Genomic DNA, 71183 nt, shown 5'->3' on the forward strand with positions numbered 1-71183 from the left:
TGGCTCCTAAGGCGAAGGAGGCTAGGCACATGGACCTCCTAGGCCGTAAGATCTACTCGGCTGGAGGCCTCCAACTTAGGGTGGCAAACCAGCAGGCCCTCCTAAGTCGTTATAATTTTAATACGTGGGTGTCTGTGGGGAAGTTTGCACAACTCCTTCCCCAGGAGTCCCACGCAGAGTTTACGGCCCTACTAGAGGAGGGTAAAAAAGTGGCGAGAACTTCCTCCAGGCCTCTCTGGATGCAGCGGACTCAGCAGCCAGAACGCTTGCGTCCGGGGTAACGATGAGACGCATCTCCTGGCTACAAGCTTCAGGCCTTCCCCCAGAATTGCAGCAGACAATTCAGGATTTACCTTTTGAGGGCCAGGGCCTTTTCTCGGATCTGCGCAGAGCCTCAAGGACAGTCAAGTCATAATGCGCTCGTTGGGTATGCACACGCCGGTGACCCAACATAGGTCCTTCTGGCCCCAACCATACCACCCTTATAACCAGCCTAGACCGCGCCAGAATACGACCAGATGGCGCGGCAGGGCAATCGGTGGAGACAGTCTGGCCTTCAGGGAAACCAAAGTCAAGCGCCCCTAAACCACCTACGGGCCAAAACAAAACTTTTGATGGGATGTTTGAGGATGGCCCACCAGTTTCCCTGCCGGATCCTTCTCCCTCCTTCTTCAACCGCCTCTCCCATTTCCTCCTGCATGGTCCCAGCTCACCTCCGACTGTTGGGTCCTTTGCACGGTGGAAACAGGATACCACCTCCAATTTGTTTCTCCACCCCCATCCCACCCTCCCCACCCGTCCGTCTTCAGGGACCCCTCTCACGAGCAATTCCTCTTACAAGAGGTTCAGGCGCTCCTAACGCTGGGAGCCATAGAAGAGGTGCCAGAGGACATGAGGGGCAAGGGGTTCTGTTCCCGCTACTTTTTAATCCCCAAGGCAAAGGGTGGTCTACGACCGATCCTCAACCTGCGAGAACTCAACAAATTCATGATAAAGCTCAAGTTCCGCATGGTATCCTTGGGGACCATCATCCCATCCCTGGATCCGGGAGACTGGTATGCCGCCCTCGATATGAAGGACGTGTATTTCCATATTGCCATTTACCCGCCGCACAGACGGTTTCTCCGTTTTGTGGTCAACCAACAGCACTTCCAGTTCACGGTGCTTCCCTTCGGTCTTTCTATGGCCCCGAGAGTCTTCACCAAATGTATGGCCGTTGTAGCTGCCTCCCTCCGCCGTCATCGAATACACGTCTACCCGTACCTCGACGATTGGCTCATTCGAGGGACTTCCCAGGTGCAAATATCACAGCACCTGTGTGTCGTCAAAGACCTCTTTGGGAGGCTCGGCCTCATGATCAATGTAGAAAAGTCTACCCTGACTCCAACGCAGAGAATAGACTTTACTGGAGCAGTTCTGGACTCCAATCTGGCCAGGGCCTGCCTTCCTCTGCCACGTTTTCAGTCAATGTCTTCGATCATTCGAAGTTTTCAATCCTTCCGACAACGTCGATGCGCACCTGCCTCGGTCTATTAGGTCACATGGCGTCCTGCACCTTTGTGACCAAGTACGTGAGACTGCGACTTCGGTGCTTCCAAACCTGGCTTGCTTCTCTATACCGTCCACACAGAGACAATATAGATTCGGTGATCACTATCCCCAGGACGGTTCTCGACTCCCTCACTTGGTGGCTGGACCTCACTGTAGTTTGCGCAGGGATGCCGTTCCACCCTCCTCAACCCTCGGTGGCACTAACCACAGACCCATCATCTCTGGGTTGGGGTGCCCACCTCGGGAACCTTCACACTCAAGGCCTCTGGTTGCCCCAGGAGCTGACCCTGCATATCAATGTGCAGGAGCTGAGGGCAGTCCGTCTAGCATGCCAGGTGTTTCGGGTCCATCTCCAAGGCCACTGTGTATCTGTGTTCACAGACAACACGACGACCATGTATTACATAAACAAGCAGGGCGGGGCGTGCTACTCCCTACTTCGCCAAGAAGCCACTCACCTGTGGAACTTTTGCATAGCCCACTCAATCGATTTGGTAGCGTCTTTTCTCCCAGGAGTCCAGAACACTCTGGCAGATCGCCTCAGCAGATCCTTCCTGTCTCACGAATGGTCAATCCATCCTGACATCATCCATTCTGTCTTCCGGAGGTGGGGCTTTACCTGCATAGACCTCTTTGCCTCCCGAGATAACAGGAAATGCTAGGTGTTCTGCTCCTACCAAGGACGCTCCCCAGGCTCCCTCTCAGACGCATTCCTCCTCCCATGGACAAGGCACCTATTTTATGCCTTTCCGCCGTTTCCCCTTGTTCACAGAGTCCTTCTCAAGCTCCGCAGGGACAGAGCCAACCTGATCCTCATTGCTCCAGCATGGCCGAGGCAGCACTGGTACACCCTGTTGTTCGACCTCTCAGTGGCGGATCCGATTCCCCTGCCACTGTGGCCGGACCGCATAACACAGGACTTCGGCAGGCTTCACCACCCAGACCTGCAGTCCCTTCATCTCACTGCATGGCTCCTGCGTGGTGGAACCAATCCGAGCTCTGCTGCTCTGCTTCGGTACAACAGGTCCTCTTGGGAAGTAGGAAGTCTTCCACCAGGCCGACTTATCTCGCCAAGTCGCAAAGACTTTTCTCGCACTGGTGCGATCAGAGTAACTTGGTCCCAGGACAGGTTTCCATCCCTACTATCCTGGATTGTCTCTGGTCTCTCAAAGAGCAGGGCCTGGCGGTCTCTTCTATAAAGGTTAATCTGGCAGCTATTTCCGCCTTCCACCCAGGTGAAAGTGACTGTTCAATTTTCTCTCACCCCATGGTTTCCAGGTTCCTTAAGGGACTGGAACGGTTGTACCCCCAAGTCCATCACCCAGCCCCCACCTGTGATCTAAACCTGGTGTTGACCAAGCTTATGGGGGTCCCCTTCAAGCCTATGGCCACATGTTCCCTGCTGTACCTTTCCTGGAAGAAAGGTCGCTATCACCTCGGCGCTATCACCTCGGCGAGGCGAGTCTCGGAGCTTCGTGCCTTGACGGCTGATCCCCCTTATACGTCTTCCATAAGGACAAGGTACACCTGCGGCCACACCCCTCTTTCCTCCCTAAGGTGGTGTCTGCTTTTCATGTCAATCAAGACATTTTCCTCCCAGTTTTTTTCCCGAAGCCGCACTCATCGCGCCGGGAATAACAACTACATACTTTGGATGTCCATAGGGCTCTCGCCTTTTATATAGAGAGAACAAAACCCTTCCGGCGTTCACCTCAGCTCTTTGTAGCAGTGGCAGACCGCATGAAGGGCATGCTGGTCTCTTCCCAACGGATCTCATCTTGGGTAACATCCTGCATCAGAACGTGCTACGAACTGGCTCACGTTCCCACTAGCCATCTCACTGCCCATTCTACGTGGGCGCAGGCCTCTTCTGCCACCTTCCTGGCTCATGTCCCCATCCAGGAAATATGTCGGGCGGCTACCTGGTCATCGATTCACACCTTTGCCTCACACTACGCATTGGTCCAACAATCCAGAGACGATGCAGCCTTTGGCTCAGCAGTTTTGCATTCTGCGACGTCTCACTCCGACCCCACCGCCTAGGTAAGGCTTGGGAATCACCTAACTGGAATGGATATGAGCAATCACTCGAAGAAGAAAAGACGGTTACTCACCATTGTAACTGTTGTTCTTCGAGATGTGTTGCTCATATCCATTCCGCACCCGCCCTCCTTCCCCATTGTCAGAGTAGCTGGCAAGAAGGAACTGAGGAGTGGACGGGTCGGCAGGGGTATATATCTGGCGCTATAGCGGCACCACTCCAGGGGGCGCCCAGCCGACCCACCGAGTGTTGCTAGGGTAAAAAACTTCCGATGAGCGTGCACGCGGCGCGCGCACACCTAACTGGAATGGATATGAGCAACACATCTCAAAGAACAACAGTTACAACGGTGAGTAACCGTCTTTTTCAGTGTGACTGGTTTGGGATGTGAGGATGTGACCCTGCGCTTCCCAGCTTATGGCTGCCCCTGCTGCTTAGCCAAAGGCCTTAGCTTAAGAACAAGGCCTCAGACGGTCACAGTAAGAGAAGGCCCTTACAAATACAGACAGTGATTTTGTTTCTTTGTTTTCATACTCCTGTAAGTAGCTAAGTGATAAAAAATACACCTAAGTTCTTAAACTATAGACTTTACAGGCAGGCCTGAATATTTCTATGTTAACAGTGGGGTCTATCCCTTCCCCCATTCTGTGTCTGTCTTGTCTATTCAGATTGTAAATTCTTCAGGGCATGGGCCATCTACTGTTCTCTGTTTTTACTTTGCCGAGCACAATGGGGACCCACTGTTAGTTGGTCCTTAGGCACTAAGGTAATGAATATGATTTATAATCATAATAACTCTCCTGCCACTTTGAGCCAAGGAAGCTGGCCTTGGGATGTTACTGCTTAAAAATGAGCTGGGGGTTAAAACCATGGAATATTCTTTGTGACAAGTATCCCACAAATTTCACTGACCTCCCTCGTTTTCTTTACCTGCAGTAGGGTTTCCAAATTCCAAACCTGATGTGATCTCACAGATGGAACGAGGGGAACAGCCGTGGGTCCCAGACCTCCAGGGCTCTGAGAAAGAACTGCTTCCAACAGCTGCCTTCACAGGTGAGGAATTGGTTAAACCAACTCAAAAACTGTGTGGGAATGCAGGAAACATTCGGGATGCCCTACAAAGATCCTGTGAGCTCTCCAAGTTCAGGATTGTTCCCTGCAGATGTGGAATCATTATGGCAGATGTCAGTCAGAATAGGAGGGCAGCCATGAGTGACAACTGGCAGCAGGTCCCTCCCCAGTCTCACTTTCCCCCGAGTGTTCTCGTGAGATGCAGACCAAAACTGATCCCTTCCTCTCTCTTCTGTGGAAGGGTTTGGGGAAAATCAGCACCTGATAGGTTTGATCTCTCCCACACATATTTTGGATTGTTCATCCCTTTTACCATTCCTCTCTCTAAGATTTTCTTTCTTTCCGGCAAAGGGAGTGACCTGTGTCTGGATTCTCTCTGTCTCCCATCAGGTGATGGGATGGTGAGTCAGAATGAGGAGGAGAAACCCCAGCAGGAAGATGCTGAGCAAGGAGAACCACATGGAACTTTATCAGGAAGATCCAAAGGGAATGTTTCTGGGAGTTGTCGACTCGCAGAAAAAACAAAAGCCTGTGAGACTCAGCAGAGGCCAGAGGAAAACTTTAGTAGCCACTCAGACCTTATAACAAGTGACAGAATTAACTTGGAAGAGACACGCCACATGTGCCATGAGTGTGGGAAAAGCTTCAATCGGCGCTCTGTCCTGAGTACACACAGGAAAATCCACACAGGGGAGAAGCCCTACACGTGCGCTGCGTGCAGGAAAAACTTCAATCAGAACTCAGACCTTATTAGACATCAGAGAATCCACACAGGGGAGATGCCCTACACATGCTCTGAGTGCGGGAAAAGCTTCAATCAGAGCTCTGTCCTGAGCACACACAGGAGAATCCACACAGGGGAGACGCCCTACACGTGCTCTGAGTGTGGGAAAAGGTTCAATCAGAACTCAGACCTTATTAGACATCAGAAAATCCACATGAGAGAGAACTGTAATAAATCCCTTGACTAGGGCTGGGCAAAATTTAAAAAAATCACATTTCCTAATTCCCACATAGTGATTTTTGCACCATCTTCACCGTGGTCTCTCAGCTCCCCCAGATGAGTTACCTGCTTCTGCCTTTTGCAGCTCACCCTTCTTTGGGGTCAGTGTGATCTTTTCTATCAACTCCTTTCCTTTTGAGCCAGGAATGTTCATCAGCTCCTGGAGGTTTGATCCCAACAAGGTACAGTGAGGCAAAAAGTATCTGTGCCTTACATCCACTAGGGCTGTACATGGCGTTGTCTGCTCAAGTTAGTGATCTTGATGTAAAAAGACAATTATAGTTCTAGAACAGATGCCCAGGTGCAGTGGTTGGCATTAGCTTTCCCCTTCAACTGACCTAAATTCCATCACTTTTCCTAGTCTAAACAAACCCTGAGCATCACGGTTATACTGTTCCCCCATTTCAAAGCCATTGTTAGTCATCGAGTTCCCCTTTTGGAAATAAATTGTTTCATTCCCAGTTGCTCTGATGTTGCTTCAAGTTGTGCTGGAGAGCAGATATTTTTTTCTACCATTTTTCTCACTTAAAATATATTGAACTAATACAAAGAGCAGGAACAGGGCAGGGATAGGAAAAATTGTCATTTCACCCTCTGTAAAAACAGTAAATCAGAGGGATTCCCAACGAGAGGCGTACAGCTTTCTGGGCCAGAGCTACATCCCCGTGGTGCCAGTGTAGACACCCTGGTCGATTACAGTGCTGTGATTGGCCTCCGGGAGGTATCCCACAATCCCTGTTCTCGCCTCTCTGGTCTTTGGTTTGAATTCTACTGCACTCCCTCAGGTGACCAACCGTGAACCCCACCCCTTAAATTCCTTGGGAATTTTGAAAGTCCCACTTCTACAGAGACTAATTATGGTTACAGACCCATCCTGAAATTAGAGCAGGATATTGTAAAGCTTTATCTCATAGTACAGTAACACAATTCAAACCTGTCAGCACAGAGGAGAAAGCACTCCTTCAGTTCACATTTATTGCTACTGATCTCCCTGACAAATTTCCTTTTCTCAGTACTGCTCCAGGTGTTTTCCCTCTGTTCCCTCCCAACTGTGGTTACGGGACTGCAGCAGCTCCCCAGGGCCAGCTTTGCTCTTTCACTTACATCCTTCACTTGTTTGGTTAGAGCTGGGTCTGCCCCCAGTTTAATTCACATCTGAGAGCTCAGGTACCAGCAGATCGTTACAAAGGCTAAATTCCCATCACCACCAGTGGGAGGTTATCCTGGGCTGCCAGGGCTGCAGGATTTAGCCCATGGTCAGTCAAGGTGCTACAGCAGCTGCACTCTTACATTGTGAGTCCTGCAACTTAATACCAAACTGCTCTGCCATAGTCTGCAGGGGGCCTGACTTGCTGAGAATCTGGCAGAAGAGAGACCCTGGAGTAGAGAAGGAAAATGTCCTCAGCAGTCACAGCTGGCAGGAGCAGGGAAGGTTCGGTTTGTTTTTAAACTTCTCTCCCTGCTCAAGCCTTTAATCATTCCTGTGGCTCTTCTCTGAACGCTCTGCAATTTACCAGGGACAACCAACCAACCAAACCAGGCTGTTCTGCCCAATGTAACAGTCTATTGCCTTTCAAGGCTGACTATAAATCAGCTCGTTCTATTCACCCAAGAGTTCCACTTTAAGGGCTTTTGTTTTCTAATTCCAATCAAATCCTGTGCAACAGCATCATTGTTAACTCATCATCTGGTCACTTCACATTCACAGGTCACAAAGGGGGCAGGTCTAAGTCTTTCCTCCCACACCAACATGAAAAAAATCAGTGACAGAAAATGCCGTAAAGCGCCTCTGCTGCCTTGCACAACAGCCTGGGGAAATACACGAGGGGAAGTGCTTTCCTCTCTCCTCCTGACACCGGGTAACATTTCTGTCTGTCCTCGAGATCCTGCCTCAGGGACAGGCTTGAGGATGCAAATGACATGTTAAGGCTTCATTGGATTGCACGTTCCTTTACTCCTTCAATAGTGATAAGTGCGTGAGCGTGAAACAATCCAGCTCTGACTTTCACACCGGAGGCAATTTTCAGGCTCGCGATAAAAAAAAAATCTTTCTTTCTAACCTGAACAAGTTGAATCGAGTCGTTGCGAGATGATAAATCCAGAGCCCCAGGCTGACTTTCCTTCATCACGTTTTTAGAGTGGATCACATTCACTGGGTGGGTCTTCTGCTGGGAAGTGTCTGTCCAGTGGCAGCACCCAGTGCACATTCCCCACTTACCAACTCATCTTCAGTATATCGGCCACTGAACCTAGCGAGGGGGGAGGGTCCCAGTGGTCAGGCTCCAGCCCCTGGATCCCGAGGCTGGCAAGCCCGAGTCAGCCGGCCTGGGCCAGCTGTGGGGTTTAATTGCGCTGCAGACATACACGGGTGTCACAATCCCAGCTTTCTCCTCAGGGAATCAAGCCCTCGTCCCCCCCGTGACAGGCAGGGAGCGTCGCCACTGTACTCGTGAGGTCGGAACTGACACTGCCCCTGCACAGGGACCCAGGGGAACGGCTCCTTGGCCAGCTGTGGCTGGCAGGAGACCCAGCGAGGCAGGAGCTGCTCTGGGTTCTCGGCAGGGGAGAGTAACTGGGAGAAGGGGGGAGTTTGTCTCTGATTTACAGGGAGCTTTGCCAGAGTGGAGCCTGAAGGTCACATGCTGGGGGGCTGTGACGGGCACACAGGCTCCGTGCTCTGGAACAGCTCTGAGTCAAACCCAGGCAGGAGCCTCGTCAGTGTGACCCCCCCAGGGGACGCTCTTACTGGGGGAAGCCTCCTTGGCTTCAGCCCCTCCTGGGACTGACCTTGGACCTTTCAGCCCCCCTGTTCCACACCAGGAGCTTCCTGCAGTGAGTCCACCTGAATCAGACACCTCGGAAAGCCTCACCCCCCCCCCCCGAAGGGGAGTCCTGCACCCCAACTTCCACAGTCCCCAGTGACTCTCAGCCAGCGCTGTACAACAGAAGGTTCGTTAGGGGTCTGGGATCCAGCCTGGGAAAGTTCTGTGTTCGCACAGGAAGCAGGAAGATTCAGCAACATCCATCTTGGGGAGACCCCGAACTCAGAGCCTGGGCTCTCCCCTCGAGTCCCCAACCCAGCAGACTCCTTGCTCCCAACAGCCCGACTCAGCCAGGCCCTTTGCCCCTCGTCTGTCCTTTGTCCTGTTTCCCTGGCAACCTGCTCACCTGGCCTCCAGCTCGTTCTTTGTTCTCCGACTCCTCCCGGCCCGCTGGCCTCTTGCAGCAGGTGCGCCCCGGCCATCGGTTGCTAGGAGACAGAATTTGTGGCCATTGTTTGGGCCCAGGCAGCCAGACAGCAGCCACACCTGCCCTTTGGGGGTCTCTGCCAAGATTTAACCCCCTTGTCCCACCACCGAGATCCGTGGTCCCAAAGCACTTCAGGGTCATGCCTCCACCCCGTCCATGCTCCCCCCGAGTCGTGGCTGGGAGTGGGGCCACAGCTAAGGGGGAAGGGACACAGACAGGGGTAAGGGGGCTGAGGCAGGGGCCAGAGCTGGGGCTGGAGCCAAGAGTGGAGCTGGGTGGCTCCCCCTCCCCACCCCCATGGGGGCTGGCCCGGGCCCAGTTGCATCCCCCTGAATGTTACTCCATTCCCCCTGGCAGGGTGCACCCCACATTTTGGACCTTTAACCTAGATAGTCGTGCAACAAATAGGGGAAACTGAGGTACACACAAGATGCAAACAAAACATCCAGAAAATTCCCACTTCGTCACAGGGGTGTCAGTGGGGTCTGAGCTGGGCAGCAGCACAGGGAAGTGGGGAGGTTAAACTGCAAAACATCCCCCTGTGTTCCCGCAAAAGCCTCTCGTTTATCCCCTAACCCCCTCCCCATGAAAATCTCCACCCCTGCCCTGGCCCACACAGACCCCCTCACTGCAACGCACATTTTTAACTTTTCTCGCTTGTCCTTGGCCTTCCACAAACATTGTTCCCATCAAAATGATCCGGGGCTTTTACAATGAGAATGAGAAAACAAACTAAATCAAACCCAAAGAAACCGCTATCGACCTCCCCACCACACACACTTTGGGTCTGAATTTTTCCACTGAAATGTTGAGGCAATAAAACTCTCACTGCTCTTGTCCAGAAACAAACCTAAGCCCCCCATGCAGTACCTGGGGCATCTATGTCTGACCCACCAAGGCTTCAGCTCCTTTGGGGAGATTTCCAGCTGCCCAATTCTGCTGCTATTCCAGGGGAGCAATTCCTGGCTCCTGTCAGCATTTATCTCAGCCCTGTTCTGGGCATCACAGGTTTCTCTGGGAAAGGGCAGCGAGTGGTTCTAGGGTCCAGTGATCCTCCTCCAAATCGAGCTAGAACCTGGGGCTCCTTCCCCTTCCCCAGGCTATGGGCGGGGAGGCATTTCACAGAGCTCTCGGAGCTATAGCCCATGGCTAAGGAGAGAGAAAAAGCCTCCTATCCCCCTCTGCTCTGGGGGCTGGGTTTCCTCCTGAAGCCTCTGCCCCCCACTTTGTGCCCATGGCTCATCCCTGACCCTTGCTGCTGCTCCTTGCTGTAGACTGTGAAAGGAGCGGAGGCAGCACAGGAGCCTTCTGGGGATGCAGATCTGAGGCTTTTGGAGAGACACATTGTCTGAGACATCAGAGCGCTGCAAACCCTGCAGCCACCCCCTCAATCCGGGGCCTGTTCCAGCCCTGAGTCTGGGCTGCCGCGATCCCTCCCCCAGAGCAGGGCGCCCACAGATTACAGCCTGGAAATAGGCGTGTGAGACTGATTCCTGCTTTCCCTGACAGGGCCTCCCCTAGACCAAGTAGCGTCCCAGGCAAGACGTGTCTTCGGAACCCCCCAGCCCCGCTCCATATGTTAAACCATTGAATACCTTATTTTTATTGCATTTGTAGCTCATTTCATTATTTCGATGCACAATCTGGATGCATGATTTTCTCTATCATATAAGACAATAAATGTTCATGCTAGGATGTGTAAATCTGTATTTATTCATGCCGTATATAAGCAAATGAAAAAATCATTTCTTCTAAGCATATAGAAACTTTTAATTTTGACAGTAACTGAAATGTACTAACATCTAGTAATGGAGCACTCACCAGCACAGGGTGGGCCGGTATTAAATAGTGTTACAGTCGGAGACAGACAGTGTTAGGATGTTAACCCCAGGCCCTTTGTTCAAAGGTCGCTTCGCCTTTCCCCAATGAACTGAAGCGCAGCATTCAAGAGATCCAGAGACTAGTTGATGATGTTTCCAAGGGCTAAAATAGCAAGCGATGTCTGTCTTGCATTGGCCATTGTTGACTGGAGAGATGGTTTATGGAGAATAAACTTCAAGGTGAGAAGCAGCCCAAAAAGGCCTCTGCAGGTGCTGAAGTAGCTCAGTTGGGAGAGCATTAGACTGAAGATCTAAAGGTCCCTGGTTTAATCCCAGGTTTCAGCAGGCTGTTTCATCCCTCTTCCTGCAGCAGTGGGCTCTTTCCTGGAAGCACAGCACTGCCTTTACTCAATGCAAGACCCTCATTTTGGGCTTCACTGCAGGAAAAGGCAGCATTGGCTTCTGCACCCAGTTGGGCCACTGAACCTTTCTTTCTTCTCTTGCTGCTTCTCAGCAAGGGGAAGAAAAAGAAACTCCCCTTCAAGCTAGAGTCACAAGGGTGATGTAAGGACGACTTCCTGATCCCTGGCTCCAGTCCTCTGCTCTTCCAGCTGACCCATCAAAGAGCTGCTGCCAGTTTCTCCAGGTTCGCCCATCAGTGTGTGCCAGGGTGAGCACCACCAAAGTGCAGGGAATTTGAGGGCAGGGCAGGGCAGTGCACTGTAATGGAGTTTCTGTAGTGTAGTGGTTCTCACATTTCCCTAACCTGCATTAAGCCGGCTAGGCAGAACTGACACCATCATCTCTCAGGTGTTCCCTTTAAGCAGAGCACAACTTTGAAATACGGGCAGCATAGAACCAATATTCATAATGTCAACTATAAAAATGATACAGATCTAGAGATAGCATCATTATAATCAGCCAATCAGAAACTCTCCATAGACCCCTAACACAACAACCTTTATACAATATTGGCTGCAAATACAGAACAGCAGTCGCAACGGTGATCTATACAGTTACAGATTATGTCAATAACGTCACAGGAGGTGACACGGCATCAGTGAGACTGATACTGGAATAGCCTCCAGTTTTGGTGTCCTCGTTTGAAAAAGATGTTGTGAAATTAGAGTTTGGGGCAGCAAAGAGCCACCAAATGTTCTGAGGGCTGGAGAAAAATGCCTTCTAGTGAGCTATTGAAAGAGCTCAACCTGTTTAGCTGATCAAAAGAAGATTGAAAGGTGACTTCATTGAAGTGTTGAAGTGTCTTAATGGAGAGAAAAGATTGAGTATTAAAGGGCTCTTGAATCGAGCAGAGAAAGGCATAACAAGACCCAGTGGCTGGAAGGTGAAAAGAGACAAATTCATATTACAATTAAGGCACAAATATTCAACAGCGAGGATGATTCACCACAGGAACAAGCTACCAAGGAAAGTGGTGGATTCTCCATCTCTTGATGTCATTTAATGAAGACTAGATGCCTTTCTGGAATGTGTTTGCCCCAAGAGTAGCTCTTGTGTCATACAGGAGGCCTGTGATATGCAGGGGGTCAGATTAGATGCTCTAATGGTCTCTTCTGGCTGTAAAGTCGACTCATTTCTGAACATCTGAGTGTAGCATTGGGAGCAGCGTCTGATGTTTCCCTGTCTAGCCGGCTTGCTGCCTAGAACGAACGCTGCTTGAGTGGGGTGATCCACAGGGAGTAGCTCAAACCTGCAAAGTGCCTAGGCAGGGGCAGGACATTAGCCCAGCAATGGAGGGGTGTGGCAGTGACATCACAAAGGCCTTTTGCAGGACCTCAGACTATTGGTCCAAGGTGGTGGGGAGGTGGTGACCTCACAGAGAGATGCTGACATCAGCCAGGCAGGACAGGGGCGAGGGGCCAGGGGAACCTCAGAGACCCCTGTGGCTTTGCTGCAGCAAGTCTCCTTCTCCAGGTCTCTCTCTGAGGACTGAGAGAGTATTCGGGTTCACGGACGTGAGCACCAGGAGGAACCTCTTTTGAGTTTTCTCCTTCCCTCTTAGTGATTTTACTAGAAAACAGCCGTCCCTGTTTAGAAGGTAAGAGCCTCCTGGAGGTGTGAAACCTGTTCAGTCTGATCCATCTGGTGAGAGTTGAATTCTAGGCATGGAAAACATGAGCTTAAGGAGGCAGAAGTTTATTCCGCACCTGGGATTTTGTCCCTTAGAATCACTGGGGACATTAGGGTTTGTGCTTTTTTCCTTTTCCTCCATCCCTCTCTCCCTCCTTTCTCTTCTTCTCTTGCTTATTTTGTCCTTTCTTCTGTTCCCCTCCCACTACCGTGTGTGTGTGTGTGTGTGTGTGTGTGTGTGTGTGTGTGTGTGTGTGTGTGTTGCGGGGCAGTGCTCTGCAGCTCCCACTTTGGGAGGTCCACACAAAAATGTGGGGCTGAAATAGTGCTTGGGCAGTGATCCCCACTAGGGACCTGGGCCATCCTTTGGGTTCTCTGGTGAGAACCCTCAGCCTCCCGTCCCCTGATTGGCTGAGCAGGGGGTTATTGACAGGGAGGAGACTCAGATCCTTGTTGGTCTCTTTTAAGACCCAGGAAATAAGTCAGAACCAGTTCTATGTTTGATGAATTTTGCTGCTTCTCTGCATTAATGGTCTCTGAGCAGTTCATGATTCTGTCTAACATTGCAGTTCTCCTCAAATACTTGCTGAATAATTCCTGTGCACTGTTGTTGGTCTGGAGCTCATCTGAGAGCACTTTATTCAGGTCATTCAGTGTCTGAAATTCAAGATCCGATGGTTAGTTTGAAAATCAGGGTTCTTGGGTCCTATTCCCAACTCTGCCACTGACTGGCTGTGTGACCTAAGACAAGTCAATTCTCCTTTCTCAGCCTTAGCTTCTCCCTCTTTCAAGTAGAGATAATAATGATCCGCTCCTACCTACCTCACGGTGCGTGGAGGCAGGGTCGGCTCTAGGTTTTTTGACGTCCCAAGCAAAAAATTTTTTTGGTTGCCCCCACCCCAGCCCTGGGCTCCCCCCTGCACCTCCCTGCCACCCCAGACCTGGGCTCTGCCCCCTCCACCCACATCCCCTACCAACCCAGCCTTGGGCTCTCCACTCCCAACCTGCACCCCTCTGCCATCCCAGCCCTGGGCTCTGCCCCCCACATACCCCATGCTGCCCCAGCTCTTGGCATTGCCTTTTCCCCCCACTGCTCCCCCACCGACACACCAGCCCTGGGCTCTGCCTCCTCCACCTGCCCCCCCTGCCACCCCAGCCCTGGGCTCTCCCCACACACACACACACACCACACCACACCCCTGCACTCTCCTTCCACCCCAGCCCTGGGTCACTTGTAACTTGCTCCCAGGGTGGGTCATTTAGCAGGGCAGGGGGGAGGAATAGCTCAGTGGTTTGAACATTGGCCAGCTAAACCCAGCGTTGTGAGTTCAATCCTTGGGGGGGCTACCTAGGAATCTGGAGCAAAAATTGGTCCTGCTAGTGAAGGTAGGGAGCTAGACTCAATAACCTTTCAAGGTCCTTTCCAGTTCTAGGAAATTGGTATATCTCCAATTATTACCTCTGGGGAATTTGCCAATGCAATATCACTGTCTTCCTTTTAAACAAAAAGGCAATGGCTGTTGAAAATTGCAATTCCAGTCCTAATAACTCCTGGGACACATTTCTTGCTCAATTTTATCCTACTTTTTCTACAGCAAATGACAGTGGATCAGCATATTTGATTTGGGAGAAATGAAGTAACAGCTGCCCAAACTGAGCTGGAGCCCTCCTGAATGTTGAGGTGTTCAAATCTGGAAGGCAGGTGCTAGATTCCCTTTCTGAACATTAACTAAATCTGGAAAGGAAAAGTCAATTTCTGCTTCCACGGCTCAGGAGTGGAAATCCTCCTACGTGCCCGGTGCTGTATCTAGAGCTGCCCAGGTCCAGCAGAGCCTCCCCCCCCTCACTTTTCATTTTAAATTCTAGTGGGATCCACGTACCTCCCTTGCCAGGCTTCAGCTAGAGAGGGGCCCTGTCCATTTAGTCCCCCCAATTCCTTCTTTGGGGGCTGCCAGGTGAGGCCAGTCTGCGGATGTCTTCTGAAGGGGATGTCTGGGGCAAAGCTTTCTAGTCCAAAACGTTGGTGGCTGGAGGGGGGCGCCATTTTCAGTAGTTTAATGTTTGGTACTGCAGTGAGTGACTGCTGGGTGCAGTGATATAGTGACCCCTGGGTCTCTGAATGAGGCTTTACACTTGGTGGGGGGTGAGGAGGCAAGCGGCGAGTCGGTGGGTGGAGAGGGGCAAATCTCCCAGATTCAAAATCTGGAACAGTGTCTGTTGGTCCTTTTTGCTGCTTTTCTCTGGGCTGGGGGTTGTCCCAGTGCTGCACAGAGGGGTTCCCACAGGAAGGTGCTTGCTCCTAACCCCGAGGCTGTCAGTGTGTCGGTTCTTCTCTAGCCAGCCCACTTGCCAGGTCTGATTGGCCTTGGTCGGGCTCCCAGCCCCTCTCCATGGGGTGCAGCTGTCTGGAGGTGCTGCCTTCCTCAGTCCCACCTCATTCACTCCACAGGGCGACGGGTTACCAAGTGGGGGGGGGGGGGAGAGATCTTATTCTACTTCTAGCAAAAAGACATTTTTCTGTTACCTTAATTACACTACCTTAGGGGCCACCTATAACATATTACCAAGGTTCAATACAAAGTCATGTAAAGTTATACAAAAATGCGACATGCAGAGATTTATCTACAACCGCATTGAGTGCCCGCGGGGTGCAGTGATATGGTGACCCCTGGGTCTCTGAATGAGGCTTTACACTTGGGGGATGTGTGGGGGCAAGTGGGGAGCAGGTGGGCAAGTGGCAGGTGGGCACAGAGGTGAGCAGTGAGCCAGCAGGGGCTCTAGGGGCAGGCAGGGGGGTTTCTGGCAGGGGAGGAGGAGGTGAAAGGAGGTGAGTGGTGGGTGGGGACTGACTAGCAGGAGATGCAGCAGGCCAGTGGGGATAGGGGTGAAGAGGGGTGTGATGGTGAGATCTGGTCACCCTATGGGGGCCGTTTCTTCTCCCTCCTCCCTCCCCCAAACCTTCCTTTTCAGCCCACAGCTGTTTCGTGGGGGCGCTGGGGAAGGAGGGTTTGTTTCTGCGGGGCGGCGGTGCTGCGGGGTTGTTTCCACAGGGATGGGTGGCGCTGGGGTGTTTCAAGGGGGCTGGGTGGCAGAGCAGGGGCGCAATTTTATATTCTTGCCTTGGGTGTAAAAATAGCTAGTTATAGCTCTGGGACCCCATATTGCGCTAGGTGCTGTACAAACCCTGGCCAACACTGGACACCCAGGGGTTCCCTCAATCTCCCTGAGCCTCTGCTGCCCAACTGCTTCTGACTCCATCTGGATCACCCCCAAAAACCCACCATTCCCAACAGTCCTTCTTTGCCTGCCCCCAGGTTCTGCTTTCACACCCTGGGACCATCTCAACGCTTCAACCCACCCCGCCCCCGCAGGGGGGCAGAGATGGAGGCAACTTCAGCCACTGGAGACAGCCCCAGCGAGGGCTGCAGCCCGGGGGGTGTTTGCAGACACAGGAAGGGAGCAGGGGCGGGGAGTGCTGGGAAGAAGGAGGCAGGAGAACAAATCCGGGTGGGGGGCAGCTCCTGGGGGGCGGGGCTCTGGCTCAGGCTGGGGGCGGGGCAGCTCCTGATGGGGGGGGGTTCTGGCACAGCCCGGGGGCGGGTCAGCTCCTGGGGGCGGGGCTCTGGCACAGCCTGGGGCAGGTCAGCTCCTGGGGCGGGGCTCTGGCACAGCCCGGGGCAGGGCAGCTCCTGGGGCGGGGCTCTGGCACAGCCCGGGGCGGGGCAGCTCCTGGGGCGGGGCTCTGGCACAGCCAGGGGCGGGGCAGCTCCTGGGGCGGGGCTCTGGCACAGCCCGGGGCGGGTCAGCTCCTGGGGCGGGGCTCTGGCACAGCCTGGGGCGGGTCAGCTCCTGGGGCGGGGCTCTGGCACAGCCCGGGGCAGGGTCAGCTCCTGGGGGCGGGGCTCTGGCACATTGTGACGCAGGAGCCCGGGCTCAGCAGCTGCTCCCTGGTGGCCACGTGCTGCCAGCAGCGCTGGAGCCGCCCGGGCCGGAGCGGAGCCGCTGTTCTCAGCTGCCGCAGGAGCTGCCCCCGGCCCCGCTGGGCTCCAGGTGGGGACAGAGCCTGGGGCCGGGGCTCCCTGGGTGCGGCTGGCGGGGCGGGAGGAGAGGCCGGAGCTGCAGGCGGGAAGGGCGGGGGCAGGCGGGGTTGATCGGTCTCTGGGCACCAGGGAGCCCCGGGGCAGAGTGTGTGTGTGAGTGTCCCGGGCCCAGGCGTGCGCATGGGGAGCCCGGCACCCCAATGCCCTGAGCCCCGGCTGGGAGGCTGCTCCCCCTCCCGTGGGGGCTCCGGGAGGCTGCGGCGGCTGCAGGCGGGTGCTCGGCCCCCCCGGGAATGACCCGCTGCCGGCAGCTTGTGGCGCCTCCTCCGCGGAGCTTTTCCCCGGGGGCGGCCTGGGTGCAGCTGCGATCAGCTGTTTGCTGGGCAGGCTCCGCTCCGCTGCTCCCCCCCGCTCCTGGGGGGCTGAGTGAGCCCCCCCCAAACAGCTCCAGGGGTCGGTGGAGGGGCGGGGCCAGCAGCAGCAGAGGCCCCCCCCCCGCTCCCCTGGGGCTGCCCCGCCCGCTCGGGCTGGGGGCTCTGCCAGGGCCCCCGCGTGAATCGCGGCTCCCTGCCCGCCAGGCTCGGCTCCGGCCACGGCAGCGGCGGGTGCCCCGGGGAGCCCAGCTGGGCTGGGGCTGGAGAAACTCCAGGTACCGGCGGGGAGGGGGAGAGGAGCCGAGCTGGGGGCGGGGTGGAGGAGAAGCCCCGGGCCCCTGCAGGAGCTGCAGTGGGGAGGGGGAGAGGAGCCACCCTGGGGCAGGCAGGAGAACCCCGGGCCCTGGCAGAAGATATGGGGCTGAAGTCCCCGGCTCGGGAGCCCCAGCCACCTTAGTGGCAGAAGTTGCAGGGCTGAAGCCCTGACCCCCGTCTGTGTGGAGCTGGCCTGAGCCCCTCTCGCTCCCATCCCCCCTGTGGAGCTGGCTCCCACTCTCTGGCTGTGGAGAAATTCAGCCCAAATCTCCCCATGTTGGTATCTCCATTCCCCCCCCCTCACCCATCACCCAGCCATGGATGGATTTAGCCCAGGAGGCAGGGTCAGTGTTGGCCCCATTGGGTAGGTGGGATCTAGGGCACAACGAGGTGAAGTGACTTTCCCAAGGCTAAGCAGGGAGTCTGTGGCAGAGCAGAGACTCAAACCCAGAACACCTGAGCCTGAGTCCTGTGCCTTAACCACTAGGCAACCTTCCCCCCGAAGGAGAGGGAACCTCCTCCGCCACTTTGAGTGTGTGGGTGGGAGCAGCCACTAGACAGAGCTGCCAGGAGGTGGGGAGGGGGGTTGGATAGTTGGGGGGGCCTCTGGAGGGGGCAGTTAGGACAAGGAGCGGGGGGGTTGGATGGGTTGAGGGTTCGGGGGTGCCTGTTTGGGGGTGGAGCGGGGTCAGGGCAGGCAGGGAGCAGAGGGAGCTGGATGGGTCGGGAGTTCTGGGGGTCCTGTCAGGGGGCGGTGTTACCAGATTTGCCCATTACTTTGGGGTACGCTCATTTATTCGGGTTACTTTTCTGGGGAGGGGATTCTGTAATTCTATCAATGTGCTGCTTGTGTCACGTGTGTGTTCATATGGAGCTGTACTCCTCCCTTCTGCATGTCCCCTCTCAATGGCGCTGTCCTGCAGGATCTGGGTTCCCTAGGGCTGGGTTTCTCCCGCCCCAAAACCGGATGAGCACCCGAGCACCCACCCACCCACCCCTACAGTAACAGAGCAAGTCTGAGCGGACCGGGTCAATCAGCACTGCCACGCTGACCCCGTATCTGCCCCTGGACTCACTGGGCTGGATGAAGCAGCCCTTTCAAGCTGTTACCCTTATGTGTCCCAGATTCAGCACGGCCCTGTCCCCGCTCTCACATCACAATTGTACTGGCAGGAACCTCCTTGATGAGCAAACCCCACAGGATTCTGGGCGCTGCAGGGATCTTTAGCTTAGGTAAGACGCGTTGCTGCAGAGTGACAGGGGGAAGCTAAAAACACAAAAGAGTGAGGTTCAGCAAGAGAGAGAAGCAGCCAGCTGAACCATGCAGGTTATGTATTGAATACTGGTGATCACTGCACAAGGAGCCTAAACCAACCTAACATCCACTATTAAAGGTTAATAGCTACGGTAGAAAGGAAAACAGAGCAAGAGAGAGAAAGTGTGTGTGGGGTCTCAGCCACTCCATGAGGCTTGAAATGGTCAGGGTTCCCAGGTGACGCTGGTAGCTGAGGGTCCTGAGGGCTGGAGACAGGCAGAGCCCCCAGCACAATCAGTCAGGAGAAGATGGAGGGATGGAGGGATTTTTGTAGAGAGAATACAGTGGTTCAAGGGAGAACAATGCATTTGTTTATAGGTAAGGCTGATAACTCAAGGGTTTTCTGTAGACTAGACAATAGGAGCGGATCGCTCTTGGCTATGGGTGGTGTTTTCTTCCAGGGAGCTCACAATGCAACTAGGCGGCTTCACTATTTGGGCATCAGTTAAGGATCCATTGCTACAATTGGTCTGATAATTGCTGAGCTGGGTGTGGGCAGGTGTAGGTTCATTAGCATCTGGAGCAGAGATTCCCATGATGCAGTGCTTCCCTGCTTTTTCTGGTCCCAGAATTCAGTGTGGTTCTCTGCTCTCCATTCTGTATGTAAATTGAGATGGCTTCCTGTCCCATCTCTCCTGCAGATGAGGCATGGAGAGTTGTCTCCGCTCTCCATTCTGTATGCTAATGGAGATGTCTTAATCTTGTCACCCTTGTCAGGAGGGGTCTAGGTGTGTCTCCCAAGGCCCTTCACTGCTCTCTGCAAGTGTTTTTCTCTGATGGGTTTTGGTTTAAGCAGAGGCTGGGGGGTGTCTTTCATGAGTCAGGCTGGATACTGCACCCTGGTTCCCCTAGAACACAGAGGTGTCTGGGATCAGCGGGGAGTGGTTGGATGGGGCGTGGGAGTCCCGGGGGTCTGTCTGGGGGCAGGGGTGTGGATAAGGGTCAGGAGGACAGGTAGGGGGTAGGGTCCTAGGGAGGCAGTTATAGTGGGGGGGGGTCTCAGGAGGGGGAAGTCAGGGGACAAGGAGCGGGGGGGTTGGGGGTTCTGAGGGGGGCAGGAAGTGGGAGACAGTGGATGGGGTGGGGCTAGGGGGGGCTCCCTGGGTGCACACCCTAATGAAATGTGCTGCACACGCCTATGGTCACAGGGGTGAGCTACTCGCATCCTTTACCTGTTTGTGCCATTTCTTTCCGTCTCAAAACCTGAGAACAATTCTCTCTAGTTCTTCCCCTTCTCTCTCCCCTCCCCACACGTGGCTAGAAAATCCAAGGAGATTCCCTCGTTTTCCCTAAAATTATTGACTCTCTAGTCTCTCATTTTCCCTATTTTCTCCATAATTCTTAAATTCTCCTCAGCTTTGGGATGTGAACCCAGCCCGTTTGATCTGCAGCAATTTGTCCTTGGGTAGGTGGAATTTGCTGTCCTGTGTCACTCCCCCAACGTGGGTGGTGGTTAGTGGGTGCTGGCTGGGGGAGCCCGCAGACACGGCTGCCTCTGGGGGGGAGATGGGGGGGCCGATCTCTGTCAGCGACAGGACATGGCCGCACAGGAGGGGAAGGGAGGAGCCAGTGTCCCTATGGAGCCTGCCCAGCCCCTTTGGTTCTGCTCCTTTCCAGCATTTTGTTCAGAGACTTTATTACTGGGGAGGCTGAAAAATCTCCCTGTGGGCTTAGCCTGGCAGAAGGGGCCAGGTCTCCCCTGCAATAAAGAGATGGAGCATGTTCCCAGCATGGCAGAACCTAGGCTGTGTCTCTGCAGGGAAAGATCCTGGGGGAATCGTGATGTGACATGAACTAAAGCCTGTTCTGAAACCTCCACAACTGCCCTTCTCGCCCTGCCAGGCTGCAGGATGTCGTCCATGTTTCGCTCCAGCTCATCCCATCCTCCCATGGGACAGGGAAGGGAAACGGCTGCAGTGGAGCCAGCTCAGGTAGGGATTATTGGGGGGTTGCTGGTGGGTTCCTGCTGGAGGGGAGGGACAGCAAACGCACCGGAGGAGGGAGGCTTGGGCAAGTCTGGTTTGGAGGTTGGAGTAGCCAAAACATTCCCAGGGTGGAGAATGGGAGGAGGCCAGGGTGTAGCAAACCTGTTGGGACTTGTTCAATATGCGGCTTCCATTCTAGGAACAGACCCACGGGGTTGGAAGGTGCAAATGCTCTAATTTGTGGGACAGGAAACAGCCCCCCTTGGTTGGGCTAGGAAAACGGACCAGACTCCCAGGGCTGGAGCCCGACCTGATTAACCAGCGGCTGCTGTGAGATGTGAGGGGCACCCGCCAGGGAGGCTTAGGGGGGGTTCTTAACCTTTTTCTTTCTAAGGCCCCCAACGTGCTATAAAAACTCCACGGCCCTGCATGTGCCTGGTTCTCTGCATATAAAAGCCAGGGCTGGCGTTAGGGGGAGGCAGCCAGGGCAGTTGCCTGGGGCCCCATGTGACAGGCCCCCCCCACAAAGCTAATTGCTCAAGCTTTGGCTTCAGCCCCTGGTAGCAGGGCTCATGGCCCCAGGTTTCAGCCCCAGGCAGGGAGGTTTGGGCTTTCTGCCCTGGGCCCAAGCGAGTCTGACACGGGCCCTGCTTGGAGGCCCCCCTGAAACCTGCTCGCAGCCCCCCAGAGGTCCAGGGACCCCTAGCTGAGAACCACGGCCTTAGGGGATGTGCCCCTCCCCCATACCCAGCTCCAGGGCTGCCCTTAGAGAAAATGGCGCCCTGGGTGAACTCCGTCTCCCTGGCCCTCACGGGCTCCCCACCATCATGTACAGACCCTGGTGCCTCCCTCTAGGGCTTAATTTGTATTGAAAGAGGCACCAGAGCTCAGCCCTGGCACAAATTCAGCACTGGCTGGGCGGCCTCACAGCAGCGGCTGCTGGCCGAGCGCCCAGCTCTGAAGGCCATGCCACCGCCAGCAGCAGCGCAGAAGTGAGGGTGGCCTGGTGTGTGGTGTATTGTGCAGCCTTTTATTTTATGTAAAGTGCAGTTTGTAATGTGTCATTACACCCCCGCGGGGTCGCCTCTGGTGGCGACAGTTTCAAGCTTAACAGAGTGAAAGTAGCCTCTGCTACTTGCTTCAGATGTACAGTCTCAAGGAACACACACGGACCAAGGGTAGTGACCACACAGACATTCACAAGCACAAGGTCTAGTCGGTTTTACAAGTTTTATTAAAGTTACAGTTAAGGTTATGACGACCCAAGCGCACAGAAATTCTATAAAGACCTGTGCAAAAGTTACAACTCTAGTTCTACTCACATCCTGAACAATAGTATTAGGGTCTGATGTGTCTCTCATGGATTGATCATCAGTAGAGGGATGGTCCCTGCAGGAATTTCCCACAGGGAGCTCAATTTTCCCGCTCTGGGCACCCCCTTTTTATAACGTGATTCTGATTATACCTCATTAGCATTGACGCACAACCTGTGTCCTGTGGTTAAGGCACATTTGGAAACAGAGGTGCCTTTCCAGAATTTTTTTTATTTAAAATTAATCTTCTGGCTAATTGTTCACCCTGTTACCACTTGGTACCTCTCTTCCCATCATCTTAGGGCATCGGGTTATTCCTCGGCCATTTACTTCTGTCAGCATTTCTTAGCTCCAAGGCCTAAACTAGCGAAGCTAAAATCTTGCAGGTCTCAGCCTACAGGCCTTGTGTTTCAACCCTATTTACTTAGATACCTAATACATGATTATTCTCGCTACATACTGATCAATCGATTCTCTATTTAGCACACAGTGATTCTATATGACATAACGTGTTAGTTATTTATAACACCACACAATAAATGAACAGTAAACTAAAATCACTGGCTGCCGTTCCCACCCTTACTCCTACACTGGTGCTGTGGCCTGTGGTGCCCGGCGCTCTGCCTGCAGCTCAAGACGGGCTTTGCGCTCTCACACGGGGGCTGCATCTTGCTGGAGCCCCAGATACCTGGCAGCCCTGTGGCCGCTCCTGGCTCACCAGGGGCCATTTCAGATTTTGGGGCGGGGGCAACTTTAACTGTGATTCCAGGGGCTACTGAGGCACCTGAAAACTGTAGGGTTTTTTGCAGAAAATAACTTAGAAATTCACTGACGAGCACTGTATCTAATTGTTATATAAAGAAAGATAAATATTTACTGACTCCAATTACAGCCACATATTAAATGTAAAATTAAATTTAGAACAATCAGGAGATAATACAGCAAGATATTCCCTATCCCAAGCCTTGAGGTATCCGTTCTGGAGCTTTGACGCAGGTATCAGAAACACAAGTTTGATACTTTGCACCCTCTCTTTCGTAGAGATAAATAAATATAGAGAAAGGAAGCAGATTTTACTACACACTCTGTGTTACTGCCATTATCTCCTCTATTTTAGTCAATTGTTTTTCACTCCACTGACAACGTATTTACTTACTTTTATATACGGTTCTGGCCTCCCGGTTCTGGCCTCCCTCCCTTTCCCCAGCCAGCTCCAAACTGAAACCCCTCCTCCAGCCGTCTCCTCCAGCCACACCTCCCGGCTCCTCCTCCAGCCTTTGTCCACTTTCCTTGGGCAGAAGGTGTCACCTGGCCCCATCCCCCTCCTGGGCTCAGGTTACATGCTCAGCTATTGCCCCTCAAGTGAAGTCACACCCTGATATCCCATCCCCAATGCAGACAGTCCCAGTAAAACTCTCCCGCAACATCCCCAGCTCAATCCTCCCCACTCCCTGCTTCGTCACAGACTAAAAATACAATCTGAAGATAAATGATCTTCATCTGCACAGTGTCTGAAGTTTTGAGTTTAGCTATTTTTTTCAAACGAGCCCTGCTAAGGTGAGTACAAGCAAAATGTACAGTCTGTTATTTGCTAGTACCATTTAAATAATGAATGACAAGCACAATACGGCCACAACAGTAATAATGATAATTACTTCAGCCAGGCCAGGTGAGGCATTTTAGAACTCGTTACTCAAAGAACTGAATTTAAGCATAAGACACAAATAAAATGATGAAATGCACAGACCAGTTAAAAAGCTAAAATACCAGCACTGTCATCCTGACCGAATGTGAAGAATAAAATTACAGAGACTACATGTACTTTGCGCGTTTTGACAGGAAGTAAAAGGAAGTAACAACAGTAACTGACGTGTCTGTTGTGGGGTGTGTGGGGGGGGGGTGGGAGTGTGAGACACACCCGCTGTCACTCCCAGCCCAGCGGCACTCACTAGTCCGAAGGCTCGTTCACACGGCAGCAGGGGCCGGCAGCTCCCACTCCTGACCCAGAGGCAGCAGCACAGAATCTTGTCCCCACACCTCAGCTCAGCAGAGACTGGGCACAGAGGCAGGAGGGTGGGGCCACCCCACCCCCGCACAGCACAGGAGGCTCCTGGGAGCAGCTTGGCCGGGGGCAGCTCCAAGTGGGGGGGGGGAGGGCTCCAGGACGAGCTGCAGGGGAGGCAGCTGAAGAGAAGTGGGGGGAGGAGAGACAGGACACCCCTGCTGGAGGAACCCCCTCAGCAAGGCCCCCCTGGACCGCCATGTCGTCTGCCCCCCACTGAGTCTGGCCCCGTCCAGCTCTTCACAATGAGAACAGCGCTGGGCTCCCTGCCAGCGAGCTCTCCCTGCACCTGCCAGGGCCTCCATCTCCTGTGTCCGGCTGTGGCTAGTGGGGGGGGGTGGATCTGCTGGGAGAGACAAGGGGCTCTCGCTTCGTCCCCTCCCCCTGGCGTTTCCTGGATGCTCTGAGCAGGGGCGGCACTAGGATTTCCGCCGCCCCACGCAGGGCGGCGCGCCGCGGGGGGTGCTCTGGCGGTCGCCGGTCCCGCAGCGCTGGTGGACCTCTCGCAGACGTGCCTGCGGAGGGGCTGCTGGTCCCGCGCACGCCTGCGGAGGTCCACCAGAGCCGCGGGACCAGCGGACCTTCCGCAGGCATGCCTGCGGAGGTCTGCTGGAGCCGCCTGCCGCGGACGCCGCCCCAAGCGCGCTTGGCGCGCTGGGGTCTGGAGCCGGCCCTGGCTTTGAGCGGGTGTGGGGACTCTGACTGTGAGCCACCCAGAGCTTCCATTTGATCGGCTCCTCTCCCCCATGAGTGTGGGGCTGTGAGTGGGGCAGCAGGTACCGAGTGTTGGGCTCTTGCTCTTTCAGGGGCCGGTGACCTTCGAGGAGGTGGCTGTGCATTTCACCAGGGAGAGGGGCTCTGCTGGACCCCACTCGAGAGCCCTCTACAGGGATGTCATGCAGGAGAACTATGAGACGGTGACCTCGCTGGGTAAGGAGTCCTGTCCCCTGGGTTATTAGAAGCTGTGGGGTCTCTAAAGAACCTGAGAAGTAATAACTTTATACCTTTATTTGCCATCAAGTTTTGACAAGTTTCCTTGCCCCCCCTTTTTTTGCCTTATCTCCCACCCACTGATATCATTTTTGGACATGTGCCTTTTTGGTGCCGTCAGTCATTTTAAAATTGCATTTAATGTATCCTTATTGGATACATTAATAACTGTAGGTTTCATGCCTTTTCCTCATTTTAAGAGGAAAATACGCCTCCTGTAGAATTCTAAATTGAGTAAATAGGTGTGTGACTAATGTGTGGCTTGTGTGACAGTCAGATGAGCTCCTCTTTTGATAGAAGAGAGTATAATGTTGTCATTCAGGAGCCCAAAGGTGAAAGGAGAACAGAGCCATGTGAGAGGAGGAGAAGGGGGGGAGTAGATAATTCTGGGGTGCCAGGACATGGGGCGGGTGTGTGCAGGGTTAGAGCTAAGAAGCAGCGGGGAGGGATGAGGTTGTGAGAGATGAGGAGGGAACAGAAGATGCTCCCAAGGTGCCGGGAGGTGATGCCAGCTGAGAGTAAAGGGAAGAAGGGGAGGGGAGTGTGGAGGAAGGGCACTCAGAAAGTGGGTTGGGTGGGTCAGTGGGAGAGAGGAGAGGTTTGGGGATCCAGAGCTGTGGGGGATCGCAGACCTTTAACCCCAAATCCCTACCCAAGCCTTGTTCTAGAGCCTAAACTCCAGTTTTCTTTCTGATCTGTTTCACTTATATACATGTTTTCCCCAAATATTATTTTAACTCTTGACCTCCCTCTCCCGCTCATTACCCCCCTCCCTGTATAACCTCCCAATCTCTGCACAGAGACCCCGGCCACCGATCCTGAGTCCTTGCTGCATCCTCCCTCCTATAGCAGGGCCCCTACCCAGGCACAGATGGGCACTTTGTTGATGATGTTACAGGGTGGTGGTGTAGCCTGTGCAGTTTTTACACCTATAAGATGACGTATTGGGGTACAGCTCGCCCTTGTACAGGGCTACTCAACGTTAATTGAGAAGATGAAATTTGGTGAAACACACAGAAACTTGATTTAATGGAGACAGTTATAACTGAAATCATAGGCAAGGATCAATCTACATAATGTACCCATCGCCGAATTGCCGCCGAATTGCCGCCGAATCCACGGGACCGGCGGACCTCCCGCAGGCAAGCCGCCGAAGGCAGCCTGACTGCCGCCCTCACAGGGACTACCAGGGCGGCCCACGCAGCTTGCCATCCCGGGCACGTGCTTGGATAGGGACTCACATGCCTCTCCTTTTCACCAGGGTTTGAGGATTGCAGCTTGTCCTCCACTGTGTTCACTGGACTAATGTCCAGTTCCTGTGCGTTGCTTTCTCTCCAGGGGCTGTGAGCAGTGTGTGTGTGTGTGTGTGTGTGAGAGAGGTGGGAATTTTGGTGATACTTGTATGATGCCAATACACACCTCAGTTTCCGTCTGTGGTTGGTATTGCTGTGATTAGAACGAGCAGGAGACATGAGGTGTTTTATCACGTAGCTGTCATGGGGTGATATGAATGGGTCATTAAGGACAGGCTGGGACCAACCTACATCAATGGAATACCCGACAGAGACAAGGGAATGATTGTCACCTGTCCATGGGAGGATCTCCGCTTGGTTGAGTGAAGCACACATGGACTCGTTACATTTTTGGGAGCAGGAATAGCTGGGCTCATAGACGCAGGGAGCTCTACTGGAGCAAAGACAAATGGACAGGTGCAGATAAAGGAAACCAAAGCGTTTTCTACAGCAACCTGGCTCAAGGGCATTGGCCAATATGGACTATATTGTCTTCTTCGCTTCCCTGTGCTAATCTAAGGACTCTCCGGTGCTGAGTTTCGGTTCACTAATGAACCCTGCTATGTTTTAACAGTCTGCCCAGTGCCACAGCAAAAACTTGCTCTGTGCATTGACTGAGGAACAGTCTCTGAACAGGAGTGTCGTTCAGCTGGGCCTGCTGGCAGAGCTCACAGGTTGAAGTAGGAGTGTTGAAGCCAGAGGCTTTCCAAGCACTGTTTAAAAGCCCAGGCATTGCACAGATCCCATGGATCCATGACAGTGCCAGTGTGCCTAATGGGGAAAGGATATAAAACAAGACAAGGATCTAAATGCAAATTTTGCATGGTCCCCTCATCAGTGCTCATGGGAATCCCTGATAATTTCCAACGTGTATTAAAACCTTCCTTAAAAGCTCACCTCTTAGTTATCAGGTCATGTCAGTTATGTTAGAGGCCTTCCGCTTCCCTAGTTCTTGTCACGCAGACAGCAAGCAGCAAAAGACCAGAAGTCTGAAGCACAGACAATGCCATGTTTATTGGGGTTAGTTTCTAAGCAAGCATATTCCAAAGCCCTTCACACCAGTCGGGCTTATCTCTATACTCCCATAGAGTCTGTTCCCCAGTGTTTCCTTCCCAGCTCTGATGCCGCAGAGCCTGGCCTGTGTTCCTGTTCCACGTTCCCCCCTGTTAACAAGCATGATTCCAATTTCCCTTCCCCCTCCTGTTTATAGAGTAATATTCTCAGCTATACGTTAACCAATCATTGTACTGGGATATAATTCTTAGTCTAAGAACAAGGCCTCAGGCTGTCACAGTAGGAGAAGGCCCTTACAAATACAAACAGTGATTTTGATTCTCTCTTTTCATACTCCTGTAAGTAGCTAAGTGATAAAAATACACCTAAGTTCTTAAACTATAGGCTTTACAGGCAGCCCTGAATATCTCTGTTCTAACAGTGGGGTCTATCCCTTCCCCCATTCTGTGTCTGTCTTGTCTATTCAGATTGTAAATTCTTCAGGGCATGGCCCAGCTACTATTCTCTATTGTACTTTGCCTAGCACACTGGGGACCCACTGTTAGTTCGTTCTTAGGCACGAAGGTAATGCATATGATTAATAACTCTCCTGCCACTTTGAGCCAAGGAAGCTGGCCTTGGGATGGTACTGCTTAAAAATGAGCCGGGGGTAAAACCATGGACTATTCCTTGTGACAAGTATCCCACAAATTCCACTCACCTCCCTTGTTTTCTTTGCCTGGAGTAGGGCTTCCAGATTCCAAACCTGATGTGACCTTGCAGCTGGAACGAGAGGAAGAGCCGTGGGTCCCAGATCTTCAGGGCTCTGAGAAAGAAGTGCTCCCGAGAGCTGCCTTCACAGGTAGGGACTTGGTTAAACCAACTCAAACACTGTGTGAGAATTCAGGAAACATTTGGGATGCCCTACAAAGACCCTGTGAGCTCTCCAAGTTCAGGATTGTTCCCTGCAGATGTGGAATCATTAGGCAGATGTGACTCATGGCTTCCCACCTACATTCTAACAAATGGCAGCAGGTCCCTGCCCAATGTAGCTTTCCCAGAGTGTTCTGGTGAGATGCGGACTAAAGCTGATCCTTTCCTCTCTCCTCTGGGGAAGGGTTTGGGGAAAACCAGCTCCTGATAGGTTTGATCTCTCCCACGTATATTTTGGTTTCTTCATCGCTTTTTCCATTCCTCTCTCTGACATTTCCTTTCTCTCCGGTGCAGGGAGTGACCTGTGTCTGGATTCGCTCAGTCTCCCATCGGGTGTTGGGATGGTGAGTGAGAATGAGGAGCAGAAACCCCATAAGGAAGATGCTGAGCAAGTAGAACCACATGGAACGTTGTCAGGAAGATCCAAAGGGAATGTTTCCGGGAGTTGTGCACTCCCAGAAAAAGAAACATCCTGTGAGACTCAGCAGAGGTCAGAAGAAAACTTAAGTAGCCTCTCAGACTTTATTCCACACGAGAGAATCAACTTTGAAGAGACACGCTACACATGCCATGAGTGTGGGAAAAGCTTCAATGGGAGCTCAGACTTTCTCACTCATCACAGAATGCACATTCCTACATGTGCTCCGAATGCAGGAAAAGCTTCAGTCAGAGCTCTACCCTTATCACACACTGGAGAGAAACCCTACATGTGCTCTGAGTATGGGAAATGTTTCAATCAAAGCTCTGCCCTTATCACACATCGGAGAATCCACACAGGTGAGAAACCTTATGGATGCTCTGAGTGTGAAACAATTCATTGATAGTTCAACCTCATCTCACATCAGCGAATTCACACAGGAGAGAGACCCTACACATGCTCTGAGTGCGGGAAAAGCTTCAGTTGGAGCTCACACCTTATCAGGCATCAGAAAATACACGTAAGAGAGAACTGTAATAAATGCCTTGACTAGGGCTGAGCAAGGATTTTTTTTTTAATCACATTTGCTAATTCCCACATAGTGATCTTTGCACCATCTTCACCGTGGTCTCTCAGCTCCCCCAGATCAGTTGCCTGCTTCTGCCTTTTCCAGCTCACCCTTCTTTGGGGTCAGTCCTATGATCTTTTCTATTGAGCTGTAGGAGTGTATGTCATAGAACCATAGAATATCAGGGTTGGAAGGGACCTCAGGAGGTATCTAGTCCCTATTGAAAGCAGGTCCAACCCCAACTAAATCAACCCAGCCAGGCTTTGTCAAGCCAGCCCTTAAAAATCTCTCAGGATGGAGATTCCACCACGTCCCTAGGCAACCCATTCCAGTGCTTCACCACCACCTTAGCAAAATTAGTTTCCTAATATCCAACCTAGATGGCTCCCACTGCAACTTGAGACCATTGTTCCTTGTTCTGTCATCTGCTACCACTGAGAACAGTCAAGCTCCATCAGCTCCAGGTTGGGGGGAGAGGTTTGATTCCCAACAAGCTACACTGAGGCAAAAACTACCTGTGTCTTCCATCCACAAGGGCGGTACATGGCGTTGGCTGCTCAGGTTAGTGATCTTGGGGTAAAAGACAATTATAGTTGTAGTGCAGATGCAGCCCAGGTGCAGTGGTTGGCATTAGCTTTCCCCTTGACCTGACCTAAACTCCATCACTTTCCCTGACCCTGAGTATCACGGTTATACTGTTCCCCCATTTCAAAGCCATTGTTAGTCACCGAGTTCTCCCTTGGGGAACAAATTGTTTCATTCTCAGTTGCTCTGATGTTGCTTCACATTGTGCTGAAGAGCAGATATTTTTACTACCATTTTCCTCATTTAAAATATATTGAACTATAACAAAGAGCAGGAACAGGGCAGGGATAGGGCAAAACATCATTTCACCCTCTGTAACAACAGAAGAAGATAGTGTAAGTCAGAGGGATTCCCTTATTCCCCATCACCATCCCAATCCCCCCAGTTGTTCAATTGGTTAGGTCAATATTTTTTTTAGGGGCTGGGAAGATTTATACCCTAGTAAATGAATTGTAAATAAGAAAAATACCCATGCATTGGGCTCCCAAAGCCATTGTGGCCCAGGCGCTGCAGGAGGTCGCGCCTGAAGATATCTCCTTCCTAATCAGGTGCATGTTGCCTATTGTTTGGGAAATGCAATCCCTTTCTAGGTAGAGATGGGGAAAAATGGAAGTGACTTTTCTCTTCAGCTCACCCCTGGGAGATGCTGCAAATGTGTAGAAAATGGGATCCGTGTTGAATGTGCTATAGCTGCAGAAAGATACCTATTTTTAATAGAGACCTTAGATTTGTTGTCTTACAGGGATTCTAAGCCGCACCTGAATTTAGTCCCTAATTTAAATCTGTGCCCCCAGATTAAAGAAATAAAGGGCATAGTTGAGGAGGTGTACCTCACTGTCGCTACTGATCTGTTGTGTGGTTGGTGAAGAATTCTATGCCAGAGAAGTGTCAAATTACTCCAAGTAAGGTCAAAGATTTGACAAGAACTCAGGTAGAAATTGCAGGTACTAGTGGTTGATCTTCACCCCTGAGATGGAAGCTATGGTGACCTGTGGCCCAGGTAAACTATTTTTAGAACCCGGCTCCCTAGTTAAGTGACATTGATCACACTCCTGGAGGCTGCCATGATTAAATTGGGCACAACTGTCTTTTACCATTTGGATCCAAAGTTTCATGAAGCACAAAGAGAAACAGCTGATTCCTTCAGAGCCATTCCATGCCTATGGGTCCCAATCTGGCTGCCTTGTTGGACAAGAAGCACTTCCCTGCTGGCCAAACAATGGTAGCCAATGGGGGAATGTATCAGATGCGAAGTTCAGACTGCAGGATACTTGAATGCTGAGTCCAGAGTCTCTGGTTTCGTCTCTTAAGTCAGGTCTACACTATCCGTCGGATCAGCGGGTAGTGATTGATCTATCGGGGGTTGATTTATCGTGTCTAGTCTAGATGTGATAAATCAATCCCTGAGCGCTCTCCCGTCGACTCTGGTACTCCAGCACCATGAGAGGCGCAAGCGGAGTCGACAGGGGAGCAGCAGCAGTCGACTCAGCGCTGTGAAGATGCCGAGGTAAGTCGACCTACGTACGTCGACTTCAGCTCTGCTATTCCCGTAGCTGAAGTTGTGTATCTTCGATCGATCCCCTCTCCTAGTGTAGACCTGTCCTTAGTTTTTCTCTTGAGTCTAATACATTTGTATCACGTCTCTGCCTCCTGCTTCTTTGAAAGGTTAGAAAGTGTGAAAATAGAGCACAGGTGGTTCTACTTCCTCAGCATCTTCCTGCTGGGGTTTCCCCTCCTCATTCTCACTCATGGTCCCATCACCCGATGGGAGACAGAGAGAATGAGACATAGGTCACACCCTGCACTTGAGAGAGAGGAAATCTATGCCATTACCTGGTTCCTAAACTGCAGCTACAGTTCCTACTCCGGGCGAATCCAAAGCCCGAGAGGTGCAGAGATCCAACCCCTTATTATCTTAGAAATGTTTTGTTCCCTTTTCTATTTTTTGTCTTTCTTTTTATGAAGTTGGCAACCTCTCAGCCTTTCTATTAGATTGGGATATAACAGTGTGGCTCGATGAGGGTGTGAACACCTCTGAAATCTACAAGGGGAAGATGCTAGGAAGAAGAGTTCCCCAAATCGTAATAGCCTTAAAACCCTGCCCTATGGAATGACTGAACGCATGCTCCTCACCTGTGCAAGCATCACAAGGAATTGAGTGGTCAGATACGTATTGTTCAGCGAGAGCTGTTTGAATTCTTTTACTAATGTGTCTCTTAAGGTCTGTATGTGTTTTAGGGCGAGGAGAAGTATTAGCTACATAATAGTGAAATCTAAGGAGAAGACTGTAATTAGCTTTGAGGTTGTGGGCTAAATGTAAGCAATGATTAGGTTTCAGCATTGAAATATTCAGCTGGCTAAATCTGGGTTTCACTGCCTGGGTGAGAAATCTCTGGGGTTTCAGCATCACTGAATGCGCACCTGCCTTCTTGGGTTGCTCTTTCAGGATTTATAAGGGTTGGTTTTTCTGCTGTATTAATCTGATGGTTGGACTAAATTGACGACTTGATTCCAGCGCAATATCCTTGTTAACTCATTGATTTCCTGATTTGACCTGAACTTTATCACTGTGTTGTTTAACCCTTAGCTGAGTGGTGTCTATAGTCATTTAGCCTTAGTGACATGCGCTCTTGGGATTATTTGTTCATGTTAATAAAACCTGTAACTGGGAAATGGAGTCATTTATTTCAATAAGCAACCGGGGCTGGAACTTTTCTTTGTCTATTTCCCTTTAATTCAATCTCCATTTTCTTCATTTCACACTGTTCTAAGTTAAGGAACGTGGAGCAACAAAAACTGACATAGACCTGTTGCTGCCCCATTCGGTGCCCATCCAGCTGGAGCAGAGAACAAACCCCTCCTGGAGCCGGGATTGTCACACTGGACTGGAAATACAGACGCGTGTTCCCAAGCTTTGCTGTCTTTCTCCAATCATGGCATAAGGGTGACACCTACACCTGTGTGTAATCACGCCTGGCAGGAAGGAGACCCCTATGTCCATTGCCTTGGGAGCAGGGGGATCTGGGAGACACTGGGGGCTATCTACCCAGAGCTCAGGAGCAATCTGCTCAGGGGTGATGCAGTAGAAAAGAGCTGGGTGCTGCTTTCCTCACTTATTTCTCCTTATCCCCATTCAGTCTCTCCTCTTTCCCTTTCTTCCTCCTCCCGCACCCTCTGGCAGGGAGACATGGTCACTTCCCTGCTCCCAGGGGCGCTCACTCTCCTGTAGCTGGATTGGCCCCTGCGAGTGCTAAGCTGAGGGTCTCGCAGCTCTTGGGTGGAGTCGGGACAGCGATGGAACCCCTGCCTCAGGTGCAGTGTGAGAAACTGCTGTGTGTAGGAATTTGCTACTTATGGTGCACTGAGCATGCTCACATGAACTGAGCATGCTCAGTAAATCTGCTGAAGCCACTTCCCTTCACTCTGCCCTTACTCAGAATCAGATTCTGCAGATAGCTATTTACAGGGTGTCATAAACATGTAGCTACAGGTAGCATAAAATACCCTGTAAAAGGTTAAAAATCTCAGATAACCTGGTTGGCATATGACCAAAAGGACCAATACGGGAAGAAAATACTTTCAAATCTGTAGGGGACGGTTTCTGTTCTCGTGTTCCTTTGTTTTCCCCGGGTCAGCGAGGAACCAGGGCATGGAAAATACATCTCCCTAAGCACATGGCATAGAAAAACCTTAGAGTTCTGTCCATAGGCAGGTCCTTGCATAGCTTGCTGAGGCTGTGGCTACACTTAGCACTTCAAAGCGCTGCCGCGGTAGCGCTGCCACGGCAGCGCTTTGAAGCGCTAAGTGTAGTCAAAGCGCCAGCGCTGGGAGAAAGCTCTCCCAGCGCTGTCCGTACTCCACCTCCCTGTGGGGAATAACGGACAGCACTGGGAGCCGCGCTCCCAGCGCTGGGGCTTTGACCACACTGGCGCTTTGCAGCGCCGCAATTTGCAGCGCTGGAGAGGGTGTGTTTTCACACCCTGCTACAGCACTGCAAATTTGTAAGTGTAGCCAAGCCCTGAGTCACAAGGTGTATCTGCCTTTTCTCAGCGGGTCGATTGTGTAGCTGATGGTCGTTAATGGGCCATCAAGCAGGCTAGGCAGAACTGACACCAACTTGTCTTGAGTGTTCCCCGGAAGCAGAGCACAGGTTTGAAATACAGAGAGCCAATATAACGTCAACTACAAAAATGATAGCATAATTATAATCAGCCAATCAGAACCTCTCCATAGACCCCTTACACGACAACCTTTCTACAATATTGGCTGCAAATATAGAACAGTGGTCGCAACGGTGATCTATACAGTTACAGATTATGTCAATAACGTCACAGGAGGTGACACGGCATCAGCGAGACTGATACTGGAATACTGCCTCCAGTTTTGGGGTCCTCATTTGAAAAAGATGTTGTGAAATTGGAGCTGGGGCAGAAAAGAGCCACCAAATGTTCTGAGGGCTGGAGAAAAATGCCTTCTAGGGAGCTATTGAAAGAGCTCAACCAGTTTAGCTTATCAAAAGACGATTGAAAGGTGACTTCATTGAAGTCTTGAAGTGCCTTAATGGAGAGAAAGGATTGGGTATTAAAGGGCTCTTGAATGGAGCAGAGAAAGGCATAACAAGACCCAATGGCTGGAAGGTGAAAAGAGACATTCATATTACAACTAAGGCACAAAAATTCAACAGCGAGGATGATTCACCACAGGAACAAGCTACCAAGGAAAGTGGTGGATTCTCCATCTCCTGATGTCAGTCAATGAAGACTAGATGCCTTTCTGGAATGTGTTTGCCCCAAAAGTAGCTATTGTGTCATACAGGAGGCCTGTGATATGCAGGGGGTCAGATTAGATGCTCTAATGGTCTCTTCTGGCCATGAAGTCGACTAATTTCTGACAAACTGAGTGTAGCATTGGGAGCAGCGTCTGAGGTTTCCCTGTCTAGCCGGCTTGCTGCCTGGAACGAACGCTCCTTGAGTGGGGTGATCCACAGGGAGTAGCTCAAACCTGCAAAGTGCCTGGCCAGGGGCAGGACATTGGCACAGCAAGGGAGGGGTGTGGCAGTGACATCACAAAGACCTTTTGCAGGACCTCAGCCTATTGGTCCAAGGTGGTGGGGAGGTGGTGACCTCACAGAGAGATGCTGACATCAGCCAGGCAGGACAGGGGCGAGGGGCCAGGGAAACCTCAGAGACCCCTGTGGCTTTGCTTCAACAAGTCTCCTTCTCCAGGTCTCTCTTTGAGGACTGAGAGAGTATTCGGGATCATGGACGTGAGCGCCAGGAGGAACCTCTTTCGAGTTTTCTCCTTCCCTCTTAGTGATTTTACTAGAAAACAGCCATCCCTGTTTAGAAGGTAAGAGCCTCCTCGAGGTTTGAAACCTGTTCAGTCTGATCCATCTGGTGAAAGTTGAATTCTAGGAATGGAAAACACAAGCTGAAGGAGGCAGAATTGTATTGCACATCTGGGATTTTGTCCCTTAGAATCACCGGGGACATTAGGGTTTGTCCTTTTTGTTTCACCTTTTCCTCCCTCCCTCCCTCCCTCCTTTCTCTTTGTCTCTTGCTTCTTTTTTTCTTTCTCCTGTTCCCCTCCCAACACCAGGAGGGGTGTGTGTGTGTGTATTGCGGGGGAGGGCTCTGCAGCTCCCACTGTGGGAGGTCCACCCAAAAATGTGGGGCTGAAATAGTGCTCGGGCAGTGATCCCACCAGTGACCTGGGCCATCCTTTGGGCTCTCTGGTGAGAACCCTCAGCCTCCCGTCCTCAGTCTCTACCCTGATTGGCTGAGCAGGGGGTTATTGACAGGGAGGAGACTCAGGTCCTTGTTGTTCTCTTTTAAGACCAAGTAAATAAGTCAGAACCAGTTCTATGTTTGATTAATTTTGCTGCTTCTCTACATTAATGGTCTCTGAGCAGTTCATGATTCTCTCTAACATTGCAGTTCTCCTCAGATACTTGCAGAATAATTACTGTGCACTGTTGGTCTGGAGGTCATCTGAGAGCATTTTATTCAGGTCATTCAATGTTTGAAATTCAAGATCCGATGGTTAGTTTGAAAATCAGGGCTCTTGGGTCCTATTCCCAACTCTGCCACTGACTGGCTGTGTGACCTAAGACAAGTCAATTCTCCTTTCTCAGCCTGAGCTTCTCCCTCTTTCAAGTAGGGATAATAATGATCCGCTCCTACCTAGCTCAACACACTCACTCTTTCCCAGCACACTCACTGTCTCTCCCCCCACACAAACAGTCTCTACCCCGCCACACACACTGCAGTTGGTAATCTAGTAAGATGCCCGTGGAACGGTGGGATAGAGAAACCTGCATCATGTGATGCTGTACCAGCCCGTGAGGCATTGCAAACCCTTCCCAAAACACCCTGCAGCCAGTTGCACAGTGGGATAGTTACCCACAGTGCACTGCTCTCTGTTGCCATCCACGAACTGCTAGCATGGATGTGCTCTGGTGACACAAGGGGCATAGGGAGGACATTCAATAGCTGTTTTAACTAAACACTTTAACTAAAGCAGCAATGCCGGGGGGTTGGTGGCTCCTTTCTTTCCTCACCCTGGAGTAAACTCAGCTTTTTATTCCATTCTTGATGTTTCATGGAATAGCAACAGACGACCGAAGAAAGACGTGGACAGGGTGGGTCTCAGGGGAGGGGCAGAGAGGTTCGAGCGGTGGGCAGAGCAGGTCTCGGAGGTGCGGGCAGTGGGCAGGGAGGTTTCAGGGGAGGGGCACAGAGGTGCAAGTGTTGGGCAAGGCAGGTCTCAAGGGAGGGGCAGAGAGGTGTGGGTGGTGGGCAGGGTGGGTTGCAGGGATGGGTCAGCGAGGTGGCGGTGGCGGCTGGTGGGCAGACCATGTGGTAGGGGGTGGAGAGGCACGAGCAGCAGCCAGGAAGGCCTTGGGGGAGGAGAGGAGCGAGCGAAAGGTGGCTCAGCCATCCTCAGCCAAAGAGGAGGAGCGGGTGTGGGAAGTGGCCGAACAGGAGCAAGGGGGGAGCACAGGGGGGTCCTCAGAGACAGGAGAAGGGGGAGGGCAGTGCCATGATCTGGGCACCAATGGGCTCCCCACATCTAGGGAGCTTCCAGCGCTCACACCCAGCCTCCCCAAATGCAAGAGCCATGGGCCACCTATTCTCTTCATCTTCACTAACCAAGCCCCTCCCCAAGCTATGCTGTTGGGAGAAGCCCTCCTGTTGGCACAGCGCTATCTGCACCGGGGTTAGGCTGATATAACTGCATTGCTTAGGGAGGTAAATTTTTCACGCCCCTGAGTAATGTAGTTACACCGATCTAATTTTGTAGTGTAGACCTGTCCAAAGAACCTTGGGAGTAAAACTTCACCTGCTCCTCTGCTTTACTGAATCCAAACACCAGCAAAGCTTGTCAGGCCCAGATGGAGGTTGGCAGAGAGTCAGGTGTGTGCAGACATGATCCCTTTAGCAACTGTAGGCACCATGGCTTAGCTGGCTAAAACCACTGTTTTGTATACAGGAGATCCTGGGTTCAAGTTCCAGTGGTACCTTACTGAGCTGCTTTTGGGGCACCTGGTATTGGCTACTGTCAGAAGACAAGATTCAGAGCTAGATGGACCTTCGGTCTAGCTTAGTGTGGTTTTTCTTATGGTTTAAATTACACTCACAGGCACTGATGATAGAGTTACTGAAAGTTTGGGAGTTAGGAGCTGATAGGTCAGTGGTCCAGTCCCCTCACAGACGACCCCGTCCCTCTGGGACAGGGGCAGGTCTGAGCTCTCCCACCAAATGCTCATTGTGGCTGCCAGAATCTGTGGGCAGCTCGTTTCGTTTATGCCGAGGGTTGAGTCCTGTTTTGTGCACTGTGTCTGAGAATGAAAATCGTAACCCGCCCTTTGAAATAACAAAAGCAGCAGGACGTGTTTCTGTCCCTGCCCCAAAGCAGACAGACCAATGGAGAAATGCCATGAGTCCAGGGTAATACTCCCCTGCGGTTTTACCATTTCCACTTGCTAAACCCCCTCCCAACCTTCTGGGCTCCTGGAGCAGGGGACTGAGCCTGAGCCGAGACACGGACACTGCAACTTTACAGCCCAAGCCGCATGACCCTGATTAATGTGACACGGGCCAGTCGTGGGTGTTTCATTGCACTGGAGACGTAGCCTAATGTTATGTCTGCACTGCGATTAACACACCCAGGGCACCTGTCGCAAAGCCCGGGTCAGCTGACTCAGGGTTATGGGGCTTGGGCTGCAAGACTATAAAATTACAGTGCAGACAGATGGGCTTGAGCCCAACCTCTGAGACCCCACGAGGGGTGAGGGTTTCCGAACCCAGGCTTCAGTGTGAACACAAATATCTGCACCACAGTTTTTAGCCTCTCAGCTTTAGCTTCATGAGCCCACGTCAGATGGTCCAGGCCAGCCACGCTGCCATCTTATCCCAGGAGAGATGGACTCTAAGGGTACGTCTCCATTGCAATGTCAGCCCAGGGGTGGCACGCTGTGCTCAAAGCAGCACCCTGGAAGCCCCATATTCACCAGTCTCATATAATGATGATACGGTTTGTACAAAGTCTGCCTGGTGAGGTGTCATTTCTAAAGTCTTGGTCTGTTGAACATTAATATTGTGTTGGATTGTGTGTGTAGCATTGGCTGGGAAGTTTTGCTTTGTGTGTGTTACTGAGATGAGGTTGGGAAATGCCCCCCACCAGCCTTTCAGGTGTGACAAGGGAGGCACCAGACTCGCTGCTGGCCCATTAAAGGGCTCCACACTCCCAAGGACTATCCCAGGAACCGTGTACAATGCAGACTTCTCCGAGATAGCACAGCAACAATGGACACTGCTTGGCTCACATCATAGCAAAGGGACTTCCTAGCCAGTTGGAAGAAACTATGAAAGTCGGGGGGGGGGGGGCAGAGACATTATGAATTGGCCTCTCTCCCCCACAACTCAACCGCTGGAAACACACCTGGATGACAAAACTGATTCAGAAATCAGAGGAGAATAATAATAGTACATTCAAACCAAAGTCCCCAAACAGACTAGTAGTGGTTTTTCAGCAGAAAATTTTCAGTTTGGGGAATTTTGTTTTCTCAGTCAGACTTTGCCAAGGGAAGCAGAGAGAAAATGGTTGAGTTGCCTCCTTCAGAACAGCTTGGCCTAGACACTGGCTCTGGTTCACTGTTGTGGCCTTGCTCAGGTTGTGGGTATTTTAATTATTTGGGGAGGTCCGAGGGTGTTTGGGGGAGATTATGAGGCTGTTCCCTTTTGAGATAAAAACTAAGAAATGCAGGACTAGAGAATTTTTTTAGAAATCTGGGATTTAGACATTTTATTTGAAGCAAGGGGGGGAGGCAGCTGATATTCTGAGAAGGTTTTTGTTTGATCTGTCATTGTACCAAGGGGGGAAGATGGTTGTCTGTAAAGGAGAGTGAAGACTAAATGTATCCGATGAGGATGGGATTTGAACCCATGCATGCAAAACACAATGGATTAGGAGTCCATCACCTTAACCACTCAGCTACCTCATCTGAGCAGCTATGATAGGGACAGGAGGAGAAATCTAAGGCCAGCAGAGATAGGGCCACTAAGGAGTTTTTAAATACTAAGCATAAGCAGGGGCTGAATGAGCTCCCCCCTCACATCTAGTGAGGCGCTGGGGGAAGACTTCAGGAACAGGCCGTGTTTGCATAGACACCCCTACTCTGCCTAGCTATGCAGCATGATGAGGCCGCTTCCCGAAAATGACCAGTTGTGGATGGTTGCAAATCACTTTAGCATTGAGTGGAATGAAATGTTATTCTCCTTCCTGTACGAGTGAAGGGCAGCAGAACGTACCTAGGCCGTCCTGACGGAGGGTTGGGTGGGGGAGGAATCACTTTCATTGGACTGCAGAGAAGTGATTGAGGACGTCACCCTAACCCAGTGGTCCCCAAACATTTCACACTGCGCCCTCGTATCCATGGCTGTGGCCCCTCGGAAGCCGCGGTCGAGAACCGGGGCTGGGAGTGGGGCCGTTGCTTGCTGGGGAGAGGGGTGCGGACAGGGGTAAGGGGGTCGAGGCCGGGCTGGGAGCCAGGGGCCAGGCTGAGGGTGGGGTTGGGGAAGAGCTGGGACAGAGTGGGGCTGAGTGGGGCTCCCTCCCTGCCCTCCATGGGGGCTGGCTCAGGCCCTGAGGTGCCCCCATGAAAGTTCCTCTGTGTCCCCCTAGGAGTCACACCCCACATTTTAGGGACCACTGACCCCTACTCGCTAAGCAGGGGCGAGTGATGCCAAAGCCCAGGGAAAGGGAGAACAAGTGCGGGGGCCCCAGCACCGGAACCATGACCCCCCCACTTCTGTCTGTGGCTCCGCCCCCTTCCACCCACGGCCCCACCCACTGTCACCTCTGTTCCACCCCTTCCCCCACTGGCCCCACCCTGTCAATCCTTTACCCCGGCCCCGCTGCGGCCCTGAGACCAGAGAAGCTCTATGCCCCTGCTGCAGCCCCCGGGCCGTAGCAGGGAGTGGGAGCTCCTCCAGCCCTGGGGCCGACGTGGGGGAGATTTTCCCAGGGGGGCCCAATTTGGCCTGGGCCCCTAGTCATGGGCCCCACTGCCCCCTTGGCAACGCAAGGTTTGGGGAGGCTGAGCCCCCCCGAGCCTCCATTACGAGCCGCCCAGGCTACCTCTGCTCAGTGGGTGGCCAGTCTCCCTGTGTCTCTGCTGTTCGTGCTGGGGAGCCCGGACGGCCTTAGGGGTGGGGCCCCCGGCAGCCGCCCAGGGCTCCAGGGGGTCAAAGGGCACCGTGTGGCCGTGCAAAGGTGCTCACTGCTCTCCCCTGCCCCAGTGCTCCTCCGTGGCCCCACAGAGGCTGGGGGGAGCGAGGAGCAACACTATGTGCTCCATGCGTCCTGGTCACTTTCCCCACCTGGGCTGGGCTGTGAGGGGAGCATCAGAATGTTGGTGTCACTAAGCCTGAGTAAACCAAAGTTGTGACTTTGGGCCTGAAGTGAACCAAAGTTCTTCCATGCTGTGAACTTTAACCAGCCTAAGATGCTAAGAGACAGCAAGCAAAATGTGTAACTGTCAGCTGTCTCAGCTTGCAGATGCAGGAGCGGCGGGGAGGAGGGGGAGAGGGGGAAGAAAAGTCTACATGCGTCTGTGCTGTGAAGGCCAGAGATAAGCATGTGAATGGGAACTTTTCTAACACGCTGAGATGTAATGTTTAAAGTAACTGCTGTTGGGAAGGGAGGGTGAGGGGAAAACCGAACAAAGGCTTACACAAACAAGTGGGGTATAAATGCTGGGACCCCGCCTGCGGGCGGGTGTGCAGGATTTGAGAATGCTTTTTCTCCCTGGCACCTTATTTGGGCTGAAATAAACCTGGTTTTGCTTCTCCACCCTGGTGTGATAATTAGTGCGACGCACACCGGGCAACGGACCCTGCTGTTGCTCCGCCTCGGGCTCTTTGAGCCGGCAACAGTTTTGGCGTCCCTGGGTGGGCTCGAGGCAAAATTGTGCCTTGCCCGGACTCCTCCAATGGCCAGTGGACGATGGTCACAGCCGACGCCCAGCGCGCACCGGTGCCTTTACCGGGGGCCTCAGCAGAGACGCGTCAGGCCGACCTTGGAGGGCACAACGGTGCAACGCACTCAGATAGTGGAGAAGCAGTTGCGGGCGACGGTGAGGAACCGATCCTGTGAATAAGGTAGGAACAGTCCAGTGGTATGGACTTTTGCCTGAGGCTGGGAACGCCCAGCCGTTGTAATTCCCACTAGACAAGAGAGTGTCCTATAGTGGGTCAAGGGCAAGCCCATGGTATGGGGCAGGGACAGAGTATAGGCAGGGCACGGTGTACACCCTTAGAATGCATTCTGACGAATTGGAAAGTGTTTGAATCAGATCCATTGACTAAAAGTAAACTGAAAAGATTTTATACAGTAGACTGGCCTCAGTATCAGTTAGAGAGCCAGGAAAGGTGGCCACCAGAAGGATCACTTAATTACAACACGATCCTTCAATTACTTTTGTTTTGTCAGCGAATGGGTAGCTTCTGAAGCTGTTTGTATGTAGAGCTCTTGTAAAAAATCCCCCATCATATGCCCCAGAGCTGCACTGGGAGGAGAACTGTCCGTGGGAATGTCTGTCTCTGTTGGGCTCATGCCATCTGAACTTATTGACTGTGCAGCAAGATAAGATGCATCGTGGTAATAGGAAACAATGGCCTTGCTGTGTGTGTGTGTGTGTGTGTGTGTGTGTGTATACCAGTGTGAGTGTCCGTTACTGGAAGACGCCCAGAATACCCTGTGAAGCGAATGCTCATGATCAGGAATATTCTAACGCAAGCCCGGTAACTAGTGGATCTTTAGGAGATCCGACCCACGGTGGGCTGACTCGGCCTGGCATCGTCCGGCAAAGAAGCTGCCTGGGTCTAGGAATGTGTGAACCCATCTTCCCTCCCCCCCCTTCCTTTCCGTGTGGGCTACTGACAGTCTGATCATCTCACTGGATGCAATCAGAGTAAGCGGCGCCGTCTCCCAGAGACTAGCTGACGCTCTTTGCTGAAGGGAGGTGTAGGAGAGTCATGGTCATCCCCATTAGTCTCTCCTGTGTGAGTGTCCTGTAGGGAGAGATCCTTAGTTTATGAGCCGCTAGCGCGGACAGGGCACCCTCTCTGTGTGTGTAAGTGGAAAATGGGGGAGGGACAGTCTAAACATTCCACCTCACCCCCTAAGGGTACCCCAGCATAGTACATGTACGTACATTATGGTCCTAAAACCTGCAGGTATTTAGAGAATTGGAATCTTCACATGTGTGAAAATCCATCTAAACAGTGCCCATTAGAAGGTATCTTCAATCTAGATAAGATCATATATCTCAGAGGAGCTTTTAATCACCAAAGAAAAGCCTCTGACACAGTGTGAGCAATTTGTCTAGGAATGGGTTAATTTGAAATTCAGCTTGTCCCAGAGATGAAAAGTTGCTTTGTGTTCAAGGTCAAGTACCAGCACAGACTATGCTAAGTGCAAAGAAAAACTGCTTTCAGCCCCAGCTGGTTGTGGAAAAATAGAGACAGAGGCAAACCAAAGGCAATACAAGTTACAGAACTGAGATTGCATTTGCAAAGCTTAACGGTTCAGTGAGATCCAACAGTTTTTGCAACCCCGAAGCCGGACAGGCAGCTGACCTGAACTGGAATCTCTGAAAGAGACGCCGCAGGAGAGTCCAGGGTGTAAAAGAACAGCCCTCCCAAGAGCGGAAGCATGTTGGAAATTCTGGACAAGCTGTATACAGGATAATCTCCCGTCCACCTATTCCCCTTCTCTGAACATTATACACAGACGTGGCCAGTCTAGACATGTGTGAGTATTAAAGTGGCTTAAGGCTTGGGGCATTCATATTTTTCCTGAGTGATGTGGGAGTGTTCCCAACACTCTCCATTGTTGTTTTATTATTTTTAATGAAGCTTTAAAATTTGGTTATATGGTGTGCTTTCTCTATCCACCCCCCCCCCCACCGTCCTGCAGTGTCAGTTTGATCACCTGACATGAGGATAAATTGGTAACAGAAATTTGTCACAGTTTGGTGAGCAATTGAGAATGGGGGAGCCTGCAGAATTTACACCATCTATCTGTTTTATCTTTGTCATTTTATGTTTGCTTTGTTTGGTATGGTTGGTGTTGTATGATAAGGATTGTATGGTTAAAGGTGAGCCCTAATAGAATAAGGAAACACTATTTGGTTTTGGTGCACTATCTGGTTCTGGTTCTGTTCTGTTTAACTGGTTACTGTTGTTTTTCTGCTCTGTTCATTTGGGCGTTAGGTGTGTGGGCGGAACTGAATTTCTCGTTCGTAATTCCTCAGGGTGGAAGCCATGTGTGCGATGAAGCTCTGAGGTTGTATTGAGATAATTCTGTCCCGCCCCCTGTAACGGACAATGTAATAGAAGTAGGAAAAATCTGGCTTAGACTGTAATTTTCTCTGCTCTCTGTGTAATTTTCTTTTCTGTTTAAGTGTCAGCAGAGAAATGGGTGGGTCTCTGGGTAGACCCCCTAAAGGGGTTTGGATTGTGTGTTAAGTAAATGGCCTTTACACAATGGCCATGTATTTTTGCCCAGGTGGCAAGCCTTACTAGGGAGGACTTGAGTAGTTTTGGGAGTAAAAATGTTTTAGGGAAAAGACCAGAAGGGTGGGGGCTAGTTGAGAAGCCCACCCTCCTAGCTAAACTGGTAGTGGAACAAGTTTGTGCCCAGGATAGGGACGATTCAGCGAGAAAAGCAGGATCGGGCCCAGGCGGGCAGGCAACAGACAGAAAGATTGGAGAACAGGTTGGAAACTTTTGAGGGTGTAGTGGAAAGGAGTGAGTATAAGCATGGAAATTTCAAATACTCAGGAGGATATTTGAAATGATTATTTGAATTGGTAAGTGGCTGTTGAAAGGCAAGCAAGTAATTTAAGGGAAAAGCAAGTGATTTTTAAGGCAAAGTGAAACGTTAACTCTGTAGTTGCTGGAGGGAACAGCAGTTGAACTTTGTAAAAATGCTAAAGATAAAAGTTTTTGGTATCTTTGAAATGTTTGTAAATAAATTCAGGCAAAGAAAATATGGGGTAATTCTCCTGTTTTGCCTAAAATCAACAAGAGTATTTGTATATTTTAAGTAACGATTGACTGCCCAGAAGGGATAGACCTCTGTTTTTGTCTTTCAGATAATCAAAGAAAACTAATGCCAGCTGAACAGCATTCAACATATCATGCATTTACTGACAGAGTAACAATTATGTTTTGTGTTCTATGTTCTGTCTTGTGGTGTTTGTCTTGTGGCCAGAATTGATGTGTTTAATATTTTTATGGGATGGTCTGATTTAAAATCAAGTGGCAGTGTTAAATTGAAATGCAGATACTTGTTTTGTTCCACTTAGAATACAAAGTGTTTGGATATATCAGGAAAATGTGATATACTAAAGTCTAATACATTTTCCTAAGTAAGAGAAAGAAACTTCATTGGCCAATTTTTTTAATTGAAAATTGTTATTAAAATTTGCATACTAACAGTCTTTAAAAGCAAGGACATGAAAGTTAACCCACTCCCCGTATTGTACATGGGATCCTTCTGGCTACCTCAGATTTCTAGCCAGAGGGCTGGGGATGGTGGAAAGCTATTGGACTAGAGGTTGTATTGAATGAACTCATCAAAGTGGGTGTGCTTGTCCTGGCTTGTTGTTCTAAAGCTCTGTAATAAGGTTATTTTAGTGAAAGGGTATATGTGGCATACATTAAATAAGACTAATGTACTGTGTATGTGTTCATTGTTAACAAAAGGTGTATAGGTAAAAGTTTCCTTTATAGGTTAAAGGAGCAAAAAAAATGGGAAAAGGAAAAAGAATGAGTTAACTGAGAAAAAAAAGAATAGCTAACATGCTAAAAATAAACTGGCCAAGATTTGTGCTGAGACAAACTTAAAGTGGCCAGATGCCCTTCCTTTGGCACTGATAAGTATAAGAGCCATTACTTGGCTAAAAACCAGAAAAAGGGGGGACTTAAATTTGCCCATGCAGCTATAAAATTTGTAAAATCTGCAAAGACACTAATGCAATGTGTTAGGTTTCTTTTCTCACAGGTAAAGAAGAAACAACCCTGTGGTATTAATTGGATTTTGGGATTTAATCTACAGGCTGCGCCCTGTGTTTTGGATAAATCCTTCAGTATGTATTGCCCTCCCTAATTGGATTTTAAATGACATTGCCCTTATCAGGTTTTCAAATCACTTCTACATACCCAGATTGCTCACAAGGGGCTGCCATTAGATTAGCACAACAGAGGGCCTGGGTTATTTCCTCTGGAAAGAAAGAGAATTGAGCAGATCCCTGTGGCTAGGGCCAATATCTTAAAAGCCAAGAACATGATAAGAAATTGGGCCAACTAGAAAAGGCTACTAGCCTTATTCTTGAAACTCAGCTATCTTAAGTACAGGCTGGAGTTGGTGAGTTACATGTCATTTCCACCCTTAGTTCTATGACCCAGAAGTTACTGACAGAGATGGTATTGCATATCACTGAGGCTGGGAAGGCATTGCAGTGGGATCTAGTATGTTTAGAAATTCAGAATTTCCTGAATGACCAGCTGATGGCCATTCCGAGTGATCTTGAGCACAAAACATGGCCCACTGCCCTTACAGACGCATCAGGAGTACCATCTGATCTGTGGTCATGGAGACATACTTGGACACTTTCTGGATGGAAGTGTGGACATTCACAGTGCTCCTTCCAAGCATATGGACCGGTTAGGGTGGGTGTGGGCTCCCACATACCGAATCCTGCTGGGTCCATGGGGAGGATGCATGTGGGACTAAATTATTCACCAAGACATCTGGGAAATTAAACCACTTGGTATACCTACCTGATTTATAGTCAGTGTCCCAATCCCTTAGTTGTTAAATGAACATTCCACTCTTTTGTCCATGCATTTATTCCTGGGTTGGGGGTGACTAAGCTCAAAAGAGCAGTTGTACATATATCTGCAAAGCTTCATTGCTTTTGTCTTTAAAGTTTGAGAAAACTCTCGCCAAAAGTTGGTTGAGTATTCTCAAAGGGGAATTGGTGTCACTAGGCCTGAGTAAACCAAAGTTGTGACTTTGGGCCTGAAGTGAACCAAAGTTCTTACATGCTGTGAACTTTAACCAGCCTAAGATGCTAAGAGACAGCAAGCAAAATGTGTAACTGTCAGCTGTCTCAGCTTGCAGATGCAGGAGCGGCGGGGAGGAGGGGGAGAGGGGGAAGAAAAGCCTACATGCGTCTGTGCTGTGAAGGCCAGAGATAAGCATGCGAATCGGAACTTTTCTAACATGCTGAAATGTAACGTTTAAAGTAACTGCTGTTGGGAAGGGAGGGTGAGGGGAAAACCGACAAAAGGCTTACACAAACAAGGGGGTATAAATGCTGGGACCCCACCTGCGCGGGTGTGCAGGATTTGAGAATGCTTTTTCTCCTGGCACCTTATTTGGGCTCAAATAAACCTGGTTTTGCTTCTCCACCCTGGTGTGTTAATTAGTGCGACGCACACCGGGCAACGAACCTGCTGTTGCTCCGCCTCAGGCTCTTTGAGCCGGCAACAAGAAGCTGCTGCTCTCTGCCCTCCCCTGACGCAGCCCGGCTGAGGAAAGTGACCTGGATGCAGGGAGCTCGGATGATGTCCCTTCTCGCCCCCCTGCCCCTGCCAGGGAAGGCTGCTGTGGGGTGTCTCCATGGCTGCACTTTCAGTGATGCAGGTTTCTCGATCCCATTGTTCCAGGGCATCCTACTAGATAAAATTGAGCAAGAAATGCTTCCCAGTGGTTTTTAGGACTGGAATTGCTATTTTCAACAGCCATTGCCATTTTTTTTCTAGTTTTGTTTGTTTAAAAGGAAGACAGTGATATTGCATTGGCAAATTCCCCATAGAAACAAAGAATAATAAAGGCACCTCAACTTTTCCTCATGTATGGAGGACAGTCTTATAATATGCATCCAGATCTCCTCCAATCACACAAGCTGAAAATTGTTCCACTTTAATGCAGCTCTGTAACCATGCGGAACCAGTCTGTGTTCTGTGCACATCAAAAATTCCTGCTGAATGAACTGCCCTGGGAGCAAGTTACCAGTGACCCAGGGCTGGGGCAGAAGGAGGGTGCAGATGGTGGGGGGGAGCCCAGAGCTGGGGCGGCAGGGGGGTGCGGGTGGTGGGGGGCAGAGCCCAGGGCTCGGGCAGCAAGAGTTATGGGGAGGAGCCCAGGGCTGGGGTGGGGGTAGCCAAATTTTTTTTCCTTGGGGCGGCAAAAAACCTAGAGCCGGCCCTGCCTCCACGCACTGTGAGGTAGGTAGGAGTGGATCATTATTATCCCTATTCCAAAGAGGGAGAAGCTAAGGCTGAGAAAGGAGAATTGACTTGTCTGAGGTCACACAGCCAGTCAGTGGCAGAGTTGGGAATAGGACCCAAGAGCCCTGATTTTCAAACTAACCATCAGATCTTGAATTTCAGACATTGAATGACCAGAATAAAGTGCTCTCAGATGAGCTCCAGACCAACAACAGTGCACAGGAATTATTCAGCAAGTATTTGAGGAGAACTGCAATGTTAGAGAGAATCATGAACTGCTCAGAGACAATTAATGCAGAGAAGCAGCAAAATTCATCAAACATAGAACTGGTTCTGACTTATTTCCTTGGTCTTAAAGAGAACAAGGATCTGAGTCTCCTCCCTGCAGGGGCGGCTCTAGGAATCTGGCCGCCCCAAGCATTTTGCCGGCAGGGCAGCAGGCAGTCATGCCTGTGGAAGGTCCGCTGGAGCCGCCTGCCGCCCTGCTGGCAAAATGCCGCCCCAAGCGCGCATTTGGCACGCTGGGGTCTGGAGCCGGCCCTGCCTCCTGTCAATAACCCCCTGCTCAGCCAATCAGGGTAGAGACTGAGAACGTGAGGCTGAGGGTTCTCACCAGAGAGCCCAAAGGATGGCCTAGGTCACTGGTGAGGATCACTGCCCGAGCAGTATTTCAGCCCCACATTTTTGGGTGGATCTCCCACAGTGGGAACTGCAGAGCACTCCCCTGCAACAGATGAATCAGACTGAACAGATTTCAAACCTCGAGGAGGCTCTTACCTTCTAAACAGGGATGGCTGTTTTCTAGTAAAATCACTGAAAGGGAAGGAGAAAACTCGAAAGAGGTTCCTCCTGGCGCTCACATCCGTGAACCCGAATACTCTCTCAGTCCTCAAAGAGAGACCTGGAGAAGGAGACTTGCTGAAGCAAAGCCACAGGGGTCTCTGAGGTTTCCCTGGCCCCTCGCCCCGGTCCTGCCTGGCTGATGTCAGCATCTCTCTGTGAGGTCACCACCTCCCCACCAATAGTCTGAGGTCCTGCCAAAGGCCTTTGTGATGTCACTGCCACACCCCTCCCTTGCTGGGCTAATGTCCCATCCCTGGCCAGGCACTTTGCAGGTTTGCAGGACCACGCCCTGTGGTCACTCCACTCCAGGAGCATTCGTTCTAGACAGCAAGCCGGCTAGACAGGGAAACATCAGACGCTGCTCCCAAAGCTACACTCGTTTTTTCAGAAATTAGTCGACTCTATGGCCAGAGGAGACCATTAGAGCATCTAATCTGACCCCCTGCATATCACAGGCCTCCTGTATGACACAAGAGCTACTTTTGGGGCAAACACATTCCAGAAAGGCATCTAGTCTTCATTACATGACATCAAGAGATGGAGAATACACCTTATTACAATATTTGTGCCTTAGTTGTAATATGAATTTGTCTCTTTTCACCTTCCAGCCATTGGCTCTTGTTATGCCTTTCTCTGCTAGATTAAAGAGCCCTTTAATACCCAATCTTTTCTCTCCATTAAGGCACTTCAATGAAGTCACCTTTCAATCTTCTTTTGATAAGCTAAACAGGTTGAGCTCTTTCAATAGCTCACTAGAAGGCATTTTCTCCAGCCCTCAGAACATTTGGTGGCTCTTTGCTGCCCCAGCTCCAATTTCACAACATCTTTTTCAAATGAGGACACCAAAACTGGAGGCAGTATTCCAGTATCAGTCTCGCTGATGCTGTGTCACTTCCTGTGATGTTATTGACATAATCTGTAACTGTATAGATCACCATTGCAACCATTTGCAGCCAATATTGTAGAAAGGTTGTCATGTAAGAGGTCTATGGAGACGTTCTGATTGGCTGATTATAATGATGCTATCTCTAGATGTGTATCATTTTTGTAGTTGACGTTATGAATATTGGCTCTATGCTGCCCATATTTCAAACTTGTGCTCTGCTTCCAGGGAACACCCCAGACAAGTTGGTGTCAGTTCTGCCTAGCCTGCTTGAAGGCCCATTAAGGACCATCAGCTCTACAATCGACCCATTGAGAGAAGGCAGATACGCCTTCTGACTCAGCAAGGTCTTCAGGGACCAGCCTATGGACAGAACTCTAAGGTTTTTCTATGCCATGTGCTGGATAAAGTGTCCTTGGGACAAAGAAAGCAAAGACCACATGGCAAGAGGCTAGAAAAGGCTGATGCCTTGTCTCCATCTTATTTTCAGTCCTGCTTCATGTCTCCGGAGGGACTTTGCTACAAACTGAAGCTCTGTACAAAGGACTGAATGACCCATCCCAGCTGAGGATGTTCCGGAGACTTGATTTGAACCTGCAGTTTATTCCATCACTGCTACAAGCCTGAACCAAGAACTTTTCCATCACTGTGTGTAATTGATACCTTTAAAAATTTTAACTCTCATCTCTATTTCTTTCTTTTTATGAATAAACCTTTTTTATTTTAGATGTTGTAGGGGAAAAATCCAGTGTTATCCAAGGCCTTGTAGGCCCAGGCCTCATGTCAAGCTGCCAGGGCTGGCCAGACAAGCCAAGCAGGGGGGCACGGAGGAGACAGTGGAAAGTCCTAACAGTCCCCGACTGAAAAACAATTTGGTAACATCCCCTACTGTCAACACGTAACCGCATAGAACAGATAAGTAATAACAGGAAAAGCCTAATATGGAAGAAAGGTACTCCTGCTCCAATCAGCATTAACTTTGCAATTTTTTTTTAGCAAAATAATAAGGAAATGATGTATGTAACTTGCATATTATGATTGTGGTTTTAAGCTTTATAAGGCTGTCTGTAACCAGCTTCGGGGAGGCCGTTTCCATAACGGTTCTCCCCTGTGTGCTTCTAATCAATAAAAGGCCTCAGGCTGATCTGATTGAAAACACAACACATGGATCAATTTTTCCATAACAACGCTAAAGGATTTGCAAAAGCGTGATTTGTGGGTAAGATCTGACTCGTCTATTGACCTGCATCTGGGGCTTGGTCCTTTGGGGTCCTTTGAGAGAACCTTTTTTCTTTTACTGGGGTATTGGTTTTCATACCCATTCATCCCCATAAGGAGTGGTGCTGGTGGTGATAGAAGGGAACTGGAATAGCTGAGGGAATTGCTTGTATGACGTCCGATTGGCCAGTGGGGTAAAACCAAAGTCCTCTCTGCATGGCTGCTGTGACGTCCTTTAATAGTAAAGGGCACCCAGCCTCGGGCTGTGACTGCCCTGCTCCAAGCAATTTGTCCTGAATTGATACTCTCAGCAGTGTCCTGCCAGTGGTCGCATCGTTACAGGGGTCGTCCGGGATTACAGCTGGGAACTCTCCGAAGCTCAGGATGCACTTCCTCAGCTAGGGGAAGTACGTAACCCACACACCTCCAGGGGGTGGTGGGATATCCCAGCTAGTGGCACCGAGATCACTTAGAGGGAGAGATAAAATGAGTCTTCTATACAGCCTTCGCTAACAGCCGGGTGGCTTTTAGTTCATGCTGTAGAGGCCCACACACTAAGATCCAGAGGTCCCTGGTTCAATCCCGCCCACCACCTCATCACCAATCTGGATCTGTCAGCATAACAGAGGCAGCTGCCACCCTAAGGAGAGAGCTGCCATGTCACGCCCGGCTGAGAAGAGGTACCGAGCAGTGAGCTGACAGCCTTCAGAGCTTCCTGTGATAAACTGTGAACTTAGGACAATAGTGGGGTGGTAAGAAGTGTTGCCCTCAGAGTGGCCTGGGTCAGAGCCCATGGGAGGCCTGGGCTCCCCCCCATGCCATCTGCTGCATCCTTCCCCCCAAAAGGGCTGAAACCCTGACCAAGAGGCAACATCCCCACGAGCAAAGGCCATCGCGAGGCATCTGTCTTCGAAAGTTTGCAGAGGATGCGGGAGCAGAAAGGGGAGAGAGGATGAGGATGGCTCTTGGGAAGAGGGAGGGAGGGAGCCTTATGGGAATCTCTTGTTTACCGCCATCAACCCAATGATCAGATCATTGATGCCTAGAATCTTCCCGGACATGTTGTAATTGATTGGATCTAGGTTTTAAAATGGGTACCACATTTGCAGATGGAGAAATGTCAGGGAGTTGAGTGGAAGGCCATTGGAAGCTCAGCTAATTAGGCAATGTGGCTTATGCCCCATCTAACAAGCTCCTTAAACAATAGCTCCCAGTTTTCATTCGCATTGTTCTGTTTAGTGTTTTTCTCCAAAACACTTTTACTAAACCTTTGGGTCAGCTTTGGAAAGTTGGCCCTTTCAGCGCACCAAATATAAATATTGCTGGTGGGGACTGCCCTCTATTGGTCATAAGAACAGCCATACTGGATCAGACCAATGGTCCAGCCAGCCCAGAATCCTGTCCTCCCACAGTGGCCAATGCCAGGTGCCCACGAGGGAATCGACAGAACAGGGAATCATCAAGCGATCCATCCCGTCCCCCATTCCCAGCTTCCGGCAAACAGAGGCTGGGGACACTTCAAGAGCATGGTTTTGTATCCCTGCCCACCCTGGCTAATAGCCAATGATGGACCTGTCCTCCATCAACTTATCTAGTTCTTTGGTGGACCCTGTTATAGTCATGGCCCTCACGACATCCTCTGGCAAAGTTTCCCCAGGTTGACTGTGTGTTGGGTGAAGAAATAGTTCCTTTGGTTTGTTTTAAACCTGCTGTCTATTCATTTCATTGGGTGACCCCAGCTCTTGTGTTATGAGGAGTAAATAGCACTTCCTTACAGATCCAGACTAACACAGCTACCCCTCTGATACTTCCTTATTTACTTTCTCCAAACCCGTCATTTTATAGACCTCTATCCTAGGCCCCCCCTTAGTCATCTCTTTTCCAAGCTGAAAACTCCCCTCAGTCTTATTAATCTCACCTCACATGGCAGCTGTTCCATACCCCAATCATTTTGGTTGCCCTTTTCTGTACCTTTCCCAATTCCGATATATTTTTTTGAGATGGGGGACCAGCTCCAGTATTCAAGATGTGGGCATACCACAGATTTATACACAGGCAATATTATATTTCTGTCCTGCTAGCCATCCCTTTCCTAATGACTTCCCAACATTCTGTTGGCTTTTTTGACTGCCGATGCACATTGAGTGGTTGTTTTCAGAGAAGTATCCACAGTGACTCCAAGATCTCTTTCTTAACTTGTAAGAGCTAATTTAGACCCCATCAGTTTAGATGTAGAATTGGGATCATGTTTTCCCATGTGCACTACTTTGCATTGATCCACATTGAATTTCATCTGCCTTTTTGCTGCCCCGTCACTCCATTCGGTGAGATCCCTTTGTCACACTTTGCACTCTCTTTTGGACATAACTAAATTGAGTTGGTTTGTATCATCTGCAAATGTTGCCACCTCACTGTTTAGCCCTTTTTCCAGATCACTCAGGAGTATGTTGAACAGTGCTGGTCCCAGTACAGACCCCAGGGGGACCCCACTATTTACCTCTCTCCATTCTGAAAATCAGACCCTTTCTTCCTTGCCTTTGAACCAGTTACCTATCCCAGAGAGGACCTTCCATCTTATCCCATTTTGCTTCAGAGCCTTCGGGGAGAGACCTTCTCAAAGGTTTTCTGAAAATCTAAATATACTATATCCACGGGATCACCTTTATCCACATGCTTGTTGACTCCCTCAAAGAATTATAGTAGATTCGTGAGGCATGATTTTCCTTTACAAAAACCATGTTCATTCTTCCCCAATGTAAGCGGGGGCAGACTCACCCGGTGGCGCCTCCTGCTGGTCGTTTTGGGAATTAGCTCTGCAGCCATCAGATCTGCAGGCCAGTGATCTGCCTTACCACAGCTGGCCCCCTGTCCCTCCCAGGACCCCAGTGCCCCTTTTACCCTGGCAGTACCCCCCCCAGTTCTGGGTCTCCCGCTCCCAGGGGAACCCCCACCCACTATCCCCACATCACCTCAGTCTTAGCTACTGCCCAGTCTCCATCCAGCCCCCATTCACTGGGGCAGACTGCAGTATGAGCCACTCATCACAGGCAAAGGGGTTTGGACCTGCCGCCTCTGCTTCCCCCTGGGCTGCCCCATTGCAGCCCTGCACCTATTCAGCCTATAGTCAGGCCTGCAGCCTGGGGCTTTCCAGGCCAGAGCTCCCAGCTCCTCTGGCCCTTCCCCAGCCCTGCTCCCACTCTAGGTGTCTTGCTTGGGTCCCTGCAGCCAGGCCCTTCTCTCACTACAAGCAGAGGGAGACTGACTGGGCTCCTGGCTCCCAGCCTCTTATAGGGGCCAGCTGGGCCTGACTGGGCCATGGCCCCAGCTGAGCCTGCTTCCCTCAATCAGCCCAGGCTCCTTGCCCCAGCCCCAGCCCTCTCCTGGGCTGCTTCAAGCCCCGCAGGGCAGGAGCAGGTAACCACCCGCTACACCCAGCAAATTCCGGTCACCGATGTGTCTAATCATTGGGCTCTACAATTCCACCCAATGTGCCTGGTACTGACATTAGTCTTAGTGGCCTGTAATTGCCAGCTGCGTCTCTGGAGCCTTTTTCATACACTGCTCCAGCCAGGGACTAAAGGCCGCCCCAGACTTTCCCCTTCTTCCTTCTGGGAAATCAAGTTCAAGTTCTACAAGCAGCTAAAGAAGCCTCAACCCTGCATCTGAATTAATGTCACATTTCTCACTGCCCGACACAAACAAATGTCATTTCAATCCCAGGTGAGTCCACATCAGTCATTCCTTAGCTCCATTCCTTCACCCTCCTGCCTTAGCTTAGGGCATTGCACCACCCTGTGGGCATTTCATGTCCCTCCTCAGTTTCACATACAGACACAATTTCCTTTGCTGTTCAATGAACAGCAAAACCTTTCTGTCTCTCTAGGCTGAGTCAGGGCATTCAACTCCATTGAAACCTTCTCCCCTGCAATGGCAACGGTCAGACAGAGGGGACGTGGCCACCTTCAACCCTGAGAGTGAGATATTCACTCTCCTCTTTCTTCAAGCTGCTGTTGTTAGTCTATAAAACATGTACCATGGAATAAAAAGCTGAGTTTACTCCAGGATGAGGAAAGAAAGGAGCCACCAACTCCCCGAAAAATCTCTGTGCCCCAGAGAGAACCTGCCCCTGCTATTGGAATCACTGATGTGCTTCAGCTACAATGGGGAAAGTATCTGCTCTCAGGGGGTATAGCTCAGTGGTAGAGTGTTTGACTGCAGATCAAGTGGTCCTTGCTTCAAATCCAAGTGCCCTCTAATAAGCCTCTTATTTTTTTATTTTTATTTTTGAAAAAAGGGAAAACATTTTCATTTCCATTCTCCATTATGTTCAGGAGCTCCACTATATGGGGATGCTTGAAATGAATGTAACACTCAACATTTCACTGTCCAAATGCATAAAAACCTAGCAAACCTGTCCATCAGCTGAAATCAGTTCCAAGCCTCTAAGTGTCTAGTTTATGTTTTCGTCAATTAAACAAAGGGATCATAGGAATGTACATTTGCAGATCCCTCCTCTCCAGGGCTGTGCTGTGCAGAAGAACAAGAACCATCCAGTTGGGGTTCAGGAGTCTGACGAGCAAAGGCCACTTGGTGCGGGCTAAAGTCACCAGCACTTTGGCTCCTTCTCATTCAACCAGCAGCTGGGCCCCCAGGACAAGGCATGAGAAGACAGTGGCTGTGAGCAGGAAAATAGCCACCAAGAAGCTGGCTAAAGCTGTCAAGATCCCCAGGGAGGTCACCATGCCCATGTCTAGAATGTACTGACTGCAGCGGGGACCAAAAAGGCAGAGAAAAGCCCTCAAAAGTTCTAAGCTGCCAAGCCCCAGAAGGTGATCACAATCCTACCTAAAATCAAGACAGGAGTAAGGCTAAGGTCATCTCCAAAGCCAGGGCTAAGAAGGTAACACTGAGAAAGAAGTGGAGAGATTTCCATTGGGATGACTCCTGCTCCCCAGTGGCTCTGTTATGAATCACCATGGACCACCCGGAGAGATCAAAGTCCTGCAGGACAAACAGCCCCATGGCCAGTATAATGAAGTGGTGGCAGTGGGGGGAAGTGCTGTGTTTTGTGTAACACCTGCCAGGTGAGTGATGCACTGACAGGGCAGCTGCCCATGAGCTCATTCTCTTCGATCTGCTTCTGCTGTTATTTCAGAGCCAGCACGAGCGGGAGTGTGTCCCTGTCACTTCACCAGCTCTAGAACAGGCTCTGTCTGCAGCCCAGCTCTGATTAATCCCACTTTTTAATGTATTCCTACTGCGATACTTTCCCAGTTCTCTGCCTCATTCGAACATTCCGGTCAGAGACTGAATATGGGGAGGGATGGACTAATTTGTGTGACATTCGGTAAGTGGCCATTGTATGTGATTGAAACCTCTGCTGCAGGTGAGCAGGAGCCTGTTACACACATAAAATAGCTAAGCTTTACCAAACTACCTGCTACACATTCAAACCTTCCTGTACACACACAATAGAAATTGGGGCTCTGAGAAATGGCAACTTTCCTTTAACACAGATCATTGTTTTCTGTACTTCCAGAGGCACTGAAGTAGCAGCTGTTTAAAGGTAATGTGCTTCTATTTCATGATCAGCAGCAGAGCCTCTGTCAATTTACCACCCGTAGAGCTGATTGTTTCTAACTGCAGGGTTAGCCAGACCATTCAGTAACATTATCGCTCTGTTCACAAAGCCTTTGGTTAGTGACGAATCATGAGACTTATCCCTTCCTGCTGTAATTCCACTGACTCCAGTGTCTCTTTCCCTATTTCTGGTTCCAAGAAAATAAATTAAAACAACCTTCAGAACTAACATGCTGTGGGAAAGTGGAAATGTTGATAGCTCAAATAATTCAGTTTCTTCTGTATCTTGTGTGTGTCTATCTGCTTTGTGTGTGTGACCAGTGGGGCTTTTTGTTTGCTCCTGGCAGGTGCAACCATGTCAGATTTGTCTGTGGGGAGGGGCCAGAGAAAACAGACACCCTGGCCTTCCAGGTTGGGGTTAGGCAAAGGAATAAGAACCCTGTCCCATAAAAAACAAAAAATGTTACAGAAACAGTGGTAGGAACAGTGCTAGAGAAACTGGTAAATAATCACAGTGCCCAGGCTTGAAGTAATCAGAAACACAGAATTCAAAAAGCAAAGCTCAGGGGATATTTGGGGTTTATTCTCTGAGCTTACCCATGTGCTATAGCACAGGGAGCACTTTTGGAAGTCTTCCATCCCACAACGGGGGAAAAGGAAAAGGATTCTTAGGTTCTAGCACGGATTGAAGGAGGATGGTGATGGGGAATAAGGGAATCCCTCTGACTTACCCTAACTACGTCTGTTGTTACAATGGGTGAAATGACTTTTTTTCCCTATCCCTGCCCTGTTCCTGCTCTTTGTTATAGTTCAATATAGTTTAAGTGTGGAAAATGATCATAAAAATATCTGCTCTCCAGCACAACCTGCAGCAACATCAGAACAACGGGGAATGAAACAATTTGTTCCCCAAGGGAGAACTCGATGACTAACAATTGCTGTGAAATGGGGGAACAGTATAACCGTGATGCTCAGGGTTTGTTTAGACTAGGGAAAGTGACGGAGTTTAGGTCAGGTCAAGGGGAAAGCTAAAGCCAACCACTGCACCTGGGCTGCATCTGCCCTACAATTTTTTACATCAAGATCACTAACTTGAGCAGCCAACGCCATGTACAGTCCTAGTGGATGTCAGGCACAGGTAGTTTTTGCCTCAGTGTAGCTTGTTGGGATCAAACCTCTCCCCCCACCTGGAGGGATGAACATTCCTGGCAGGTGGGGGACACACTCCTGTGACTCTAAAGGAAAGGAGTTGATAGAAAAGATCACAGGACTGACCCCAAAGAAGGGTGAGCTGCAAAAGGCAGAAGAAGGCAACTGATCTGGTGGAGCTGAGAGACCACGGTGAAGATGGTGCAAAAGTCACTATGTGGGAAATGAGCAAATATGATTTTTTTAAAAAAAATTTTTGGCTAACCCTAGTCAAGGGATTTATTACAGTTCTCTCTCATGTGGATTTTCTGATGTCTAATGAGGCTTGAGTGCTGATTGAAGCTTTTCCCACACTCAGAACATCCATAAGATTTCTCACCCATGTGGATTTTCCTATGTTTGATAAGGTGTGAGCTCTGATTAAAGCTTTTCCCACACTCAGAGCATGTGTAGGGCCTTTCTCCTGTGTGGATTCTTCGATGTTTGATAAGGGCAGAGCTCTGACTAAAGCTTTTCCCACACTCAGAGCACATGTAGGGCGTCTCTCCTGTGTGGATTCTCTGATGTACGATAAGGTGTGAGCGCCGATTGAAGATTTTCCCGCACTCAGCGCACGTGTAAGGCGTCTCCCTTGTGTGGATTCGCTAATGTGAGATGAGGCCTGAACTATCGATGAAGCATTTCCCACACTCAGAGCATCCATAAGGTTTCTCACCTGTGTGGATTTTCCTATGTTTGATAAGGTTTGAGCTCCGACTGAAGCTTTTCCCGCACTCAGAGCATGTGTGGGGCGCTTCTCCTGTATGGATTCGCTGATGTGAGATGAGGGCTGAACTATCGATGAAGCATTTCCCACACTCAGAGCATTCATAAGGTTTCTCTCCAGTGTGGATTCTCTGATGTCTGATAAGGGCAGAGCTCCGACTGAAGCTTTTCCCACACTCATGGCATGTGTAGCGTGTCTCTTCCAAGTTGATTCTGTCGCTTGTTATAAGGTCTGAGAGGCTATTAAAGTTTCCTTCTGGCCTCCCCTGAGTCTCACAGGCTTTTGTTTTTTCTGGGACTGCATAACTCCCGGAAACATTCCCTTTGGATCTTCCTGATAAAGTTCCATGTGGTTCTCCTTGCTCAGCATCTTCCTGATGGGGTTTCTGCTCCTCATTCTGACTCACCATCCCATCACCTGATGGGAGACAGAGAGAATCCAGACATAGATCACTACCTGCACCGGAAAGAAAGAAAATCACAGAGAGGAATGGAAAAAGGGATGAACAATCCAAAATGTGTGTGGGAGAGATCAAACCTATCAGGAGCTGATTTTCCCCAAAACCTTCCCCAGAGGAGAGAGGAAGGGATCAGTTTTGGTCTGCATCTCATGAGAACACTCGCGGGAAAGAGAGATTGGGGAGCGACCTGCTGCCAGTTGTCAGTCAGAATAGGAGGGAAGCCATGAGTGACATCTGCCATAATGATTCCACATCTGCAGGGAACAATCCTGAACTTGGAGAGCTCACAGGGTCTTTGTAGGGCATCCCGAATGTTTCCTGCATTCCTGGACACTTGTTGAGTTGGTTTAACCAAGTCCTCACCTGCAAAGGCAGCTCTTGGAAGCACTTCTTTCTCAGAGCCCTGGAGGTCTGGGACCCACGGCTCTTCCCCTCGTTCCAGCTGGGAGATCACATCAGGTTTGGAAACTGGAAACCCCACTGCAGGCAAAGAAAACATGGGAGGTCGGTGGAATTTGTGGGATACTTGTCACAAGGAATAGTCCATGGTTTTAACCCCAGCTCATTTTTAAGCAGTAACATCCCAAGACCAACTTCCTTGGCTCAAAGTGGCAGGAGAGTTATTATGATTATAAATCATATTCATTACCTTAGTGCTAAGGAGCAACTAACAGTGGGTCCCCATTGTGCTAGGACAAGTACAAACACAGAATAGTAGCTGGGCCATGCCCTGAAGAATTTACAATCTGAATAAGGCCTTTGGCTAAGCAGCAGGGGCAGCCATAAGCTGGGAAGCGAAGGGTCACATCCTCACATCCCAAACCAGTCACACTGAAATAAGATGCTATTGGGCTGTTAGGAGGATGATCCTGTCCTGATAGTGCCCATCACCACCAGATAAAGAAACAGATCTTAAGATGGTTAAAGAAAACTTAGTTTGACAGCAGCCTGTCTGGCAAGAAATCACTTCTCAATGCTTGTGGCTGTGAAACCCTCATTTCTGTATTATTTTATCTTTATGGCCACCACTCTTCTATTGTTAATCTCTCTGGTTCTCTAATTGTTTCTGTTTGCTGCATAATTAATTTTTCTAGGTGTAAGTTCATTAGGGCAGTGGAATATGCTTGCTTGGAAATAACCCCAATAAACATTGCATTATCTGTGCTTTGGACTTCTGGTCTTTCGCTGCTTGCTGTCTGCGTGACAAGAACCAGGGAAGTGGGAGGGTGAAGGGAAAACCCTCTAACAAATGGACATGACCTGATAACCAAGAGGTGAGCCTTTAAGGAAGGTTTTAATACACTTTGGAACGGATCAGGGATTCTCATGAGGACTGATGAGGGGCTGATGGTAAACACACATTATGCTGTATAATTAATTTTGCTAGGTGTAAGTTAATTAGGGTGGTGGGATATAATTGGTTAGATAATTATGTTACAATATGTTAGAATTGGTTTGTTACATTTCAGTAAAATGATTGGTTAAGGTATAGCTGAGAATATTACTATATAAACGGGGTCAAACAGGAGGGGGAAGGGAAATTGGAATCATGTTTGCTAAGGTGTGTGTGGGGGGGGAAAACAGGAACACAGGCCAGGCTCAGCTGCATCAGAGCTGGGAAGGGGGACACGGGATAAACGCTCTGCGGCGTCAGAGCTGGGAAGGGGACACTGGGGAACAGACTGTATCTGTCTATCGAGATCAGCCTGACTGGTGTGAAGGGCTTCAGAATATGCTTCCTTGGAAACTAACCCCAATAAACATGGTACTGTCTGCGCTTTGGACTTCTGGTCTGTTGCTGCTTCCTGTCTGCGTGACAAGAACCAGGGAAGCGGGAGGGTGAAGGGAAAACCTCTAACAAAACGGACATGACCTGATAACCAAGAGGTGAGCCTTAGAGGAAGGTTTTAATACACTTTGGAACAGATCAGGGATTCCCCTGAGGACTGAGAGGGAGCGATGGTAAACACGCATTTAGATTCTTTTCTTGTTTTGTATCTTTTCCCCATAAGGCTGAACCTCTGGCACTGTCATGGATCCATAGGATCTGTGCAATGCCCTGGCTTGTAAACAGTCCTTGGGAGGTGCCCCTTGAGTGCACTAGACCCCCAAGGGCTCCCACTCTTCCACAAGGACAGGCCATGTAGCTTCAACACCTGAGACTGAGCCTCTGGCTTCAACACTCCTACTTCAACCTGCGAGCTCTGCCAGCAGGTCCAGCTGAATGACACTCCTGTTCAGAGACTGTTCCTCATTCATGCTTCAATGCACCTCAGCAAGTTTTTGCTGTGACACTGGGCAGACTTTTAAAACATTGCAGGGTTTATTAGTCAACCGAAACACAGCACTGGAAAGTCTTTTCATTAGCACAGAGAAGCAATGAAGACAATATAGTCCACACTGGCCAATGCCCTTGAGCCAGGCTGCCGTAGAAAACAGTTTGGTTTCTTTTCACTGTCTCTGTCCATTTGTCTTCACTCCAGCAAAGCTCCATGTGTCTGCGAGCCCAGTTCTTCCTGCTCTCAAAAACATAACGAGTCCATGTGTGCTTCACTCAGCCAAGCTGAGATCCTCCCACGGACAGATGACAATTATTCCCTTGTCTCTGTCGGGTATCCCATTGATCTATGTTGGCCCCAGCCAGTCCTTAATGACCCATTCATATCACCCCATGACAGCTACGTGACAAAACACCTCACGTCTCCTGCTCTTTACAATCATAGCAATACCAATCACAGCAGGAAACTGAGGTGTGTATTGGCATCATACAAGTATCACCAAAAGTCCCACCTCTGTCTCAGACAGACACACTGCTCACAGCCCCTGGAACTGGCCGTTAGTCCAGCAAACACAGTGGAGGAGAAGCTGCAATCCTCACACACTGGTCAAAAAGGAGAGGCATGTGGGTCCCTGCCCATAGAGAGGGGCTGGCTAGAGGCCTGATACCTGAGGGGCCATTCCTTGAGCAGACCATGGAGGCAGGTGAAAGGCTTCGCTACCCCAGAACTGTGACATTGCAAAAGCACATTTTGGGGAATCAGGAAATCTAGTGACTCAGGTGTAATGGGAGGGAGAATTAAACTCCCCCAGTGGGAGGAGAAGGCTGGGGAATTACACACTAACATTCAGGAGCAACAGCCTCTAATTCTTCCGGAAAAGGAGAAGGTCAGAAACAAGAACTGGGCCAGGCAGCCTCAGGAGGGACAGGCTCAGAGATCCAAGGAGCCTGGAGGGAAGACGGCTTGTGGCTGCTGCAGATGGGGAGAGGGGGGACAAGACTCTCTCCAAACTCTCACTCTTGTTGACTCCGACCTGATTTTACGATCTATGACCCAGTCTCACGTCTTGTGGGCAATTTCATACTCACTAGAGGTAAGATGTCATGATCAGAGAATTGCTTATGAGTTTGGACCATGAGTGGAGGGGCAAGGAGGTGAACATAGATAAATGGGTTATTCAGCTTGCTACAGTTAAGGGCCTTATATTAGGTGGAGGATTTGTGGGAGAAGTTCTGCTGAAGTCTGGGATTTACCTGACCAGGCCTAAGGAGAGAATCCCAGGTCAGATATTTTGCACCCTCATTTTTACAGACTAAGGCGTAACTACAAACAGGTGGAATACGCCACAGGATTCTGAAAGAAGGAAGTTTGGGGTGGGCTTTAGCAATTAGGTTGCTATGCAGGATCTCAGCAGTTGGAAGTGATGTAAATCATGAGTATTAAGGCTTGATGCTAAATTATGGACTTCCCAAAGGCCAGGTATGGGTTGGGGCAGCTATTGACATTATTGTAATCAGAGCAAAGCAGCAGATGCGGTATATCGCCATCCTATTACCATAAGGAAGTGGATAAATTACCTCTCCTAGTGACCATTTTTTCATTTTGTCAGGTCCCCGAGACAGTGTAAACTGAAGCAGGGCCTCCCTTCTGACGGGCTCCCTTGCCCCTCGATCTTTGTTTCCATTGGTGTCATAACTTGTACGTCCGCACCGTGCAAGCCCCTCTTTACTATACTGATCTTAGTCTAACTGTTACGTGGATTGATCCTTGCCTGTGATTTCAGTTATAACTGTCTGTATTTAATCAAGTTTCTGTGTGTTTCACCAAATTCCATCTCCTCCATTAACGGTGAGTAGCCATGTACAAGGGCGAGTTGTGCCCCAATACGTAATCTTATAGGTGTAAAAATTGCACAGGATACACCACCACCCTGTGACATTATCAACAAAGTGCCCATTTGTGCCTGGGTAGGGGCCCTGCTCTGGGAGGGAGGATGCAGCAAGGACTCAGGATCGGTGGCCGGGGTCGCTGTGCATAGAGATGGGGAGGTTATATGGGGAGGGGGTAATGAGTGGGAGAGGGAGGTCAAGAGTTAAAAAGAATATTTGGGGAGGAAACGTATAATGAAGTGAAACAGAACAGAAATAAAACTGGAGTGTAGGCTCTAGACCAACAAGTCTTGGGCAGGGATTCAGGGTTAAAGGTCTGGGATCCCCCAGCGCTCTAGATCCCCCAACCTCTCCCCCCTCCCACTGACCCACCCAGACCACTTCCTGGGTGCCCTTCCCCCACACTGCCCTCCTTCTTCCCATTACTCTCAGCCGGCACCACCTCCTCGCACCTTGGGAGCTTCTTGTGTTCCCTCCTCGTCTCTCAACCTCTTCCCTCCCTGCTGCTTCTTAGCTCTAATCCTGCACACACCCTCCCCATGTCCTGGCACCCCAGAATTAGTTACTCCCCTTCTCCTCCCCTCCACAGCTCTGTTCTCCCTTCCCCCGTGGGGTCCTGAATGGCAACATTACACTATCCTATCAAAAGATGAGCTCATCTGACTGTCACCCAAGCCATGCATCAGTCACACACCTATTTTTATTAATTTAATTATTTATTTTTAAATAATTTTTAAAATATTTTTATTTTTTTATAATTTTATTAATTAATTTTAAAAAACCGTTGCTAATGTAGCCAATAAGGATACATTAAATGCAATTTCAAAATGACTGATGACAAATGTCTAAAAATTATTCTAGTGGGTGGGAGATGAGGCAAAAGGGGGGGGGGGCAAGGAAACTTGTCAAAACTTGTATGATGAATAAAGGTATCAAGTTCTTACTACTCAGGTTCTTTAGAGACCCCACAGCTTCTAATAACCCAGGGGACAGGACTCCTTACCCAGCGAGGTCACCGTCTCATAGTTCTCCTGCATGACATCCCTGTAGAGGGCTCTCTGAGTGGGGTCCAGCAGAGCCCCCTCACCCCTGGTGAAGTACACAGCCACCTCCTCGAAGGTCACCGGCCCCTGAAAGAGCAAGAGTCCAACACTCAGGACCTGCTGCCCCACTCAAACTTTCAATCAAATGGGAGCTCTGGGTGGCTCACAGGCAGAGTCCCACCCCCACCCCACTCAGAGCAGCCAGGAAACGCCAGGGGGAGGGACGAAGCGAGAGCCCCTTGTCTCTCCCAGCAGATCCATCCCCCCCTACTAGCCACAGACGGACACAGGAGATGGAGGCCCTGGCAGGTGCAGGGAGAGCTCGCTGGCAGGGAGCCCAGCGCTGTTCTCATTGTGAAGAGCTGGACGGGGCCAGACTCAGTGGGGGCCAGACGACATGACGGTACAGGGGGGCCTTGCTGAGGGGGTTCCTCCAGCAAGGGTGTCCTGTCCCTCCTCCCCCCACTTCTCTTCAGCTGTCTGCCCCTGCAGCTGTTCCTGCAGCCCTGCCCCCCGTCACTTGGAGCTGCCCCCGGCCAAGCTGCTCCCTGGAGCCTCCTGTGCTGTGCGGGGGGGTGGCCCCACCCTCCTGCCTCTGTGCCCAGTCTCTGCTGAGCTGAGGTGGGGGGACAAGATTCTGTGCTGCTGCCTCTGGATCAAGAGTGGGGTCTGCTGGCCCCTGCTGCCGTGTGAACGAGCCTTCGGACTAGTGAGTGCGGCTGGGCTGGGAGTGACAGCGGGCGTGTCTCACCCGCCCCCCCCCCACACCCACACATACCCCACAACAGACACATCAGTTACTGTTGTTACTTCCTGTCAAAATGCACAAAGTACATATAGTCTCTCTAATTTTATTCTTTCACATTCAGTCAGGATGACAGTGCTGGTAGTTTAGCTTTTTAACGGGTCTGTGCATTTCATCATTTTATTTCTGTCTTATGCTTAAATTCAGTTCTTTGAGTAACGAGTTCTAAAACAACTCACCTGGCCTGGCTGGAGTAATTATCATTATTACTGTTATTGCCGTATTGTGCTTGGTCATTCGTTATTTACAATATTTACAATCAAACAACAGACTGTACATTTTGCTTGTACTTACCTTAGCAGGGCTCGTTAGAAAAAAATAGCTAAACTCAAAACTTTAGACACTGTGCAGATGAAGATCATTTATCTGCAAACTGTATTTTTAAATCTGTCTGTAAAGTAACAAAATTTCTATGAAAATAAACGCAGCTCCAAGTATGATACTAATAGCAATGATGGAGTCAAATCTTACTGAGTCACATACATGATAGTGATATGCAGAGAACCAGGCACATGCAGGGCAGTGGAGTTTTTATAGCACGTTGGAGGCCTTAGAAAGAAAAAGGTTAAGACCCCCCCCCGCCCCAGCCTCCCTGGTGGGTGCCCCTCACATCTCACAGCAGCCGCTGGTTAATCAGGTCGGGCTCCAGCCCTGGGATTCTGGCCCATTTTCCTAGCCCCACCTAGGGGGGTTGTTTCCTGTCCCACAAATTAGAGCATTTCCACCCTCTTACCTCGTGGGTCTGTTCCTAGAATGGAAGCCGCATATTGAACAAGTCCCAACAGGTTTGCTACACACTGGCCTCCTCCCATTCTCCACCCTGGGAATTTTTTGGCAAACTCCAACCTCCAAACCAGACTGCCCAAGCCTCCCACCTCCGGTGCATTTGGTGTCCCTCTCCCTCCAGCAGAAACCCACCAGCAACTCCCCAATTACCCCTACCTGGACGGGATCCTCTGCAGCCATTTCCATTCCCTGTCCCATGGGAGGATGGGATGAGCTGGAGCGAAACATGGACGACATCCTGCAGCCTGGCAGGGTGAGAAGGGCAGTTGTGGGGGTTTCAGAACAGGCTTTAGTTCATGTCACATCACGATTCCCCCAGGATCTTTCCCTGCAGAGACACAGCCTAGGCTCTGCCATGCTGGGAACATGCTCCAGCTCTTTATTGCAGGGGAGACCTGGTCCCTCCTGCCAGGCTAAGCCCACAGGGAGATTTTTCAGCCTCCCCAGTAATAAAGTCTCTGAACAAAATGCTGGAAAGGAGCAGAACCAAAGGGGCTGGGCAGGCTCCATAGGGACACTGGCTCCTCCCTTCCCCTCCTGTGCGGCCATGTCCTGTTGCTGGCAGAGATCGCCCCCCCCATCTCCCTCCAGAGGCAGCCGCATCTGCGGGCTTCCCCAGCCAGCACCCACTAACCACCACCCACGCTGAGGGAGTGACACAGGACAGCAAATTCCACCTACCCAAGGACAAACTGCTGCAGATAAACGGGCTGGGTTCACATCCCAAAGCTGAGGAGAATTTAAGAATTACAGAGAAAATAGGGAAAATAAGAGACTAGAGAGTCAATCATTTTAGGGAAAACGGGGGAATCTCCTTGGATTTTCTAGCCACATGTGGGGAGGGGAGAGAGAAGGGGAAGAACTAGAGAGAATTGTTCAGGTTTTGAGATGGAAAGAAATGGCACAAACAGGAAAAGGATGCAAGTAGCTCACCCTGTGACCATAGGCGTGTGCAGCACATTTCATTAGGGTGTGCACCCAGGGAGCCCCGCCCTAGCCCCATCCCATCCTCCTCCTCCCACTTCCTGCCCCCTGGCTGCCCCCCTCAGAACCCCCAACCCCCACTGCTCCTTGTCCCCTGACTTCCCTCCTGAGACGACCCCACTGTAACTGCCTCCCTAGGACCCTACCCCTACCTGTCCTCCTGACCCTTATCCACACCCCACCCCCAGACAGACCCCGGGACTCCCCACGCCCCATCCAACCGCTCCTCGCCCCTGACAGGACCCCAGAACTCCCAACCCATCCAACTCCCTCTGCTGCCTGCCTGCCCCAACCCCGCTCCACCCCACCCCCAAACCCTCAACCCATCCAACCCCTGCTCCTTGTCCCCTGACCGCCCCTCCAGAGACCCCCACCCTCTAATCACCCCCTCAACTATCCAACCCCCCTCCCCACCACCTGGCAGCTCTGTCTAGTGGCTGCTCCCACACACACACTCATAGTGGCAGAGGAGGTTCCCTCTCCTTCGGGGGGAAGGTTGCCTATGGTTAAGGCACAGGACTCAGGCTCAGGTGTTCTGGGTTTGAGTCTCTGCTCTGCCACAGACTCCCTGCTCAGCCTTGGGAAAGTCACTTCACCTCATTGTGCCCTAGATCCCACCTGCCTAATGGGGCCAACACTGACCCTGCCTCCTGGGCTAAATCCATCCATGGTTGGGTGATGGGGGGGGGGGGAATGGAGATACCAACATGGGGAGATTGGGGCTGAATTTCTCCACAGCCGGAGAGTGAGAGCCAGCTCCACAGGGGGGATGGGAGCGAGAGGGGCTCAGGCCAGCTCCACACAGAGGGGGGTCAGGGCTTCAGCCCTACAACTTCTGCCACTAAGGTGGCTGGGGCTCCCGAGCCGGGGACTTCAGCCCCACAGCTTCTGCCAGGGTCCGGGTTTCTCCTCCCCTGCCCCAGAGGACTCCTCTCCTCCTCCACCCCCCCCAGTGCAGCTCCTGCTGGGACCCGGGGCTTCTCCCCCCCCCCCCAGCTCGGCTCCTCCCCCTGCCCCCGCCCCAGCCCAGCTGGGCTCCCCGGGGCACCCGCTGCTGCTGTAGCCGGAGCCGAGCCTGGCGGGCAGGGAGCAGCGATTCCCGCGGGGGCCCTGGCAGAGCCCCCAGCCCGAGCGGGCGGGGGAGCCCCAGGGGAGCCGGGGGGCTCTGCTGCTGCTGGCCCCGCCCCCCCACCGACCCCTGGGGCTGTTTGGGGGGGGCTCACTCAGCCCCCCAGGAGCGGGGGGGGGAGCAGCGGAGCAGAGCCTGCCCAGCAAACAGCTGATAGCAGCTGCGCCCAGGCCGCCCCCGGGGAAAAGCTCCGCGGAGGAGGCGCCACAAGCTGCCGGCAGCGGGTCAGTCCCGGGGGGGCCGAGCACCCGCCTGCAGCCGCCGCAGCCTCCCCCCCCCGGAGCCCCCACGGGAGGGGGGGAGCAGCCTCCCCAGCCGGGCTCAGGGCATTGGGGTGCCGGGGCTCCCCCCCTGCGCACGCCTGGGCCCGGGGCCCTCACACACACACTCTGCCCCGGGGCTCCCCTGGTGCCCAGAGACCGATCAACCCCCCGCCTGCCCCCCCGCCCTTCCCCGCCTGCAGCTCCGGCCTCTCCCTCCCTCCCGCCCCGCCAGCCGCACCCAGGGGAGCCCCGGGCCCAGGCTCTGTCCCCACCTGGAGCCCAGCGGGGCCGGGGGCAGCTCCTGCTGCAGCTGAGACCAGCGGCTCCGCTCCGGCCCGGGCGGCTCCAGCGCTGCTGGCAGCACGTGGCCACCAGGGAGCAGCTGCTGAGCCCGGGCTCCTGCGTCACAATGTGCCAGAGCCCCGCCCCCAGGAGCTGCCCCGCCCCGGGCTGTGCCAGAGCCCCGCCCCAGGAGCTGCCCCACCCCGGGCTGTGCCAGAGCCCCGCCCCAGGAGCTGCCCCGCCCCGGGCTGTGCCAGAGCCCCGCCCCAGGAGCTGCCCCGCCCCGGGCTGTGCCAGAGCCCCGCCCCAGGAGCTGCCCCGCCCCGGGCTGTGCCAGAGCCCCGCCCCCAGGAGCTGCCCCCCCTGGGATTTGTTCTCCTGCCTCCTTTTTCCCAGCACCCACCGCTCCCAGCTGCTCCCTTCCTGTGTCTGCAAACACCCCCCGGGCTGCAGCGCTCACTGGGGCTGGCTCCAGTGGGTGAAGTTGCCTCCATCTCTGCTCACCTGAGGGGGAGGGGAGGGATGAAGAGAGGCGATGGGCCCAGGGGGGGAAAGGAGAACCAGCTGGCAGGGAAAGAAGGACTGTTTGGAAAGGTGGGTTTTTGCGGGGGGGGGGGGGGTGATCCAGATGGAGTCAGACGCAGTTGGGCAGCAGAGGCTCAGGGAGATTGAGGGGAAACCCCTGGGTGTCCAGTGTTGGCAGGGTTTGTACAGCACCTAGCGCAATATGGGGTCCCAGAGCTATAACTAGCTATTTTTACACCCAAGGCAAGAATATAAAATTGCGCCCCCTGCTGTGCCATCCAGCCCCCTTGAAACACCCCCCCAGCGCCACCCACCCCTGTGGAAACAACCCCCCCGCAGCACCGCCCGCCCCGCAGAAACAAACCCTCCTTCCCCAGCGCCTCCCCACCGAAACAGCTGTGGGCCGACAAGGAAGGTTTAGGGGAGGGGGAGGAGAAGAAACGGCCCCCATAGGGTGACCAGATCTCACCATCACACCCCTCTTCACCCCCTATCCCCCCACTGACCTGCTGCATCTCCTGCTAGTCAGTCCCCCACCCACCACTCACCTCCTTTCACCTCCTCCATCCCCTGCCAGAAACCCCCCTGCCTGCCCCTAGAGCCCCTGCTGGCTCACTGCTCACCTCTGTGCCCACCTGCCACTTGCCCACCTGCTCCCCACTTGCCCCCCACACATCCCCCAAGTGTAAAGCCTCATTCAGAGACCCAGGGGTCACCATATCACTGCACCCCGCAGTCACTCAGTGCGGTTGTAGATAAATCTCTGCATTTCGCATTTTTGTATAACTTTTACATGACTTTGTATTGAACCTTGGTAATATGTTATAGGAGGCCCCTAAGGTAGTGTAATTAAGGTAACAGAAAAATGTCTTTTTGCTAGAAGTAGAATAAGATCTCTCCCCCCCCGCCCCACTTGGTAACCCGTCGCCCTGTGGAGTGAATGAGGTGGGACTGAGGAAGGCGTGGAAGGCAGCACCTCCAGACAGCTGCACCCCATGGAGAGGGGCTGGGAGCCCGACCAAGGCCAATCAGACCTGGCAAGTGGGCTGGCTAAAGAAGAACCGACACACTGACAGCCTCGGGGTTAGGAGCAAGCACCTTCCTGTGGGAACCCCTCTGTGCAGCACTGGGACAACCCCCAGCCCAGAGAAAAGCAGCAAAAAGGACCAACAGACACTGTCCCAGATTTTGAATCTGGGAGATTTGCCCCTCTCCACCCACCGACTCGCCGCTTGCCTCCTCACCCCCCACCAAGTGTAAAGCCTCATTCAGAGACCCAGGGGTCACTATATCACTGCACCCAGCAGTCACTCACTGCAGTACCAAACATTAAACTACTGAAAATGGTGCCCCCCTCCAGCCACCGACTTTTTGGACTAGAAAGCTTTGCCCCAGACATCCCCTTCAGAAGACATCCGCAGACTGGCTGAGGGATACTGGTGTGGCCTCACCTGGCAGCCCCCAAAGAAGGAATTGGGGGGACTAAATGGACAGGGCCCCTCTCTAGCTGAAGCCTGGCAAGGGATCCCACTAGAATTTAAAATGAAAAGTGAGGGGGGGGGGGAGGCTCTGCTGGACCTGGGCAGCTCTAGATACAGCACCAGGCACGTAGGAGGATTTCCACTCCTGAGCCGTGGAAGCAGAAATTGACTTTTCCTTTCCAGATTTAGTTAATGTTCAGAAAGGGAATCTAGCACCTGCCTTCCAGATTTGAACACCTCAACATTCAGGAGCGCTCAAGCTCAGTTTGGGCAGCTGTTACTTCATTTCTCCCAAATCAAATATGCTGATCCACTGTCATTTGCTGTAGAAAAAGTAGGATAAAATTGAGCAAGAAATGTGTCCCAGGGGTTATTAGGACTGGAATTGCAATTTTCAACAGCCATTGCCTTTTTGTTTAAAAGGAAGACAGTGATATTGCATTGGCAAATTCCCCAGAAGTAATAATTGGAGATATACCAATTTCCTAGAACTGGAAGGGACCTTGAAAGGTTATTGAGTCTAGCTCTCTGCCTTCACTAGCAGGACCAATTTTTGCTCCAGATTCCTAAATGGCCCCCTCAAGAATTGAACTCACAACCGTGGGTTTAGCAGGCCGATGTTCAAACCACTGAGCTATTCCTCCCCCCTGCCCTGCTAAATGACCCACCCTGGGAGCAAGTTACAAGTGACCCAGGGCTGGGGTGGAAGGAGAGTGCAGGGGTGTGGGGTGTGTGTGTGTGTGTGGGGAGAGCCCAGGGCTGGGGTGGCAGGGGGGGCAGGTGGAGGAGGCAGAGCCCAGGGCTGGTGTGTCGGTGGGGGAGCAGTGGGGGGAAAGGGCAAAGCCAAGAGCTGGGGCAGCATGGGGTATGTGGGGGGCAGAGCCCAGGGCTGGGATGGCAGGGGTGCGGGTTGGGAGTGGAGAGCCCAAGGCTGGGTTGGCAGGGGGTGTGGGTGGAGGGGGCAGAGCCCAGGTCTGGGGTGGCAGGGAGGTGCAGGGGGGAGCCCAGGGCTGGGGTGGGGGCAGCCAAAATTTTTTTTTGCTTGGGACGTCAAAAAACCTA

At 51.3% G+C, this 71183-nt stretch overlaps 3 non-coding genes across 3 annotated transcripts; 2 read left to right on the forward strand and 1 right to left on the reverse strand.

The window, feature by feature from the left end:
* Nucleotides 1-11007: 11007 nt before the first annotated feature.
* TRNAF-GAA lies at nucleotides 11008-11080 on the forward strand. Its single transcript has one exon. It is a non-coding gene; the product is annotated as a tRNA-Phe (tRNA).
* Nucleotides 11081-39372: 28292 nt separating this feature from the next.
* Nucleotides 39373-39454, reverse strand: TRNAR-CCU. Its single transcript has one exon. It is a non-coding gene; the product is annotated as a tRNA-Arg (tRNA).
* A 15428-nt stretch (nucleotides 39455-54882) lies between these two features.
* Nucleotides 54883-54954, forward strand: TRNAC-GCA. The gene has a single exon. It is a non-coding gene; the product is annotated as a tRNA-Cys (tRNA).
* The last annotated feature ends 16229 nt before the right edge of the window (nucleotides 54955-71183 follow it).

The sequence above is a fragment of the Mauremys reevesii genome, linkage group 14, assembly GCF_016161935.1.
Source record: "Mauremys reevesii isolate NIE-2019 linkage group 14, ASM1616193v1, whole genome shotgun sequence".
Lineage (NCBI taxonomy): Eukaryota > Metazoa > Chordata > Testudines > Geoemydidae > Mauremys > Mauremys reevesii.